At 37.2% G+C, this 72,089-nt stretch overlaps 1 protein-coding gene across 3 annotated transcripts; it reads right to left on the bottom strand.

The window, feature by feature from the left end:
- Positions 1-23,368: 23,368 nt before the first annotated feature.
- LOC129727835 (homeotic protein spalt-major) lies at positions 23,369-55,183 on the bottom strand. Of its 3 annotated transcripts, none has more exons than XM_055686047.1 (5): positions 54,294-55,183; positions 29,070-29,991; positions 26,784-28,996; positions 26,562-26,701; positions 23,369-25,219 (listed from the first exon to the last, which is right to left on the bottom strand). In XM_055686047.1, exons 1-5 carry the CDS (start codon positions 54,352-54,354, stop codon positions 24,767-24,769), a joined length of 3,789 nt encoding a protein of 1,262 aa, XP_055542022.1. In that variant the 5' UTR covers positions 54,355-55,183; the 3' UTR covers positions 23,369-24,766. The 3 variants fall into 3 exon arrangements, 2 of the variants coding, with proteins under 2 accessions (XP_055542022.1, XP_055542023.1); XR_008728593.1 differs by having other exon boundaries at positions 25,080-25,219; positions 26,562-26,720; XM_055686048.1 differs by lacking the exon at positions 26,562-26,701 and having other exon boundaries at positions 25,035-25,219.
- Between the last annotated feature and the right edge of the window lie 16,906 nt (positions 55,184-72,089).

Raw genomic sequence — 72,089 nt, 5'->3', positions numbered from 1 at the left:
GGCCATTTGATGATTTTCATTATTATTTACATTCTTATTGAGCATTTTTCACCTTGAATCCGGGTTCCAAGAAAACTTCAAAAATAAAATTCCTTGATTTTCGAGCTTTTATAAAATGGCATGTATTCAGGTACATGCTTTTCTTCAGTATACCAAGAGGATCCCAAATGATAAACGTTAATAAGGCGTAATTAAAAAGCCAAATTAATCCACCTAGCAGTGCACCCAGCCTTTCTCATTCAAAATTATTGTTTGTTTAAATAGGTTTACACGAACACTTCAATTTCAGAGAAAAAAAAACACAATGTACAGTCATCCCAGTATTATGGGCCAACCAGTATTATGGGTCAGTCTACACTTTGTATTGGTTTCTAACATATTTCAAAAACTTTTAATAGTCAAATTGAAGTTTAGTGAACGTGAACAACGTTCACCAGACTAAAATTTGACTATTACAAGTTATTGACATACGTTAGAAACCAATACAAAGTGTATTGGCCCATAACACCGGTTGACCCATAATAATACTGGGATGGCTGTATTTATCACTATAAATAACAAACTTTTGGTAGACAACACCTGGACTATACCGAACATTTGAAAAATAATATTCAAACACATATGATCACATGCAAATAACATGAAATAATTGTATTTCAAATATATAACGCGAATTTTTTTTTGATCGTGGAATAATCGAAACGTCACTGTACTCATATTGAGGTTGGACTTGATTGCTCAATAAAATTATAAGTAGATAGACTCAATAAAATAATATATAGACTTTCGATTCGATTATTTATGGCATGATTTTTTTTCTATTTCAAATATGACTTTCTTTTCATAACTTTTGAGCCACGTGTTCAATCATAATAATTCATCAGTTGACCCTTAACTAGCGCGCTCATCTGATATCAGTATTGTTCAAATCGGTTGTGTAGTTTCTGAGATAATGAAGTTTCGTGATTTTCACATTTTGATACATTACAGACGAAGTTACAGTCGGATTACAATAAAATTCAATAGCATGTTATTAGGCAACTAGACCTTTTATTTGACACAAATTTTGTGGAAATAGGTTCAGTCATCTTTGAGAAACGTAATATGTTTCTTTTCATAGCTTCACAGTTTTGAACATAACAGGCAAAGTAAAAAAACAAATCAATTTGCAAAAAAAAAAGACAATAGGATATTATGGGGCAACTAGACCTTCTATATGACACCGATTTTATGAAAATCGGTCCAGCCTCAGGTCTCTTAGAAACACGAGGGTAGCCGTTCATTTAAAATCAATTTCGTTCAAATCGGATCAGTAGTTTCTTAGATAATGAACTTTGGTGTTTTTACACATTTTGATAAATAGCATACAAACTAAAAATCCGATTACAACAATTAATTTTATAGGGTTTTATGGGGCAACTGTACCTTTCATTTGAGAATAATTTTATGAAAATCGGTTCAGCCATTTCTGAGAAAATCGAGTGAGATTGAAAAGTTGCACATACACACGCACACAAAAAAAAAACAAATTAATCCACCTAGCGGTGAGACCCAGCCTTTCTCATTCAAACTTATTATATGTTGAAATAGATTTACACGATTTAGGAGAAAAAATACTCCTTGAAAGTTTCTGCTGGTTCCAATTTTTCACTCCAGCAAAATCGAAGGTTGGGGATCTTATCCTTTTCACTGATGTTTACTTTTTTCACGCATACAAACGGTAGTGAAAAAAGGAGCAGCAAGCGAAAACTTGCATGCGTTTAAATTCTGTCAGTACACACACGTACACACCCACACACAAACATATACACCTATACATGCATACATGCAGAAAATGCTCGATTCGTCGAGCTGAGTCGAGTAGTAGCAACCTATGGGGCAACTAGATCTTTCATTTGACACTAATTTTGTGAAAATCGGTTCAGCCATCTCTGAGAAAAATGAGTGAGTTTAAACGGGGGCGGGACACGAGGCATATGGACATTAGGCATATGGATGTTAGGCATAGTATGCTAGGCATACAGACGCGAGGCATAATGGATGTGAGGCATAATGGATACGAGGCATACTGCCACAAGGCATAACGGACGCGAGGCCGAATGGACGCAAGGCCGAATGGACGCAAGGCCGAATGGACGCGAGCCCGAATACGATATTGCACGATCGCATGGGATCCAATTATCGTGACTATGTGTCCCAGATTTGCAACATCCATATCAAAATGTCCATTGAAAAATATACATCAGAATGTCTATTGAAAAATATGTTGCACGTTTGATGATTGACAAGAAGCGTCATCCAATCAATTGTATATTAAACTCAGGTATGTTTTTCTCTACGTATGTAGCTCAAGTGTAACTACATTCCTAAAGAGTTTAGGTTGGGCATAGTATTATTTTTTAAATCATGCGGCGAAGACGCATAATCGAGGGCAAGGAAAGGAGGCGGCACTAAGCCGCCGTGGTTTCCGCAGTCCGAGCCGGCCGCCGACCCGCCGTCGAAAGCGGCGGCCTCTAGCACACAAACGACTGATCTTCTGGTTTGCTAGGTCGACTCAAACAGAGTTTCTTTCCCTTAGTTAAGTTCGCTCGAACAGCGAGTCGGCCGAAGGCCGCGAGTGTATTGCTTTTCATATGTCACTCTGAAGCGAAATACATTTTATTAAAAGGGGCTGTGATGATGATGACGATAATACCGTATTCCGGCCCACTTCCCCTCGGCCTTGTGTCCATTCGGCCGCGCGTCCATTCGGCCTCGCGTTCATATGCCTCGTGTCCGTATTCCTGCCGTCCATTATGCATAGCGTACTATGCCTCGCGTCCGTATGCCTCGCGTCTGTATGCTTAACGGGGTGTCATCGTTTAAACAACCTCAGGATAACTTTTCTTTACATAACTTTTGAACCATATGTTCAATCATGACAAAATTTGAAAGTTAAGGGTTTTGAAGACAGCCCGATCATTTGAAACCAGTTTTATTGAAATCCGATTACAATTAAATTACAATTGAATTCAATAGCAACCTATGGCGCAACTAGACCTTTCATTTGCAATTAATTTTATGAAAATCGGTCCAGCCATCTCTGAGAAAAGTGAGTGAGAAAAAAAAGTTGCACATACACACACACACACATACATACATACAGAAAATGCTAAGTTCGTCGAAAGGGGTGGAGTGGTATATGACATTCGGCCATTGGGACCACTTTTATACCTTTGGTTTTTCCAGCGATTGCTATGCCTTTCTAGGAAAAAGGCAAAAATGTTGAAAATGCTCAGTTCGTCGAACCGAGTCGAGTGATATATGCTATTCGGCCCTTTGGAGCACTTTTATACTTTCGGTTTTGCCAATGATTGCTATACCTTTCTAGGAAAAAGGCAAAACAGTAGTCTAACTAAGTTAAAATTACATAGAGAACCTGTTTTGATATTTTTTTCACAGAAACAATCTTGTATTTCATATTTTGTTATTTTTTAAAAAGTAATTTGAAAAAAAAATCTGCACATAATCGATTCCCATGGCATTCTTAAATGCCTATCGCAAAATTCGAACGCCATATAAAATTCGAAAATACTATCTAGAAATAAATTATGAATAGAATTTAAGAATTTATAAACGAAAAAATTGTTGCCTTCCAGTTGGTTTCGAGTCCTGAAGTTGGTCCATCGAGCAAGTTATACCATACTGCATCAAATTTCGGACGCTTAAGCTATGATGTAACTCAACCCTATTTTTGTAGAACATTTCGACTTTTTAAAAATTGTTCACAGGTTGCCCAAAAGTGATTTATGAAAAAATTACTTTTTCGAGCTACAAAAAACACTTCCCCCGTTTATCAGACCAAGTATATACACGGAAAACAAAAAGTACCCATTTTCATGTCAATTTAACTCAACGGGTCGTTCCGTGCAGGAAGCCAATTTTAAGTAGTTGCAGATTAATTCAATAGAAGGTATATAGCATTAAGAGTAATGATACGTCAAAAATACCCAAAGTTCAGTTCAATCTTCTAAACTATGCTTTGGGTAGATTTCAGCTAATTTCATTCGATTGAATTAAAATTAGTTAAAAATCGGATAATTGAAAAATAATCTTTAAAATCTATCTCAAAACTTACTCAAGTACCTTCCAATTTGGAATAACTGGCTTCATTAATTTCCCTGTTAAGCGCCTCCGTTTCTAGCTCCATTCTTACAATGCAAAGTTAATCTTCTTTTTAATTGACGGTTAAACAAAAAACAAAAGCACAGAAGCCCGTTCGTCACTTAAAATCATCAACTTAAAACCAATATCAGAGAAATCTCTGCCACTTCCGCGAATTCAATTTCTTCACACGTGTTATGAATTTTTCAGCCAGTTTGATTTTTCATCCAATATTGGGTTCAAACTACTCAATGTTGAATTTTTGTCAAAACAACATCATTGAGTAAAAACATGTTTAAAATCAAATAGGTTGAAATGACTCAGCGTTCGCATTGCAAAACTACCCAATACGTGAGTTGTATAAGGTTTACATAATTTTAGGTAGTTTGTACCCTCCGGTTGGGTAGATTTTGTTTTCCGTGTACCAGTGAATCAGAGCCATGAGCTTTTGGCCCGTGAGAAACTACAATTATATAATAGCAACATTATGCGGCAGTAGTTATCTACACGAAATAAAATGCGGTGTACAAAACTTTGAAATAAACAAAAAGAAATGCATAATAACTTAGATAAATGCTTTCAAAGTGAAATCAGGAAGCATGAAATTAAATTTTCCAGCGTCTATTTTTCACGCCGCAAAGCAAACTTAAAGTTCTGTCCATCCATATCTCTCAGCGACACAGTAATTATAACTTTTGCTTACAGATAGAAACTGCGCACTATGCTGTGTGCATCAATGCAACTTACGAGTCTGGAAGGCCAAAATAGTACATTTTTCGAATTCTGGTTATTAATGTACCGTACCCTCGAAATCAACTTGTGTTTCTCCTTTTGAAATATAATCATAACATAATAATCATATACTCTTGATAAGCTGTCAAGTTAAGTCATAGAATACGATCTGTAATTATCTATTCGAGCAAAACTTGCAACCTTTTTGGGCACAAGTTCTTGGCAAAAAAACATCAGAAAAGACTGACTCGTAATACGTTGTCAGAGTGCATATGACGATTTCTGAGCTGGATGCATGCTAACGAACTGCATGCAAAACAGAAGAAAGCTAACGCTAAAGCGATGGTTGAACGAAATGTAGACTGTGTTCTTGATTATAATCATTATAAAATTGACTTGACGAAGGTTGCAGTGATATTTGTTCGAAATATCTCGGACAGGTTTAGTTCTTTAAATATTTAATTTATAGCATATTTATCTTGAAAGATGTTGTTGATTTGTTTCAAAAAGATTTCAATTGAGTTTTATGACATTAGGTGGCATATAATCTGATTTGTTATGGCAAAATAAAATGTAAGAATGGTAACCTTTAAATTTCCATGAACAATCGCCACGAAATTAATTTTCTTATAATAATAATTCTATTAAAAAGCGACAAATAGATTAAAGCTCAGTTTATTCATGCTGCTCAGCTATCAGCTTTGATGATAAACGATTTGAAATGATCCCGAAAAGTGTGCTTACACATAATTCTGTCTTATATTGAATTATATTGAAAGATAGATATCCCACTAGAATTACAACACGGGTAACAAAACAGTGGCACAAACTCCGTGTAATGTCTGGTTTTGTTGAAATATAGGTCCAGAGAAAAATTACTGGAACTAAAATTTAACATACAATATCATGTGCGATTTACAACTCATTTAAAAAAATATTTTCATTTCTACATATTTATTAGAGCTATTCTTACGCAAATCCATCACATCATCGCAAACTTGTTCACAACTAGGGATTTTATTCGGACATTTGTTTTAGTGACCAGCTTTTTAACCAAAACTGAGCAACTGACCGCCAAATATCGATAAAAGAAGAAATATATTGTTCCATTCTTTCCAGGGTTGGCGGGCCTGATATACTATCAATATTTTATTTATATTTTGATCATATTTCCGTATAGCTTGTTATGGCAACAATTTTGTTGGTTAACCGTTGCTTGCCCAGTTGACGTGGCGGCTTGCTGTTTGTATTCTTTTGGCTCTGTATTTACGCTTTTGCCTCCAGCAAAGGTGAGAAATTTGCCGGCTTCCTCTTCCATCGTTCGCCTTTTTGTGTTATGTTTCGAATGTTATGTGCAGGTTTTTGTTTTGGTTGAAATATATTTACACTGCATTTATAAATTTATAATTTAAAAAATTCTCAGGTGTTCGAAGAATTTTGAAAGCTGAACATATAAAGACTGAATATATGCGCAAATCTCACTTTGTCTTGGATGTGATTTTTTTTGCAATTTCAACCCTTTTATTTCATCGAACTGTGCGACTGGCCGCAGCCTTGAAGGGAAATACTTCACTCTATGGTGTTCCAGTTTGTGCCCGAGAACTGTCGACAGGCCCAGACAGACTGGCAGGCTGCTTATAGTCGGCTAGTGGTGTGATCGGCACCGAGCGCTCTTTGTTTGCGAAACAGATTTTGAAAGATGCCACTGCATGTCTGATTCGTTTCACAGATATTGATAATTCAATGAGCTTCTGTTTTCTTTGATCTGACGAGGAACCAATATTCTTTACTTTGCTTTTCTCAATTTAAAGATTGCTGAGTTACTTGCTGTATGCAATAATAATAATGCATCATTGTGGTAATCCTAGAACTTAGAGAGAATGTAATATTGTGTAGAATACAATAAAACGTTAAATGGTGCTCTAGAAAGAACAAATTAATTCATTTCATGTCTACTAAAAGAGGAAAGTTAATTCAAGCGGCTAGGGAAATACAAACAAACGATAGCTTTAAAAAATAATCCAAAAATTTACATAAATATAAAATAAAATAAAACACTCGCCCTATTTTACGAAATAAAAAACATCTCAATTTGATAAAAAATATAGCGCCAGAATAGCTACACACACAGCGAAGCATTGTGAACCTCGAAAAAGAAAATATTGCGGGCGGTTGGAATGGATTTCCACAACCTTACCCACACCAACCATCCTGAAAAAGGGAGGAGTATCGTGGAGGGGTGCTAGAAGGGAAACAAAAAACATTTATTCTTTTCCGTTGGTGAATCCGGAAAGCGCAGAAATAAAAATCCTATACCATTTCTTTCTCTGAGCAAATCCTAGCTCAGAATCCTTCAGCAGCAAGCACATTTGCCAGCCCAATAAGGACCAAAAGTAGCATCGCATAACTTTCCATGGTGTTGGGGTTATCTTGGTTTTATTTTATGAGATATTCTGGATGGGCGGGAATGGAACCTGAATACAAAAATGACTTCTTCCTTCGGTTCTTACAATTAGGTTATGTTTTCCATTTTTTCTATTGGACCAAAAACTTTTAGGAATCGGAACTATAACGAAAGACCTCAAGGTACCGCAAACAATACTGGCTTATTCTTATTATTCAACACTACTAATGGCTCAGTAGTGCTCTGCAACTTAGCTCCAACTTCATATTTCGTAATGCTTTCAAATGTCGATGTCACACGAGGATTAGAACGTCTTTACTGTTCCTGTATTCGACACAGGACAACGTACTAATTCCGAGGTAGAAATACTTCGCGGCGGACATTAAGATATGGTCATTCTTTTGTTGCAGTAACGGAGTTGACAAAGCCAACTCGTCTGCAATAAATAGTCCTTTTGAACCTATATAGCGTGTCCGGTGATCTAACTGGAGAAGACCAGTCGATGCCGATTGCTAAATAATTCTGAACGTTTATCAAAATCTTATAACTTTTATGAAAATCACCGAATTATTCAATGCATGTATACATAATTGTATGGCCAATTTGGCTTCTATATGAAATGATTGGAGTGACGAACATATAAACTGCAACGCTGCATTTTATATGTTAGAATGAATCGAGTACCCGCCTTGTAGCACAACTCACAGCTGGCTATCGCGTAGCGAGCAGGCAGTGAGTGCTGCTGAAATGTATAGGCAGAAGGCGTTCAGTTACAAACAGCTGTGCGTATAACAGAACTAACCTGCCTGGTTCAATGATTTGATTTGGAATTCTGTTTATGTTTAAATCTTACATTGTCGTACAAAAGAGTAGTATAAGACGAATCACTCCCTCGGAGAATCATTCCGATTTTCTATCGCATATTCCATGTGACAACAAATCGAAAGAGAAATACTTTTGCTAGATTTCGTTTAACAAGCCACAGCTGCTTATAGATCGTTCCGATAATTATAAATACACTTACGATCAACTGTCATTTCAAATAAATAATAATTAATGAAAACGTTTAAAAAGCAAAGCTTGACTTTTATTTTCATTTGACATAGACTTTCCAGACAACTATTGAGTATATCATTGCGTGGCAAGAGCTACGATCTTATTGATACTAACAGTCTCTCCCGTGCCGAGCTCCAAATATACGATGACTTGCTTGTTGGGCCGGCATCGTACCTCGAGACTAGCTAGGAGACAGCCACATTGAAAAGTAAAATTGTGTTTCTTTCGAATATCACATAACATACGGCCATCTTGAGTGTAGATAGTATGAGTATTGTTCAAGATATGATAGCGTTTATGAATGCTGTGTTTGCCTGCTGTGTTTGGAGACAGCCACATTGAAAAGTAAAATTGTGTTTCTTTCGAATATCACATAACATACGGCCATCTTGAGTGTAGATAGTATGAGTATTGTTCAAGATATGATAGCGTTTATGAATGCTGTGTTTGCTACCTTGCTACAATGGGCAACAGAGATTGTAAGAGTTAAGTAAAAGCTGTTTACATTTCAGTTGTTGAAACAAAACTCGTACGCAAGTTAACTCTTAAAGATCAACCATAGACTTCATCAATGGGTAAAAATAGATACAGATAAAAACCTGACTTCAGTTAGCTCATGTTCTAGATTTGTTGAATTAGAATGTTTTATTTTATTAATCTTATTTTCTCTTTTGTTCTTCAATGTTTTCATGGTTCATACAAACAAAGCTTTGACTTTCGATACAACTTAAGTACGTTATCTCCCCGTGGCAAGTTCACGTCAGTAGCTTCGGTCATACTAATCTACGATAACTTCTACAATTAATCCTTAAGAATGCCTTTTGCTTTTTTAAGTTTGCTGCAGCGATTGTCAATTTTGAATGCTGAAACTTTGTCATAGCAACCGTTAGTTGCATATCTACCTCCAGGCATGTCATTCTTCTCAATATGTGGAAAGAGCAGAGTTAATATTCATCTTCTTACCCAGCATGACCCATACTACTTTGTGCTATATTTCTTCCGATCTCAAAAATCACTCTAGTGAGAATACACAGAACCCGCGGGGGACACTGCTGAGATAAATTCGAAGAGCAAACATGCATGACTGGCAGCTGGATTTATTTTTTTTAGTTTCGAAATGCAAAGCAAAGAATGGTACTTTCCTTCCTAGATTTGTAGGGGTGGGCTCTACACATTTGTAGGGATGGTTGAGTTTGATGTTTTTCAAACCTGTACCCGACCCAAACCCGAATTAATTTACCGGTTGAAACCCGAACCCGAAACTTTTTTTTTTCGATCAAACCCGAACCCGACCCGAAATTGTCAAACCCGCACCCGAGATTTTTGCTGGGTTTATTTTTTTATTCATGTACATTTTGTTCGTTGGCCAGAAAAAATGATCTGTGCAAAATTTCAGCTCAATCGGTCTTGATTTATGTGTGCCTTAAAGCGCTTAAAGTTGTGATTGTGTTATCTCGAAAAAAATTTTGGACCGAAAATCGCGACTTGGCCGTTTTCTGAGCAACCGAAGGTTTAATATGGGATATTTTAAAACGCGCTTTTAAAATGACTCCCAGTTCGTTCCAAACCAGACGAAATTATTTTAATGTTCATTCGGTATCTCAAACTCAATTTTCATTGAGATGGTTCATTTATTTTTTATTAGGGTGGTTTCAAAATAATTTACATCGGGTTTGGAATGAGTTGTTAGAAGTTTAGAAGCCAGTTCTAAAATTAATTCTCCGGTTGCCCCGAAAACGGCCAAGTCCCAGAAGGCCGATTTTCGATCAAAAAGTTTTTTATTTTCGAGTTAACACCAGATCTCGCCGTTTTATGCATTTTTAAGACATTTGGCATCGAAAATAAATTCGATTTTCCCAATTTCCTGTACTCCCCCCTCGGAGCGCTTTGAGGCACCGCTGAACCATGTCCGATTGAGCTGAAATTTTGCACAGATAATTTTTTTGAACCAATAAACAAAATGTACATGGTCGGTTTTGGAAATTTGACATGACCCTTTTCGCTGCCACCTTAACACATATAAAAGCACTGCAGTGATCTCTGTTGTGTAGTTATTGAGCGTTGAGCGTATTTAAGAGACAGTTCACGAGAGGCGCAACCACTTTTCTGAGGGACGTTGTTGAGGTTAAGTGGGGTAAAATGGCCCTTAAAGATGATATGCCCAAAAACGTCTGAATTACAAAAAGTGCAATAACCCCTGCTAGACTTAATAAAACTTTCTAAAAATCTGTTGTATTATTCTACACTACGAGTACTTCAAAAGGTTGTGGCCGGCGCTGGTATTGCCTAACATAAAGATTAAGATCGCCAGTTTTTAAACATTGAGGATGAATGTTAGTCTCAAGCATCATCCATTGGTTCTCTGTGTAATTACAGCTGATCTGGCAAAAACGGAGTAGCAACCGCGGGCGGTCAATCATGCTCATGCTCATGCTCACTATCAGTACTTCAAAACTCATGTTCACAATATATGGCCAAGATATAACATGACGAAAAAAATGCATTTTTTTTTTTATAAATTGTCAATTTCCAGGGTCTTGCTACTCTCCTCATCATCGCTAGAAAAAAATATCTAAATATAGCGTTTTGTAGATCAACTATAGAACTTCAATTTCGTTATAAGCCAAACGGGGTAAAACGGCTCTAGAAGGTTTTTTTTTTCAAAAACCGTCGAAATCGCTAAATTTACAATATTTCCTGCTAGACAAAAGATATTTTGCTGAAAATTTGAATAATTATTTCACCTTACCAGAACTACCGTGGAATGGGGTGAAATTGATCATCTGAAAGTTCATGATAAAAAATACTAATCAAAAGATATTGCTCTCACAACACTAGGCAATGTTAACGTGTCCTTAAACGCAACTTTTGCATGATTAACATACCTGTCAAAGTTAACCCTTGCATGCTCGGTGCAATTTTTCATATTTTCGAAAAATTCTTTAAACTCAGTCAAAACTCAATCAAATTTGATCAAACAAGTTTCCAAATAACAAAAAAAGTATTGAATTTACTTAAACTAATCTTAGTTGAGGGTTAATTACATTAAATTTAGAGAAGTGAGTCAAGTTTGATAAAAGCTCAATAAAAGCTCATAACATTAAAGAAATACTGATGAAATCGCAGGAAACCACAGAGATTTTAATTTCAGAGCTAGTTTTCGAGCTTTTGCAACGAACCGAATTGAAATCAGTCTAACGACGATCACATAGGAGCAAATTTAGCAAAAAGCAGCATCAAAACAAACAAATTTTAATCTGAAATATCGTTATTTTCGTTTCCAAACTAGCTGTAAATGATATTTTTTAGTACAGAAATCATCATTTATCTTTAGCATATCGAAAAACCTAAATTAATCCACCTAGCGGTCAGACCCAGTCTTTCTCATTCAAACTTATTATTTGTCAAAATAAACTTACATGAACGCTTCATTCCAATAAACGTGTATTCACTTTTTGAGTTCTGAAATAATGATGTTGTAATAGAAGTAAAAGATATGAAATTTGACGTAATGTAAATGCTCAAGAAATAGCGAAATAAAAAAAATGGCTCTTAATTTCGAACAATTCAATCACGAGCGATACCGGGAACATTCAAATGGTACGATACCACATTTAAATTATATTGTGGCCACATATATTGATTGGAGCAGGTTTATAGTTTTGAATAGCCTGTGAATTTATTTTCTTTCCATAACTTTTAAACCACATATCAAATTGTTATGAAGTTTGTTATTTGTAAGTTTGAGAGATGACTCGTTCGTATGACACTAGTTATGTTCAAATAAGTCGTGTAATCTTTGAGATAATATAATTTCGATGTTTTATAAACAATTTAATACATAACGGTTGCTTAGTTCGATTATAATCAAATGAAATGGGAACGTATAGGGCAGCCAAACTTTGAAACCACGTGTTAAATCATAATTCATCAGTTAACCCTTAACTAGCCCGTTCATCTGATAATACTATTGATCAAATCGGTTGTGTACTTTCTGAGATAATGAAGATTCGTGATTTTCACATTTCGGTACATTACAGACGAAGTTACAGTTCGATTACAGTAAAATTCAATAGGGTGTTATGAGTCAGCTAGACCTTTCATTTGACACTGATTTCGTGAAAATCGGTTCTGCCATCTCTGAGAAAAGTGAGTGAGTTTAAGTAGTCTTCGGAATATGTTTCTTTTCAAAGCTGGATTTCACATTTTTAAACATAACAGGCAAAGTAATAGTCCGATTGAAAAACAAATCAATAGGATCTTATGGGGTAATTAGACCTTCCAAATGACACTGATTTTGTGGAAATCGGTTCAGCTATCTCTGAGAAACATGAGTGAGATTAAACACTCTCCAGAACACGTTTCTTTAAATAACTTCTGAACCACTCGATAAATCTTCATAAAACTCAAAAGTTAAGGGTTTTTTAAGTAGCTCGTTCATTTGAAACCAATTTTGTTAAAATCGGTTGAGTAGTTTCTGAGATAATGATGTTTCGTGATTTTCACATTTTTAAACATAACCTTTAAACCAAAAATCCAATTGCAATGAAATTCAATAGGGTCTTATGGGACAACTAGACCTCTCATTTCATTAATTCCATGAAGATCGGTCCAGCCATCTCTGAGAAAATCGAGTGAGATTGGGAGAGCGTTACATACACACACACACACATACACACACACACACACACACACACACACACACACACACACACACATACACACACATACATAAAATGCTCAGCTCGTCAAACTAAGTCGATTGATATACGCGATTCGACCCTTTTGAGCACTTTCATACCTTTGGTTTTTCCAGTGATTGCTATACCTTTCTAGGAGAAAGGCAAAAATGCACATTGCCAAAAGAATGTATGGATTTCAATCGAAAATACAGCAAAACTATTTGCTGAACAGAAAACAGTAAATGAATGTGTGCTGGAATCCAGTAAATGAATTGATATGTCGAAATATTTTACGTCAGTTGTCACCAATTCGCTGTCACCAATTCGCTGTGCAGCTGGTACGGGATCTTCGCCAAGCTCCTGATAGCGGATATGGGACCATAGCTAAGTCACTGTTGGGCTAGATGAACTTAAAAGTTGAAATGATAATCATACATCTCTCGTTCAACAGTAATTTGGCTACGATCCGATAGGCGGATGGAAGCTGGTGGCTGAGGGAAACATGGTTCCTTTGAAATAACTGGTTAACCAACAAATTGATTTATGCTTTGCTGAATGTACAGCAAATTGTCATAGCTGACAACCAGCAAGTTGTATCTTGTTTTACTGAACATGCAGCAAACGATCTGTCACTTTTATGCAATTGCGCATTACTGAATAATCAGCAAATTTCATTTTGCTGAACAGATTGCTGGAAACACAGCACACCAAAAATCAGCAAAATTTTGCTGGTTTCCAGCAATGAAATTTTGGTGTGTAGCTGGGCAAACGAAGGCTTAATATGGAGTATTTTAGAACGGGCTTTCAAAATGATTCACAACCCGTTCCAAACCAGATGTTAATTACTTTAATGCTTATTGGGTATCTCAAACTTGATTTGCATTCGGGTGGCTTATTTATTTTTTATTGGGGTGGTTCCTAACACAATTAGAATTAATTTGAAGTGGTTTAGTAGGAAAAATATAAATATTTATTAGTCTATTTGACATTTGACATGACCTGATGGACCAGCTAGTTTTCGTAGAGTGGTAGCTTCGTAGTAGCTAACCATGAAATTTTATGATATTTAAAGAAAAAGAGAATTCTAACGTCTTAAACCTCCGTTACACGCGCTGTTCTGTTCTGTACAAAACTGTTTGTAATTTCCCATTTAATGAATATTGCTAGTCGTGGCACGAGTAACGCAATGTTATTGACATAAATTTACTACTATGATTGCTTCTCCCTATTCAATAACAATGATTTTTATTTTAATTGTTTCTGAAACTACCCTTAAAAAATAAATGAACCACCCTAATGAAAATTAAGTTTGGGATACTAAATGAACATTAAAATAATTTACATCTGGTTTGAAACAAGTTGTGAGTCATTTTAGAAGCCAGTTCTAAAATATCCCATATTAAGCCTTCGAGTGCCAAGGAAACGGCTAAGTCCCAGAAGGTCGATTTTCTGTCAAATTTTTCTCAAGATAGCACCAGATCTCGACGTTTTATACATTTTTAAGAGCTTTGCGATCAAAAATTTGTTTTTCACAATTTCATATACTTCCCCTTGGTAGATTCTCGAGGGTCGGAAAATTACAATCTTGAGCGCCTTGAAGCACTCCTGAATCATGTCCAATCGAGCTGAAATTTGGCACAGATCATTCTTTTGGGCCAATAAACAAAATGTACATGGTCGGTTTTTGAAATTCGATGATGAATTTTTTTCATACTGTCATTGCCACCCTAATGCCCATGTTATAGGGTACCATAAAATAGGACCTAACGGGATCCCGGAAACATTTATTTCATCGTGCCGTAGCAAACAAACGTTAGGTAAAACAATAAGCTCCTATATATGACAATTTTTCAACATATGGTTTTATACCAAATCTATGATAAAATTATGTTCCTGTTGCTTATAGAGTTAGAAGGGAGTCGATATTTATCACAGAACGAACAGTAAACTAAATGGAAATCAATTTTTCGACCACTTTACCATCTGTACACTTTTCTTCCTACATAGTTTGAATCAAAGTTAATAACACATATATTCATCCACAAGACGAGTAGTTTTTATAAAAAAATCAGTAAAATATTTTGATAAGAGTATTTATTTCTTTTCTTTAAAACAACAAATCATGCAAAAATGGAATTATATTAAACAATAGCTGAGGAAAAAACACATCATAATGTATTTTTTTCCGCTCGCTATGCACAGTCTCCTTTTTATTAACCATGCAATGAATTTCATCAGTAAACTTCAACCAGCAATAAGTATTACGAACCATACAGAAAATTCAGGGTTGATGAAAAATTAGGAATAATGGGATGACGACACCCTTCCCCCAATTAGATTATTGATAATTCTCACTTGTTCAGACGGTAGGGATAGACCAAAAACTCCCTATTCTGTTACAATGCGCAGACACCCGTTCTGGAACAAGTGCGTAAAAAGTCTTACAAATGCCAGAGGAAGCATTAGAACGAGTGTTCAATTTCACAGTCAATAGAACTATTATGTGCTCAGGCCGTATTATACAGACGTGCAAAGGGATTAAAATAATCTCCCAAGTTATTAATGGAAAAATGTCATTTTTGCATATATTTGTATTCAGTCAGATTTTATCGCAGGAAACAAGCGGAAAAGCATATTTGAGCTATCCGATGAAATATTCAGAGTCATAAAAAGGGGTGTTATCATTTTCGTTATTCGGCAATTCAATCCGGATTTTCATTCTGTAAAAGCAAAGATTTTCGTAAAAGCCTTGACACGTTTCACTTTAATAAACTTCTGTTAACCGGAAGTATACAGTCAATTTAGGATCCAAGGGCTCACCACAACTTCCTACCCTCGTGCAAACTCCGTCACCCTGAGCGCTATCAAGCTTATCCAAACAAAATTATGAAATGCAAAATTACTAACGGTGCTGAGCCATGACCGACCATATCCTCGAGAAAGATTCCATTCGTTCGAAGTAATTTTCTTTCCTGACGATTTTTTCCGACCCCAGTTTTACAGCTTCTTAAATTCGTTTTCTTTCAAAGTATCCCCACATCAAACAAATTGGAGCTACTAGAAATGATTGAAACAAAGTACTGATGAAAAATGCCCTTGCTTCGTTTATCTCTGTTTGTGTATTAGGGGATATCTCAGGGTGGCTTCCTGCTGTTGGTAAGAGGGATTGACGAAAAACTTCTCCGCAAATGCTAATTTTGCATTAAAAGGACATTATTTATGGGATATCCTCTTCGTACAATGTTTCCACGGGGATGATAATGTTTAAGCAATATAAAGTCAATTGTAACATAGGTAATACAAGGAATTAAAATTTATACTACTGAACCGGAGACAGATTGCAGTGCACAACTTTCGGTTGAGTATTTTCCGAATGCAATCATGGTCTTCCTAAATAACCGCCTGTCAAAGTTACATATTATGGAAACAATAGTATAGCTGGCTTCAAGGTGTTGTCATCATAAAAACCTAAATTAATCTACCCAGCGGTCAGACCCAGCCTTTCTCATTCAAACTTATTATTTGTAAAAATAGATTTACATGAACGCTTAAATTCAATTAATGTAGTGCTTAAGAAAAAGCGAAATAAAAGAAATGACTCCTAATTTCGAACAATTTAATCCCGAGCGATACCGGGAACGTTCAAATAGTACGATACCACATTTATTTATGTTGAGGCCACATATATTGATCAGAGCAGGTATAGTATTAAATAGTCTTTGAATTTCTTTTCTTTCCATAACTTTCAAACCACATATTAAATTGTTATGAAGTTTGCTATTTGTATGTTTGAAAGATGACTCGTTCGTTTGACACTAGTTATGTTCAAATAAGTCGTGTAATGTTTAAGATAATAGACGTTGTTTTAAAAATTCAATACATAACGGTTGCTTAAGTACGATAATAATCAAATGAAATGGGAACGTTGAAACCAAGTGTCCAATTATAATTCACCAGTTAACGCTTAACTAGCCCGTTCATTTGTTTTGAATATTGTTAGAATCGGTTGTGTAGTTTCTGGGATAATGAATATGATTTTCACATTTCGATACATTACAGACAGAGTTACAACCCGATTACAATGAAGTTCAATAGATTGAATGAGGTAGCTAGACCTTTTATTTGACACTAATTTTGTGAAAACCGTCCAGCCTTCCCTGAGAAAAGTGAGTGAGTTTAAGTATTCTTCGGAATATGTTCCTTTTCAAAGCTAGATTTCACATTCACAAGTATTCTTCGGAATATGTTCCTTTTCAAAGCTAGATTTCACATTTTTAAACATAACAGGCAAAGTAAGCGTCCGATTGCAAAACAAATCAAAAGGGTTTTAAAAGGCAACTAGACCTTCCATTTGACACTAGTTTTATGAAAATCAGTTCAGCCATCTCTGAGAAACATGAGTGAGATTAAATAGTCTCCAGAACACGTTTCTTTCTATAACTTTTGAACCACATGTTCAATCTTTATAAAATTCAAAAGTTAAGGGTTTTTGAGGTAGCCCGCTCATTTAAAACCAATTTTGTGTAAATAAATTGCGTAATTTCTGAGATATTGATGTTTCGTGATTTTTACATTTTGATACATAACCTCTAAACTAAAAATCCGATTACAATGAAATTGACTAGGGTTTTATGGGGCAACAAGACCTTTCATTTGCAATTAATTTCATGAAAATTGGTCTAGCCATCTCTGAGAAAAGTGAGTGAGAATAAAAATCTGCACATACACACACACACACACACACATACACGCACACACACATACACGAAATGCTCAGCTCGTCAAGCTGAGTCGAGTGATATATGCCATTCGGCCCTTTGGAGCACTTTTATATCTTCGGTTTTGCAAGTGATTGCTATACCTTTCTAGGAGAAAGGCAAAAAACACTTTTCAAAACTTTTTCTATAGAGATGTCCAGTTGACTCCTAAAAATATATCAATACATGATATTTATAGGAAATTTTCCTGGGAAAAACTCTTCTGAAGACCGCAAGGCGCTACCTTGCTTGTGAAAAAAAATATTCACCCCAGACTGATTGAATATCTAACGAACGGCTCACCATTGAATTTTACTAGCAACACTGCTGCAGCATGCTGCTGTTGCAAATTCAACCATGTGATGAGAAATGATATCACTTAGATCTATCTTGGAGCAAAAATCACACTTTGAAAATTAATTCCACGCGAAACTATTTCTCATACTTAAGCAAGTTTGCAATAGCAGCATGCTGTAGCAGTGTTGCTGGAAAATTTCAATGGTGAGCCGTCCGTCAGACATTCAATTAGTTTGGGGTTAATAGCTGTTTCTACAAGCATCGTAGCGCCTTACGGTCTTCAGAAGAGTTTTTCCCAGGAAAATTTCCTACAAATATCATGTATTGATATTTTTTTCGAGCCAAATTGACATCTCTAGAGAATAAGTATTGAAAAATTGGATTTTCCTATATAAAATCGTATTGAAACTTTAAAAATCGGGCGCAAATCGGGCGTTTCACCGATCGATCTGAAAAGTTACACAGTTGTTATGGGACCCATAAGGAACACGATAAGTGCATGGGAGCTAACATTTATTTTTTGTCCCACCCTAATACACATACACATACACACACATACACACACATAACACATACACATACACACGAACTGAGTCCAGTGATATATGCCATTCAGCCCTTTGGGGCACTTTTATATCTTTATTTTATTATCAAGATTTTGCAAGTGATTGCTAGGAGAAAAACAAAAATAACATTACACGAACACAGAACAAAAACTAAATACACTTGTCTTAAACCGACTGTAAAATTCAAAATTTTTAGCAAAATCATATGCTATGGCTACGTGCAGAGCCTTTATCGATTGATTGTAATTTCAAGGAAATGAAAACTATGCTCTTTGTTGTTATTATGAAAATACCAAATTAACTGCATACGGTTTACTCTGCTATACGCTTAATCTTTGAGCAATGTATTAGGACTGGATTTTGGAAATTTTCCAAAACGATTTAACGGTATTTCCATTGGTTGGCTGTATAACTTATTTATGGGAAGGAAAACGTCAATCAAAATTTTCGCATTTTCTCTGTTCGAGGAGATGGCTCTCAAAAACGGATGTACTTTTTCTATTAAGACCAACGTTACCAGTATGCCAGATAAATCTGGATTTTGCCAGATTTCTGTTGGCGTGGCAGACAAACAGATGAACCTCAGAATCTGCTAGATATTTGAAAATGAGCCAGCTTTTTGCCAGATTTCATCCGCGTCGTCTCGCAAAGAGGGTAATTACTGCGAGTCGCGACATGGACCGTGACTGGCCTTTACCTACCTACACCAAGCAAAAGCAAAAAAAAGGTCATCACTTTCAATTCTGTCAGGAATTTTCTCCAAAAATGAGTGCCAGATTTTTTCCAGGATTTTTATTTTCGTTTTGCCAGATTCTATTTAAAACTTAGTGGCAACGCTGATTAACACCGAACTATATCTGGTTCATCAGTTTAAAAATTAATAAAATTGGAATCACTTCCTCCCTTTCCACACCTCAAACTCGAAAACCTCTGTACACACATTTGCATTGTAACCGGAGTGGAAGTTTTAAAATTACAGCCCCTCCCCGTCCTCTCGTTCAAGCTTATGAGTAAAGGCTGGATTACACTCTTTGACCAAGCGTTAAATATTTGTCACTATTTGACAGATAAAAATTTGGTCAAAGAAAATTGTTTGTCACTCTCCAATTTTAACATGTGGCAAACACGGGCAAACAACAATCATGATGTCAAATAAATTCAACCATTATGTCAAAAGGTCAAATATTTGACCATTGGTCGAAGAGTGTAATACAGGCTTTAGAGCTTGTAACCTTCCGGAAGAAAATACATACCTACCTAGATATGTTTTCTATGTTTCCATGTTGTGAGATGCAGAAATATTCCTAATTTACGCAAAAAATAGTATGTTGTTACCGAATGGATGGATTAGTAGCAACAGTTACATCCAAGGGTTTTTATACAGTTACATCTAAGTGTTTTTAAATATTTCAACAAATCTGTGCTGCATAGGTCCTTAAAGTAATTATTAGATTATTAAGAGTAATGGAGCAAAAATCGAACGACGTAGAAATAGGGCGCAGAAATAATGCTTATATCATTAAAAATGACCGTTTCTAGCCAGAATGACTTGAAAATACGCACAACTCTCATCGACCATTTTATATTGAATGCACACATATTCATGTTAGCAAACGGAGTATTTTCTACGGGTGAAAAAAAATTTAACTCAAGAGTAATTTTCTCACACAGCATATTTATTTAAGCATACCTATTGAAATTATAGAAAAATTGAATCTGAGATCCCACTCTGAAAGAAGTAGGTATTTTAAAAACAAAACAGTGATTTGAAAAAAAAAACTTCTGAACAAAGCGGTATCATTTACTTCGATAGTGATATTATATGATGTGCAGAGTTCAAAAAACACCTAAGCAAAATCGCAATAGATTAAATGCCTATGGTCGCAGTGATGAGTCCAAATAGAGTAAAATGTGCCTTCATTGTTATTCCTAAGACGGTACTATGCGCAAAGCGATTTCTGTTCATGACAAAGAAGAATAACTAAGGATGAAATATATTGAATTTTGTTCACTACTTGCCAGTGAGTGAAAATTTAAAAAAAATATTATTTTTAAATTACAAAATCAAAGAAAAATCATAGAGATTTAAGAAAAATACGTAGTGTCTACTGTAAGGTCGGTCATCAAATAGTATAAGAAGAAGCCAGTATTCTTACAAATTAAAACTCCCCATTTGTAGCACACCGCGGTCTCAATACTTCCCCCAAATTTGAACTTTTCTAAACTGTCACGTTGGATTGGCTCCGGGTCGATTGGCACCGATAGCGGGGTCCACCAGACTGTTAATATTGGGACTGTAGGGTGAATGTGCTCTCGAAAAGTGTTTATTTGCCATTCGCTAAACGTTACCGATAATGATGGGAGCTACGTGACAAGCGGATAGCAGCCTATAAAGTTTATAGTGGAAAACGCCAAACAAATCTAAATATATAGTAATGTAGCTCTGTCTGTCTGAGGATCCATATAGACCTGAAAACTACTGAACCGATCGGCGTAAAATTTTGTGTATAGGGGTTTTAAGGGGCCGAGAAAAGTGACTAAGATAGTTCGAGACCCCTCCCTATTCTGAAAGGGAGGGTCTCATACAAATGAAACACAAATTTCTGCAGAGCACGAGAACTTACTAAGTAAATTAAACCAGAGTCGAAAGTTTTCAGAGATAACAAATATGTCTATAATGGTTTGACACCCCTCTCTCTTGCGTAAGGGAAGGGTCCAATACAAATGAAACATATATTACTGCACATCTCGAGAACTAATCAAGTAACTGGAGCCAAATTTGACAAATAAATTTTCAAAGTGGTTCGACACCCCACCCCCTTCTGGTTTAGAGGGCTTTTATATCAATCAAACATAAATTTCTATAGTGTTCCATCCACCATAGAAATTTGTATTTGATTTGTATAAGACACAACATCCTCCTGGAGAACATGACTAAATAACACACAACACGGTTGTTTCCGGAACCAGAATGACGCTTAAAATCCAGAAATTGTCATTTTGAAATCCAAAATGGTGACCTCTGGTTTCCGAAAAATAGCGAAAAGTGACTAAATACCACCCAATATGAGTATTTTCGGAATCGTAATGATGCACTGAAGCCACAAATCAAACTCAGACACCATTCTGAATTGTAAGATGGCAACTTCCGGTTTCTGGAAAACAGCCAAAAATGGCAGATTTCCACTCAACATGAGTGTATCAGGAACCAGAATGATGCACAGAAGCTAAAAATCGACCATGGACACCATTTTGAATTCAAAGGTGGCGACTTCCGGTGTATAGAAAACAGTAGAAAATGATCAACTCCTACCATTCAATTTGAATATTTCCGGAACAAAAATGACGTGCAGAGGCCAGAAATTGATTACAAATGCCAATCCAAGATGACGACTTTGCTCTCTGGAAAACAGCCTAAAGTGACCAAATACCATCCAATATTAATATCTCAGGAACCAGAATGACGCACAGAAGCTAAAAATTGACCTGAGATATTTTTTTCTTTCTTTTCTAGTTATCTTCTATAATCTTCTTTTCCTTTTAGTTTCAGTTTTTCTTTCAGTAAAATCGTTCTTATTAGAAAAAAATGCATTCCTAACGAATTTCTCGATTTTCAATCAATTATTACCAAAGAAGGGGGAGGGGATATAAAAACGTGACGTAATTAAGGGGAAGGGGTCAAGGAAGTTGTGACAGCTTGTGACAAGGGGGAGGGGGGAGTTAATTTTTTCCAAATTTTGCGTGACATCATTAATGGATCGTCCCTAGGCTGACCAGATGTACCGTTTTGAACGGGACAGTACCGTTTTTTCGACTATTTTAGCCGTCCCGTCTTTTTGCCATTTTGTACCGTTTTCGGATACTCCTTGGAAAATTGTTAAATAAATTGTAATATTGAAATTTTTCTAAATGGAAAATAAGTTTCCAAGCAGCCAAGATTTTTTCAATATTACTGAGTACATTTTGTACAAGCACAGCACCACTGGAAAGGACATCCCCTATCGTGAACTGACTTAAAAGTCGCGATTGAAAGTTGATAATTGTTAGTCAAAATCTCGATCATCTATGGGACAAATTTCAGGGTATTAGTGCAAAAAATTACACTCTTCTACGCTAAATTTTATCAAACACTAAGAATTGTACAGGATCGAGTAGGTTTATCAAAGCAATGAATAATTGTTTGCATGCTTAGGCTAGGGTTTTTTTTTTTTAAATCAATCTTATCATGTGTCCCGTTTTATGAAACTATTTGTCCCGTTTTTATTCCGAGAAAATCTGGTCAGTCTATACTGTACCACCCAATATGGGTGTTTCCGGAATCAGATGCTCAGATATCAGAAAAACAGCCAAAAATGACCGAATGTTATTGAATATGGGTAATTCCAAAATCGAGATGATGTATTAGAAACCAAAAGGCGAGGATTTTGTCATTCTAATAACGTCAATCATTTAAAATGATTTGTCTTTTGATTTTGATAGTATCCAATATCCGATTCCTCGTGCATTTGCAGACAATAAACAAATCGAAAGGAATCAATCATTCCGGAATGTTTAAAATTAATCGAAACAAATGGGCGGGACGAAGTTTGCCCGGGTCAGCTAGTAACGTATAAATTCGCATAAAAATTATTCATATTCCTGTTCTCGCTTGAATCGTGCGTATAAAAATAAACATGAAAGAGTTGCAAATATTTCGGCATCGGCGTTGCTTCATATAAAACACATATGATATGATTTTTGCAATTGTATATTATTTTGTCATTCTGTCTTTGCTGCTATACACAATCTTTCTCCATAAAAACAGTATCATAAAATAGAATATAAATACCTAAAATGTAAAACCTAATAACATAAATTATCACAAAAAGTTTTTTTATTTAGAATTCATTTCTCTGGTATACATGTAAGGAAAACAGAATGGAAAACTAATAGATTAACTGTATAAATTAATAAGTAGATGAACATGAATGCGATACCAAAAACGCTGCTATCAGCCCCATGAAGCTATATACAAAGATCGATTTTTGTATGACTGCAGCTCCTTTAAAAATGACAATAAAACATGTTGTTATAACATGTGGGATTGATAAATATAAACTGGTAGAACTGGTTTTTGGAGTGTTTTCTTTTTTTATTTCGTTTTTATAAAGATCTCAAGTCAGACCGAATGTTTATTTCTTTCTCTGTTACCATTTATTTCCTACGGTATGTTACTTCATCTTCAAGAACTATACATTTACAAATATTTGTTCATTTTTTGTATAATTTACTTTAAATAATTATTTGATTTAGACTTTCATAAAGCATAATGTGTTGTTACGATATTATAGGTACATACATACAGTGACACACGCACATCCAGTACTTTTAAAAGAGCTTTAGAGCTCGTGTAATAGTTTTTTCATAATCTATACAAAACAATTTTCCTATTTTCTTTCGGCGTTAAAATAGGCAAATATTTTTCAAACAGAAGCTAACTTTTAGTCAATTTCTGCATATCGTTCTTCCACTGATTTGCTGTTATTTCGTACAATTACATTAAGATCTCAATTCAACGTTTATTATACAGTCTCAGTGTGTTTGGGATTGAATTCGTGTTACATCATTGGTTAAATAGCATCATGTCACAAAATACGTACTCTTCACTATCAGCGGATTTCGTAATTACTACACCGAATCATGCCACAGTTAAGGATTTTATCTTTCTTATGTTCTGTTTGTCGGCTATAGATATTCCAAATCTAACTTCCACGTCTTCTATATGCATTGTGTGCAGTGTTTATTCTACATTTTCCTGAATAGTCTTCGTCTCCACTTTCGTTTGTTATCTGAACAATTAATATAAAGGATTGATGATATGTTACATTTTATACAAAAATAGATGTTTCCTGTTTAAAAATACAAATTCGGTTTACTTCATCAATAAAACGAAGATAGGGATTGTATCTGAGATCGCGCATTTGATTAATAGTTTCTTCACTTGTACTGCAATGCACAAGCCACACTCTAACCTGAAAGAGCTTCGAATCTACCTCAACAGTGATTGGATGGTTTAATGATTTTTCAAATGAGTTACTTTGATTTGCAGGATCTATTAGCGTTATCAAAACGTTTGCTTCTGTAAGATTATCAACTCGCAGCAATGTTCTCCGGCATCTCTTTCAATGTTTGGCACCAATTTTTGATGTCCACATCTTTATTTATAAATTCTTGGTAATTATTATTGGAGGTATTTTCTGATCCATTGGAGTGCAGGCTGTTGGAGCCCTGTTCTTCAACAGAAATCTCCTTTTCCTGTTTCGTAGTAGCGGGTGAAGCGCTTTCACAACTCCCAGATTGAGAAAGTGCTCGTTTTCTCCTTCCAGAAGAATAATCGGTACCTACATCTATAGGCCCTGGTGAATAGGACTGCGAAAACCGACTGTTGGCCGCAATGGTTGATCCTTCACCCGTGGAATTACTACCACAATTATTAGAATCCTGTGGTGGTGTTTGTGTGCGTGACTCGTCTCCTGAATTGCCACCCGAACTGCCAAACATATCACGGATTTTGTGTGTGAGCATGTGCTGTTTCATATTTCCCTGTAAGAGAAAACATATAACATGAGTCAACAATGTACTGAAGAAACGTGAGATAAAATGGATTATTTGATGCGCATGAAAAAGCGGAGACCTAATTATGTAATAAAAGACATTTAAAATCATTTATAAATAGAACACTATAAACTCATCAGCAAAATCGCATAAAAATGCCAAACTGTGTTAGTGTGTGCATAGAAGTGAACGTTAGGGCTACGACTATGAAAATAGATTTGTATTTTAAATGTGCTGTTTTATCGATCGAATGTCAAATGATCAATCGCTGCTTAAGAAAAATCTGTTTTTATGTTCCATAGCTAGGCATAGCAGTTAGTAGGAATCATGGAAATATGCATATCACTACAGCACCCAAAAACTGTATATGTACTTTCGAGCTCAAACTACTATACTATAGGTTTAAACTAAAAAAAAAACAAACAAACAGCATGGAATACATAGTGACGAGAGGTGAAGAAAGTCGCACTTCACATCTAGGTAGAAAAAAAACTTGCTCTAATTTATTGCGCACGATTGTTAAAACGCATACGTTGAGCAGCGTTGAATTAATGAGGGGCCGGTAAGCTAGACAACATTTAAAGGAAAACGCTGCCAAGTTGAGAAAGCAATGGTAAAGCATAGTGCAAGCTGTAAGCGATAGATATCGATATCAAATTGGTGAGGGTAGATGCAGTTCTATTTTTAACAAATTACAGAAAATTTGGTATTGTACTCGTTTGGATGCATTCTGAGTTGTACTGTTTTTCTCGTTCGTTTTTATTTATATTTTTAATCCCTACTGAAGTCGCGTGAAACCTAATCTTTTTCAGCTTATTGAGATCATTGAATTGTTTATAAAATTCACGCCCAATAAAAAGCGTTATTGTTCAGTATTGCTAAACATCAATAATGTTACGCGTTTCAATTAAAGAAAACTTGTTTTGTGCCACAAATTTAATATATCCTGATTTTTGTTTATTTGAATCTATTTTTAGGAAGCAGATAGTAATAGAAAATTATGAATTTCTACTAACAGGCTAATGTAGTGGATATTGTTTACTTATATTATAGGTACTTTCAGATTCTACGAGCCATACAAAAAACACACTCAGTCAAAGACGTCTCTTTATTATTTTTTTACACCACGTAGGATTTGAAACAGAATAATAATCAATAAAAGAGTTTCGAACCGTTACCGGAACGAAAGGAAAAGATCGGTCTGATAAGAAATTTTGAATACAGAATGAATTTTAAATACAAATAAAAAACTGTACTGATGTTAAAAAGAAACGCAGACCAATAGACGTAGGGGACAAGGAAGGGTTTGTAATAGTCAATTTGATTTTACCTTCGTAGAGAATCCTCGATCGCAGATTGTGCATTTGAATGGGCGCTCCTTCGTATGGCTTCGATAATGAATTTCGAGCGCGGAATTACATGCGAAAGTTTTAAAGCAAATATTACAAGTTGTTGTATTTCCACGTACGCCTACAATTAATCAAATTTTCTGTAATAGAAATCTATTGTTCTGAAAAGATATGCAAAGTCTAGTCCTAGGGCTGTGACTTACCGAACAGTCCGAAGGGTGGCATGTTGGCACCTGGTGGTACTATTGGAACATTTCCTAAGAAAGGTGGTCGATTGATGAACGGTGGAAATTGCGGCATTCCAAGGAATGGAGGCCCGTATGGAAAAGCTGCCACAGCCGCAGCCGCTGCTGCTGCTCTTCCTGCAGCACCAGCTCCCAGTTGTTCTCCACCAGAACTAGGTGGCGTGGATAGAGGAGATCTTATTGATACCATAGATGAGACGGAACCAATTGGACTGGATGACCTTAGCCGTTTTGCTTCCGATGAATTAGGACTAGCTGATGCAGAGTCTCGTGAAAAATCGTCATTTGGCAACGATCGCACTGACAATCGCTGCAAATTCATTGCACGAAGATCTTCAACTTGATTTTCAATAGCAGGTGAAGTGAGACCGACTTTTACTTTCAGTTTCTCGTTAACTGGTACCTTGTGTAACTTTTCTTCGTGACCATCATGATCATTCTCTTCATCTGAGTGTTCCAGTCCACGTTTATTTTGATTGCTTGCAGAAAAGTCATTCAACCTTACTCCAAATGGGTTCAGTCTCATATCAGGACCCTCGAACTCTTTAATTTCTGCAGCTTTAATCTGATCCGGTGTCAAATCAGTCATCTCTCCTGTATGCAACCGAATATGTTGCTGAAGAACGAAGATATTAGAAAACTTCTGATGGCAAACGGGACATTGGTGAAGCGTTCGCATTGGTGGTTTAATCCTGTGAACACTCATGTGTGTTTTTAGATTACCTTTAGTGGTAAACGATCTACCACAAATTTTACATCGGAAAGGTCGTTCACCAGTATGAACTCGATAGTGCATCTGAAGAGCACTTCGGCAAGATAATACCTTTTTACACACTAAGCATTGGTTAGGTTCAGAAGTTTTACTATCTATATTGTCGACCAACTCTTGCAGTTTAGACGTTTCAGATGAAATTTCGATGTAGTTTTCCCATGAGCTATCATTACTATCTGGTCGAGGCAGATGCGCAGAATAAAAAGACGGATCCAATACAGTGTCTTGATAAAGAGACCCCGATGAAGAACTTGATGGAGGTGATACAGAGGGAACAGTTGCCAAGTTCTCAACTGAGTTATTTTTTAATTTTAAAGGAAAATCCTTCTCGCTAGTGCTAATATTGAGGTTAGCATTTTCTTCTTTATCTTGTTCTACATCTTCTTTCTCTACCTCTCTTTGAACAGTCTTGGATGATTTTTCTGAAAGATCTATTGACTCTTCCATTGGTTCTTGTTTTATTAGTGGTGTATCGTTTAATACAACTTCTGGCCTTATATCTGGCGATGACTCCCTCAGAGGCTCTGACTTTTTTACCTGAGAAAGATCTACAGGGTTTCGTGGCGGTTCGTTTAGAGAGTTGTTGAACATATCTAGCGGCGGACGAGGTAAATAAAAATCAGGAAAAAAAGCTCTATGTGGAAACCCTCGTGGTTCTAAGCTGGGAAATTGCGCTGCAGGTCCAGATTGTTGAATCGTGGATGGAGTAGGTTGGGATTGCTGTTGCTGCTGTTGCTGCTGCTGCTGCTGCTGTTGTTGCTCTTTCAATGCTTCTTGTGGAATCAATGGTGGAAAATACTTGTCCAAATGTTCCGGAACTGGATTTGGATTCATTGGTATGTGAGGATATTTGTCAGAATGCCGTTGGAAATGAACCTTGAGGTTTCCTTTTGTGGTGAAACGGCTTCCGCAAACATTGCACTTATACGGTCGTTCACCAGTATGGGATCGGATGTGAATTTGAAGCGACGAATCTGATCCAAATATTTTGCCACAATATCGACATCTATGTTTGAACAAAGCTGCATCGTTTCGGCCATTTGGTGAGGATTTATCGTTGGCGAATGCGAGTTCATCTAATAAATTATTTGATAAAATGCCCTGTGAAGCGGAGTTTAGCACTTCTTGGGCTTTTTTCTCTAGCATTGCAAGTGAATTTGGTTCACCCATTATTGAAGGTGCATGATCAGTTATGATATTAGCCGCTAAAGATGAGAAACACGAATCCTGATATGGTAATATTTCATCTTTTTCGGATATACTACTGCGCGTTGTAGTTGGAAGGGACGAGGTGGTAAGGCATGTACTAGCACTAGACGCTACCGTAGTTGTTGGTAGTATGCTTGGAGACTCTAAAGCAGGTCTCTTTTCGACGAATGATTCAGAAACCTTTGATTTCCTGATGTGGCAAATAGTAAAAAACAAACGAACTGTAAGTTTATCTCTAATAATTAGAATTGCTCAAATCTTACCTTAAATCTTCTTCAGGAACAGGATGAATAACGGAACGATTCTCTGTGCTAGCAGCGGCTGCAGCCGCCATAATATTCACCATTTGATAGCTCTTACTATAAGCATCTTCTATACCTTCCTCTTCAATTTCATCATCATCATCAGGCCGTTCCTGTTTCCGTAAATCTTGAGGCTCATTCTTTTTACTACGGTTGTTGTTATTGTTACTATTATTGCTAGTGTGATGAAATACAGAGGTGTTGCAAGAGTCATTGGATGGCTCATCCTTAGTCGTATGTTTTTTAACAAGCTGAGATTGGAGGTGCTGAATTAATTGAAACTGTAGAAATTGTTGCTGTTGAAGAGTGAACAGTGCCGATTGCAGTATTGCGAGATTTTTCACTACTGTGTCATTATCCATATTGTTAGCCAATGCGTTAGCGGTGAATTGAGCTATTGCATTCTGAAAAGCTTGTATCGACATTTGTCCTGGTGGTGGGAAGAATGCGGAGGGATTGAATTCATTCTGCGAACTAGAAGCAGGAGTAGGACTTTTTGCCGCAGCTGCTGCTGCCGCGGCTGTAGCGGCAGCAAGTGCTACAGCAGCCGCCGTGGATCCAGCCATATTTACCGCGGACTGATCTTCGGCCATTCTGTGAAGCCTGAAACTGTGGTCCTCAAAATCTACCTTTTTGTTGCCCGCGGTATCCTCGTGTCGGTAGGAGTCTTCATCAGCAGTTTCGTCGTCACTTAAATTATCCTCGTTATGCCCAGACTCGACAGGATCGTGTTGTTGATTACGTGCTGCAAGATGATGATCATTCAACTCTTCTCGTCTGCCGTTATCGTTCTCAGCAAACTCGTCCGACATTTTCGACACTAATTTTACAGACGGTTTAGTGATTATACAGTCAATATTAATACAATCATTTTCCGTCAAATCTATGAAGAAAAGGGAAAAATCATTTTTAGGTTTAATATAATCACATTTGGAAACTTTCAAATTCAAAATCTCGCTAGTCCACGGTTTTGATTATAGCCATAATATGTTTTTGATTTATACCAGAACATTCACATTAATAAAATTATCGTCCAGTTAAGGTTTAAAATTGGGCCAATGACTTTACTCAAATCCGAAGTGCAAAACCATACTACGAAATCATGAAAAAATAAAATTAAACCAAGGCTAATTTTTTTTCATTAGAATTTTTTTTGCAGTTGGTGGGAACGTTTGGCTCCGACTTCGCAGATAGTGTCGAAGCTCACGCGTAATTAGTCAATTCTTGAAATTGTCTTAGATTAATAATTTTCTAATTAGGAATTCAAAAAGTGCCGCATTCAAAAAAAATATCAAGATTCGGCAGTAAACTTGAAGTGTATACATAGAACACATGTTTAGTGCGAACCGCAAAAGGTCCTGTTAACTGCTGCTATTCGGACAAGGAGCATATGAGTCTTCGAGATAGCGGCACCGCTGCGCCTGCTCTCTCTACTATACCATCCAAGGCAATGTTGAAGAGCAAGTTCGAGAGCACGTTATCTTGCTTTATAGTCCAACGTCACGAACAGGTCTGATATTACACCCGCTATTATAACCCATAAGGGGCCAAACACATACCACGTGGACAGATTTCTAACAATTTTGACCTCCCCCTCCCCCTCCGTGGACAACTGCCCATATAAATTCTAAAAAAATTGTATGGACCGTGGACATTGGCCATTGACGTTAATATTCACTTTTGAAGTTGGTAGTAGAATTTAATGGAAATTATTCACTTTTTCGATATTTGATATCATTCTACTAATATGCTCAAAACGATATTTTCAAAATTCAGGTAACAGGTTATTAAGCTCTATTCAAGCTGAAATTCGCTAAATAATAGGTTAATAAACTGTAAATTAAACAGCAATTCTTCTGGGTTGGACGATAGGTGAGCATTTTGTTCGTTGTGAATCACCCTTCTACCTGAAAATATTATTTCGTTATTCTCTGCACGCACATTTCGTAAACATGGGATTCGTAGAATGTACAGCACTTTTGTTGATTGTATAGCAAGTTATCGAAAAGAATTGCAACATTACACATAATTTGTACAATTCACGAATGTACTTTCGTGCGAACGTGGATAACAACGGACAAAAATCGGAAACACGGGTATTTACTTGAACGAAATTTTTGTGTTATGTTATTTTTGATTTCGTATAATGTAAATGTAATTGCGTTAGCTTACTAATTTTTCGTAATTTTATATTATGCAGCGTTTGTTTGTACGATTGATTGCGTTCGATTTTAAAACCTTTCGTTACGTATACAAATAGAAATCTGTAACAATTTTGACAGTTCTGACGAAAGCACCTTCATTTTTATTATGCATTGGTTTCACTGCAGAAAATAACAAAAGGTTTTGTATGTAAAATAAACGTTTTCGTGGAATAAACTAAAATATATTCTCAGTGTAGAAAATCGTACCGGTTGGAAAATTTTTAAATTTTTTATAAATGGTAACTATTTTCTTAAATACTACAAGGTATACAGCCCTAGGGTTGTATGAGATGGTGACGTGGGACTAAACACTGTAATTAGGGGATTTTTTGTTACAAAATATACAGAGTCTGCAGACAGAATCAATGTGTTTATTTTCAGTCTCCCCTGGAAATCAATTTTTGGAATATATTCAACAACACTCGAAGAAATATCATTTATTTGCCTTTGCCTTTTAAACTTCTCTAAGGATGTATACTAGGGTTACAATCACTTATATGGGACGAAAGTGATCAGAAAATTAATAAAAAAAAACAATCCAAAGTATTCATCTGTACGATAAAAACGACCTGTGCAAAATTTCACTCAATCGGACTTCAAATGGGGTGGTGATTGAAGTCTGGCCTTTGGAAATTCCAAAAATTACCCAAGGATTTTACCAGATCTCGATGTTTCATGTATTATTAAGCCATCTGGCATTAAAAATCGAAACTCGTGAAAAGAATTTAGAAAAGTTCGGGTAGTACCATTTCATAAAACGTCTAGGGATGTATTCCATGAAATGTATGTAATAATCATATTGAATATTTATAATATACTAGTAAAAACATCATATCAAGAAGACTGGCATCTCTGGATCGATCCCATACAAATGATGAGTGTCAAATTAAACAGCGCACTCCATCTATTAAAAGTGGAAGCTTTTTATAAAATAGGCACATAAAATCCACCTGAAAAATCACGTAACCCGGACGAACACATACGATTCGCATAGATTCTCTAGGATTCCTTACATTGGATTCGTGAGCGTCCTTGAAAAGGATTCCTGAAAAAAGAATCCTCAGGAATGCCCTGTATATGGCTCAAGAATTCTTGAATAAAAATCCTGAGTGGGAATCCTTCGGATCGTGTTTGCGATTCCTTTCACGATTCCGTCACCGAGTTAAAGGTATCCTGAGGATTCTTACTCAGGATTCTCTGCGTGTTAGTAAGGGAAGTGACTGACCTTCAGAACATCTGCTATTTTACGTAACATTAGTAACTTTCACCTAAATTTCACGTACGATTCACGTAATTCGATTAAATCATAATGTAAATAGTTTAAGCGCGTTGGTATTTGTTTGTGTGTTTTGACTTTGTTAGTCTTAGTGCGGCTGTGGTGTGACGTTTCCGATAACAGAATTTACGTGAATTTCTAGTATGCAAAAAAAGTCAATATGGCGTACAAAAAACTCCTGAGCTGCTCCAGCTTATTCAATATTGGAAAATACGTAATGTAAGTAGCCAGAATAATATTTAGATTAACAAAAGAAACATAAATTTTTCGAATTTTCAGTTGGTGATTCTTTCCGGACGATTGGAATCGTCAACAGTCATTTTCAAGCGGAACACCTCCTGCGCCAGCTGCGAGTTAAAACTATGAACGGTTGTCATCGTTTCGGCCATTCCTGTTTTTCTCCTGTCGGAAATCTCGATTCTAAACAAGCAATTATTTTTTAATATTTAAAAATAAATTATATTTTTTATATGCGATGTGTATTCTATTTACTTGAAATTCACGCAGATTCCAGCTGAATAACACGTAAAAAGTACGTGAAAAACCACGTGGGGTTTATGCGTTCTGTTAATGGTTTCACCCAAATGTCACGTAAAAAGGTACGTGAAAATCAGGTTATAATTACCTGAACAACACGTAGATGATTGACACTGAATTTGACACTAGAACACTAACAAATGAAGGGCTACAAAAGTTACGTGAAAAGGAGGTGGATGAGAATCTGCCACTTTTCCCGATAAATTTTACGTGCATTTTTTCAGAGTGTGGTAATTACATCGCTACGAAAACGTTGTGTGCGTATGTGATGATCCTGCATGTCATTCGGATTGCATTTGCATCGCTAGCACTCACACTAGCATGCGTCAGTTCCACCTTCACTCAAAAGATTGTGCTGCTAATACTGTCGCTTGATTTCAGGCAGAGTTCCCAGTCTTCTTGATATGATGTTTTAAAAACTAGCTAATCTGGCAAACGTCGTACTGCCATAAATTATATTGGATGTAGATAATACGACTTAACAAAATCATTTAGTATCCCAAAAATGTATGCTCACATCTTCTTGGCCGTTTTCTGTACCCAAACTCACCTCGGAGTCGAAGTGTTCACGATACGAACAGCAGTTTTATTATTTGTTATTTGTTTGCAACAGTATAGCTTTCCAATATGGAAAACAACCAGAATATAATTCGTATTGCACGATGAGATCTCGTGTGAGGGCCATAGACAAAACAATTATTTAACATAAACATACTTAACCTAAGTACAGCTCTTCAGCCCTGAAACGGCTGAACGATAGTAATACAAGTTTATTCTTTTAAAACCACTAAAATTATAAAAAAACTCATGACTTAGAAAATCATCTTTTAATATTTGAATTGAAACGATTTATAGAAGATCATCAAAGAATATGTAATTCATCAAATGCACAGAGGTGTTCTTTGGTTGTATATTACCCCTGAAAAAATTTACTTCTGTCTTCAAATATCTTCTAACGATTGTTAAGAAGTATAATAACACAATCAATTTTTTTATCACAAAATCATCGTTCAAAAATCTTATTCAGTAACGAGACCTGATATTTTGGAGGCTATGATTTCAAAGGGCTTCTACTGATTATCCTAAAACTATTTGTTGTATTTTAGGAAAGATACTTTTGTGTGCCGTTTCAATATCCTACACCAGCGATTTTCAACCTGGGGTACCCAAATGCCTTCAGGGGTTACACGAAAAAAAGTCAGTGAGCACTTTTTAAAACAACGCCGCGTCATCTCTTATTGAAAAGGTTAATTGATTCAACTCACTGAAGTAAAAAAGGAATTAATATTGTTCTACGTTAAACTTACTGAATTCTATGTTTGAAACTGTTGATGATCATCAAAAAAAAAAATCATTCGTTAACTACAGTCGAATCCCTCTGAAACGACATTTTTTATAATGACAAATCTCGCTATAGCGACATTCTCAAAGGCCTCTCAGTTTTATACTCAAGTTCTTCGGTTTATTGTGACATTTCGCTATTACAACCTTCCTCTATAACGGCATACCAAAACTCATACTTGTCATTCTTAATTGCGACAATAGTACAGTAGAATCTCTCTATAACGACATTGCTAAATCCATAACGACATTCTTAACGGTACCTTCTGTTCTACATATACAAAAATTCTTCGTATTATTGCAACAGTTCGCAATAAGGACAGTCCTTTGCGATGTCGCTTTAAAGGTATTCGACTGTACGTCCTTATTATTGGATACGGAGACGGAAAGAATTTTAATCGAAGATACCGCACAAAGTACTCAATAATTAGTGAGACATATCAGTAGGTATAATTGTTTATTAAATTGGATGCAACCTGTTGTGAAAGAAAATTATGAATCTCGGTTGCTAAAATAACTTCCAGAGCCGTTGAGAGATGTTGACAACGAAGCCCTTGACATGCCTTCTTAAATATGTTAGATGTCTCGAATGGTGCAGGACCAGATAGGTTACCACCAGTATTTTTATGTCGAATTCGTTTTCGCAGTGTAGCTACACTTTTTCCGGACTACACTTTGCAGCTTGAAATAAAACATTTTCAGTGTAGTTGCATTGGTATGCGTTATAATAAGACAGCTGTCAATTTGTTTTGTTTTGGTCATTATCGCCATCGTCATTTTGTCTCGTTTCCATTTCATATGTCCATCTCGCAAATGTACTGAAAAAAAGTTTACCTGGCACGCTACCACGTGGAAAGAGAACCAAAACAATCCAGTTTTGACACATATGTGTGAATGTGTTGGTAACTTCCTACAGTTCGGGTGTAGTCCAGGACAGAAAAAGTGCAGTCAGAGACAGAAAAACTGTAGTCCGGAAAGTGAAATAAACCATTTACGGTGTCAAAAGTGCGAAAACGAAAACGACATTGGAAACAATTTTAACAGAACTAGCGCAACCTCTGCTGTGGTTATTCAACTTTACTCTAGAATACTGCACAATTTCGCTATTTTGAAAATACTGGTCGGACTCGATTATCCGAAGACTCGATTTTTTTTTCACTGCGGATTGTTTGTATAAATTTACCTTTAACGAACGTATAATAAGTATTTTCCTGTGACGTAACCAGAAATCATTTCTGTGGAAAAAGGGGGAAATTCTTAAGAAGCAAAAATAAAATAATTTCACACTGATTGGATTCACTTGGCTCGGACATATCCCAAACATGCTAGAAAGGACAGAAATAGTGCTGAAAGGGACAGTTAAAGTAAAATTTCAAGATAAGTATTAAAAACAAAATATAAAATAAAATATTCCGAATAATCGATTCTATTATTCCGGATAATCGAATCCCGGATAATCGAGTACCGGATGATCGAGTCTGCGGATAATCGAGTTCGACCTTTAGTTATTTTAGCCTTTCTCCTAGAAGGGTATAGCAATCACTTGCAAAACCGAAAGTATAAAAGTGCTCCAAAGGGCCGAATTGCATATATCACTCGACTCAGCTCGACGAGCTGAGCATTTTCTGTATGTGTGTGTGTATGTGTAGATTTTTATTCTCACTCACTTTTCTCAAAGATGGCTGGACCGATTTTCATGAAATTATTTGCAAATGAAAGGTCTTGTTGTCCCATAAGACCCTATTAAATTTTATTGTAATCGGATTTTTAGTTTAGAACTTATGTATCAAAATGTAAAAATCATGAATCATCATTATCTCAAAAACTACACAACCGATTTAAACAAAATTGATTTTAAATGAACAGGCTTTCTGAAATACCTGAAATACTTTTGAACTTTATGAATATTGAACATGTCGTACAAAAGTTATAAAAAGAAACATGTTCTGAAGACTGTTTAATCTCACTCATGTTTCTCAGAGATGGCTGTACCGATTTTCATAAAATCAGTGTCAAATGGAAGGTCTAGTTCCCTCATAAGACCCTATTGATTTGTTTTGCAATCGGACTATTACTTCGCCTGTTATGTTTAAAAATGTGAAATCCAGCTATGAAAAGGAACATATTCCGAAGACTACTTGGACTCACTCACTTTTCTCAGAGATGGCTGACCTGACAACAACAAAATCAGTGTCAATTGATAAGACTAGCTGACTCATAACACTCTATTGAATTTTACTGTAATCGAACTGTAACTTCGTCTGTAATTTACCGAAATGTGAAAATCATGAAACTTCATTATCTCAGAAACTACACAATCGATTTGAACAATATTACTATCAGATGAGCGGGCTAGTTAAAGGTTAACTGATGAATTATAATTGAACACATGGTTTCAAAGTTTGGCTACCCTATACGTTCCCATTTCATTTGAATATAATCGAGTTTAAGCAACCGTTATATATTAATTTGTTAAAAAAACAACGAAAGTTTATTATCTCAAAGATTACATGACTTATTTGAACATAACTGGTGTCGTACGAACGAGTCATCTCTCAAACTTACAAATAACAAACTTCATAACAGTTTGATATGTGGCTTAAAAGTTATGAAAAGAAAAGATATTTAAAGACTATTGAAAACTTTACCTGCTTTGATCGATATATGTGGCCTCAACATAATTTAAATGTGGTATCGTACTATTTCAACGTTCCAAATTCATTGATTCCTTGCGATGTGTTCAAAGTCTGCAAATGCACGACGAATCGGCCATAGGATATGATCAAAATCAAATAACAAATCGTTTGAAATGATTGGTTTTATCGAAATGACAACATCCTCGACTTTTGGCTTCTGTATATCTAAATACATTCATATTGGGTGGTGTTCGGTCATATTCAGCAGACTTTCTGGCATCAATCTGACACCGGAAATAGCCATAATGAGAAGTATTTAGTTATTTTGGTTGTTTTCCACAAAGTAAAAGTGGTCGTCTTTAAATTCAAAATGGTGTCCAGAGTCAATGTTTGGTTTCTATACATCATCTCGATGACGGAGATATCCATATTGAGTATTATTCGGTCATTTTCGACTGTTTCCTAAAAGTTGCCATTTAGCAATTCAAAATGGTGTCTGAGGTCAATTGTTAGCTAATTGCATCATTCTGGTTCCAGAGATACTCATATTGGATGGTATTTAGTTATTTTAGGCTGTTTTTCACAAACCGGAAGTCGCCATCTTGGGTTTCAAAGTGGCATTTATAATTTCTGGCCTCTGAGCGTCATTCTGGTTGTATGTTTTCAGAGGTAACAAATATGTCCATGATGGTTCGATGCCCCTCCCTCCTCTGGAAGCACATGTTCTTGGGAAACAGCCGAAAATGATCGAATAACACCCAATACCGGAAGTCACCACTTTAGAATTTAAAATGGTATCTGTGGTCGACTTTAGCTCCTGTGTATCATTCCGGATATGGTTATATTGGGTGGAAATCGGGCATTTTCGGCTGTTTTGCAGAAACCGGAAGTTGCCATCCTACAATCCAAAATGTTGCCTGAGTTCGATTATGGAACATATTTGTTACCTCTAAAAACATTCACCTGCTAAATTTGGTTCCATTTAGTTGGTTAGCTCTTGACATGTGCAGAAATTCTTGTTTCATTTGTATGGAACCCCTTCTTTCCAGAAAAAGGAGGGGCGTTCACCTATTATGGACATATTTGTTACCTCTTAAAACAGCCACATGCCAAATTCGGTTTAATTTGCTTGGTTTGTTCTTGAGTTGTGCAGAAATTTGTGTTTCATTTGTATGGGACCTCTACCTTCCAGAAGAGGGAGAGGTCTCAAAATATCATAGGAACCTTTATCGGCACCAAAAACCCTGACATACAAATTTTCATGTCGGTTGGTACGGTAGTTTTCGAGCCTATATGGATCAGACAGACAGAACGGACTGCATTTTTATATGTGGTCGGCGTGCGACCAGACCGAACCGCTTGGTGGCCATTTTTTTCAAAATTGAGTTTTTAACACCAGTGGATGTTAAATTTGATAATCTATCTTTCATGATAAACGAAATCATTTGAACAGTTTCTAATGGTATTACAACAAAATCTCTTTTCAGCAGTTTGCAGGAAACATACGGGGTAGTTAAACTTTGATCGCCGATTACTCGAAATAAAGTTTTTGGCGCTTGGTTCGGTCTGGTCGCACGCCGACCATGTATAGATTGCAACATCAAATTTTAGAACCTGAAGAGTGAATATACATTTAATCAAGTGAAGCGTTCATGTAAACCTATTTTTACAAATAAAAGTTTGAATGAGAAAGGCTGGGTCTGACCGCTAGGTGGATTAATTTAGGTTTTATCTCAATTTTCAAAAGCAGTAGAACATTAGATGTCAAATACTATCGTGGATTTGCTATAACATCGTGCATTTTTAAATTATTTTACCAAGCTAAAACTTTCCGATGAGATGGCAAGACTTGGATCGTCTCACCAATTCATCGGACCAGAACTCCTTCTGTGGTCTTTCCGCTTGTTCCCTTAGAATGGGACTGAAAGCATGGAAAACTCTGAAAGTGGAATCCAACTGGACAAACACTTCGCAGTCGAAGCGTTTCATCACACCGAACGTTTCTATGACTGTAGCATGTATACGGGATTAATAACAGGGCATTGTCCAAGCCGTTATCATTTGAAGGTTATGAAAAAACTTGCAGGTCGAGTATGTGGCATGGAAAAAGAAAACTCGGAACATCTATTATGCCGATGTCCGGTAATTTTTATCAAAAAAAGTTATTCGAGAGTGGGCTACTGGAACCCTCTGAAATCTAGAGAACAAATCCCAGTACGGTTGTGCGCTTCATACGGAGTGTAATACCGCACTGGACTAACGCTTTTGGTCAGGTTGTAACGACCACTTCCAATAGTGATACGTTATCCTGACTTAGCAAGATTAAAAAGGAGGAATATGTCACAAAAAATCAAAAAATTGGTCGCAGTGACGAAAATACCCAACACGAAAAATACTACAAGGTATACAGCCCTAGGGTTGTATGAAATGGTGACGTGGGACTAAACACTGTAATTAGGGGATTTTTTGTTACAAAATATACAGAGTCTGCAGACAGAATAAATGTGTTTATTTTCAGTCTCCCCTGGAAATCAATTTTTGGAATATATTCAACAACACTCGAAGAAATATCATTTATATTTGGCGATATTATGCCTTTAGTATTTTTTTTGTGCAAAAAAATATGTATTTAACAAGGCACAAGCATATCGTGCCTGTTGAAGAAGCACCAAGAATTTCTCATAATCCAATAATGCTTACGTTATCATAATGAATGGTTTTGTATTATTTAACTCTAACTAAATCAAATCTATAGTATGGATATTACTTTCAAAATAATATGGAAGCCCTTACAAAGGTTCATCAACTGGAAAACATAAGAAAATATTTTGAACAAAATTCCTAACAAGTTCCAGTAAAAAATCGTAGAAATCCACAATTACATTTTTATTTTTTGCTTGACAATTTTTTCATTTGCCTGCAACTACATTCGCTGTATTACGAAGACAGGAAATATACGTTTATTATGGTAAAGCTTAGAATAATAATATATCATCTAACAATTTTGAAATATAGAAAGAGATTCTGTACGAATCTTACTAAATAAACTAAAAAATCACAAGCATTCGCAGGTTCTTACTTTTCTATAAATGTATATATTTAGGAATTTACTCTTTCGATACTATCCGGTCACGATTATTTAGTGAATATCGAAGATAAAATAAAAAAATATCCGTTGCAAAAATTTACAATTCTTGTTGAGTAATTCATGGCAATCATATTTATGAAATAAACTTTCAATCACCATCAACAGCAGCATTGTAGTTTTTCCTCAATTGCATACGAATAGAAATGTACGAACAAAAGTGTACCACTGCAATACGAATAGTACTGCTGCAGTACGAATAGAAGAGTACCAATGCAATCATAGACGACGAGAGACCTGCGGTTTTATACTCCACTGGTACTGTTGCTTTTACTGGCATGTTTTCTTTCAAGACATCAGTTTTTATTAGGTTCTACAGTACCTAACACGCAGGTTTAGAGATTGTTCAAGGATGGGTATTGTTTCAAACTTTTAGGAAAACTTTTACCTTCGAGACATCATATTAGTCTAAGCTCATGGAAGCAAAAATAAATTGACCTATTGGGACGGGGAGACTCTGTCAATTTTTATTTCGAAATTGATACAGGGAATATCACAGGGAACGGATGGTGTCCATTCTCGTCGTCTGTGCTAGGAATGCTCGCATGTAATTGGTTCATTATTCGCGTAAATTTGTTATTGAAATTATTATCAATTTTACCGCTTAGCAATGAAATTAGAGTGATAATTAACACATTACAAAATTGTTATACATTTTATCTATCCAACAACATATTGGTTATTGTTATCCATCATGTGGTTATGCTGTTATTAGCGTTTGAAATCTGACGCAACATTTGCCCGTTTCATTTCCAATTTTACAGAATGCATCCCAGTATAGTAAACAAAGACGTGTCCCACGTCAAAAAAACATTAAAACTTTTCTAATTTCTTTTTTTTCTAAGAAATAGGAAATTGTTTTACGTCAGTATTCAGACACAAACTTTGTTTTTGCATGTTTTTACTTAGTCAATGACCACACAACTAGACTAGCATTAATTTGATTTTTTCGAACGAAGAAAAGTGTGAATGAGACATTGTTTTTTTATATTGTTGGCAATTGACAAAAATAGTAAGGAAATACGGTTTGTGCTTTGTGTTAAAAACGCGTAGCATCACATGATTGCCAAAACACGCATGACATCCATCGTTTCCGACCGTGTAACCAAATCCCTTTTACCTCTAGTAAAGCTGCATCAATGCATTGAGACTTGCATATAATGATAGGAGCTGGTATATGTTTTACCGCGGTTCGATAGTGTGCCCATACAAGAATGAAACTGGTTTTTTTTCCAGGTGATGACGTGAATAAATTAACAGCATCTCGGAGAGACTTTGGCAGGCACGTTGCCGACGTAAAGTTTAGATTCGACATGGCTGTTTTTGCATTGGCATGTGTTTGTGAACCTATAAGCCTAAATTAACTGAGGTTGAATAATATCGCATGCTGCAAAATACCTGGGTGCCTGTAAACAAAGATTTTAAAAGTGCGAGAAGATGAAAGCAAAGCGACGGAAGATGATACGGGCACTTCAGAACTGGCTGGCCGTACCGCGACGATGTGTTCTCTAAAGTTACCCAACAAACCTCACTGTCCGATGAGATTTCTGTAGAATCTTATGCGCGAACTGGTAATTGCAGCCAGTGATTCCGTTCAGGAAAGAAGCACAACTTGTTGAGCAAGAAAACGATAAGGAAAACGAAACCACAGTAAGAAAACTTCACTCAAATGGAATGTCGAACGGCGATCGATGGTGTTCCAGTAGTGGCGGCGGTACCAACCTCGAAATTGTGGTAGAATCAAAATGGTTTCCAATTTTTCGAGGCAGTCATATTTTTGTTCCGTGCCTCGCTGAATGTACATGTTAAAGAGAGTTGAATTTTGCAAGTTTTTTGTTATTTTTATATTGCAGACAGTTAACCTCATTAAAATTGGAAAAATTATGCATACTACTGTTGATTCCTGTTGACAATAACTGTCATTCACGGTACTGAAGAGTATTATGTTGTAATCACATTTGAATATATATATATATATATATATATATATATATATATATATATATATATATATATATATATATATATATATATATATATATATATATATATATATATATAATAAATTTACATAAATTTAAGATACTAATATTTAATTTTGATGTGTAACATGACATAGACGCTGCTAACTTTCGTGCGGTTGAGCTAGAGGAATTGTAACATTATCGTCTTGTGCACACAGGAATTGCTAAGCTCATAATGGTCAGTATTTATCAAGAATATAAAATATCACTGGTAAACTATCACAAACTTTCACAAACGTTGGCTCTTTTATCTACTTCAACAACTCTAATGTGCGAATTCTGGTTGAAAGAGACTATTAACTCATTAAGAACCAAGAGAATCAGGTCTCTCAAATATTTAATCGGTAATTTTCTTATCTTGCTTTGATGTTTTATGTAATCTCGAAAAAAGTACACGTTTTATTTTAATAAAAAGTCAAAATGAAACGTGCGCTGCACTTAATTACGCTATAGGGAGAAATAAAACAAAATATAACTGTTAAATGAATTGACGCGAAAAATGAAGTTGACGCGAGCTGCACTCAGTTAGTTGTACGGGTAATTATGTCGTGTATTCGTGTTCGTGTATTAATTCGTTTTTCCACGTGTCCTATGTTATTCGGTAAGTATGATTGCATTTGATAACAAAGCACACTTGATCAGATAATAATAAATACCAAATTGAAACCAAAACAATTTTGAGAACAGTACATAAAATGTTTGTTGACAGTAAGTTTCATGTTTCATAATCATTATGGTTACAGAAATGGTTTTAAAAGGTTCCAGTTATATGCATGTACAAGATGATGAGCCAGCATTTTGCTTACAAAATGTTATTTTTTACGTTTATTCGAACATGTAGATGCTGTTGCTAGTATAAAATTTTCTCAGCTCTCAAATAAATAAATTGCATTTTGAGTTAGAGCCACTTGAAGTTGAATAACTCTGGATATATTAACGTTAGGGAACATACTTGAATGACGTAGCATTTTTTTCATGATTTTTAAGCCCCCCCTCCCCCCTCGTAGCATTTGGTCGCAAAACCTAAACCCCCGCTGAAAAAAACGTAGCATTCAAATAACCCCCCCCCCCTTTCCGCTTCTGAAAAAATGGACAGAAATACGTGCAGTCAGGTTTTTTACGCGGTTTTTTACGCGGATTTTTTACTTAACGCGGTTTTTTACGCGGATTTTTTACTAACGCGGTTTTTTCTACGCGATACCACGCTAATTCAGAAACTTTTTCGAATTAACGTGGGGTTGGAACCAGAAACGTTTTGGTGTTTATCTAGTAGAAGACTTGGTCCAAAAAATACCCACCGCCCTCCGAAAGATCCGGCATGACCGTTGAAGAGGACAATTTTAAATACTGGTTCTAGAGCGTCTCGGGTTTTTTCTAAGCCCTTCTTGCTAGTTCACTTTACGCGGATTTTTGAATAACACGGTTTTTAACGTGGATTTTTGAATTAGCGCGTTTTTCACGTGGATTTTCGAATTAACGCGGTTTTTTTACGAGGTACGTAATAAAAACCTGACTGTAGTAACATACATACAAAAAATACTTGAAAAAAAAAACCGTGTCTAATTCAATTTATTCACAACTTATAGATTCGTGACTGCATCTTCTGCTTCGAAGGGCTTGTGTTTTGGTACAAGGAGTAAAGATGTTTAAACAACTTAGTATGATCCATGTCTGCAGAAAACACAGAAACTATTCCGAAAATGAAATGAGTATCGTGTAATTTTCACTATCAAAAACCACCAAAAAGCAACGATTTTTGTATTCAAAACAGATTGTGTGTTTGGAAATCCAAGTGATTGTTTATGTAGCAGAGCTTTTAGAAGATTTCAGAATGCCACAGATAAAAACATTTCGACAGATCTCGTTGCAATACTTTGTGCAATGTTTTAGTGCATTTCTAGAATACATTTTTCCTGCGAAATAATCAATCTTTAAAAAAAATGCTGCGTTGATTTTACTACAACCCCCCCTTCCCCCTTGTCGCAGCTTGTCACAAAATGATGATATACCCCCCCCTCCCCCCATAAATGCTACGCCATTTAAGTATGGTCCCTTAGAGCAAATGTGTAAAAGTTTTTTTTTTTCAATCATTGTGGTCATCTATCAGTCTTTAAAATATTCCCAATAAGGATCCTGACCCTGTATGTGAAATTATGTAAAGCTCGAGTGTCGTCAAAACATAGCTCTTAGCCTTAGAAACAACTACAGGTATTCCTCGTTACAACGTAACTTTTATTCTTTAATTCGTATCTTTACATTGAGTTTACGTTATATGGCATCATTTCTATTTTATTTTGAATCTACCAGAAAAGTGATGATTTGAATATGACTCGTAATTTTAGTAACCCTTCTTTTATCATTTAGTTTTATGGTGAGGATTAACGATTATGTTATAACGAGACATTTCCTCATAGACGTTTTAAGGGGTTATATACATATGCGCTCGATATAACATTTAGTTTTTTTTATAATATTTTTCCGTGTGTTCATTCGATCAACTAAATTGCACAGAAAAGTACATGTTTTCATGTGCTTAAAACATAACAGTTTAAGGCATCATATGAAACAACAAAACTGTAGCTTTTACACAAAACATCTTTTCATTTATATCGTTTGCGGTGTACATGACAACTTGCGAACCATATCATCTGATCAATACTTTGATCATAAAGAATTGCTATAAATGTATATGTAAATAGTTAATGATTGTAAAATTGTAAATTTGTAAATAGTGTGCATGATAAATTGTTAAAACTTAGATTATTCTTACGAGCTAGTATTAGATCTAAATTTAGGCTAAACATACTTAACTTATAACGTAACGCAAGACTACTAAACGCACTCTGTAGAGTTTATTCTCTGATAAGAGAGATGTAGCGAGAGGAGAATGTGATAGTCAGATACCGATACCAATTGATCCTAGCTCTGTACAAACCGTCCAGTAGAAATTAAATCCCCAATCGAACCACACAGCGTAATTGTTTAACTCGATCAAGAGTCCGAAGTCCAATTTGATAGCCTTTTGTTCTGGTGTGCTATCCGACTTCGAAGTGAAGTTTAACTCCGCTATTCTCGTGCGCCAAGTAACCCGTTGCCATCAGCGTGACCGGCACGGTGAATTTTGTTACAGTTAAAGTGGTGACCAGCGATTAATTCACGCCATAAGGTGAAGCGGTAGATCGTCGATATTTTCTCTCCAGTGAATTTTGGTACCGTTCTGGGTGAACGGGAAGCAACACCTCCAAAGTCCGGCATTACAGCATCCACGGCTCGATCATTGGTCCTTCGAACCGGATTTGGAGGACAAATCCAAGCCAAAATCTCGACGCACGAGGTAGTAACCCGCCATTGCGGTAAGTGGTCAATAGAATTCGACCACACAAAGGTAGGCCATACAATTGCTCTCTTAGAAACATATGGTGTGCCGTTTTTTGATTTCGGCCATTGCCATAATTCGTTGCCAGTACTCTTATGGAACGAATGGCGGTTTAACACGATATTGCATGGAAAAATTGCATGTTTGGCATAAAAAGGCGAAAGTGTGACATCAGGTTGATAAAACTGATCACATCTGAAATTTGTTAGCTGCTGCATCACAAGTAAATGAGCATTGCACACCGTACGCATGAATAGTGGTGCGCATTGATGCTAGCACACTTTGCAACCATAATTATTAGGCTTAACGATTTGTGGTGGCGTTATTTAGCGGATCGAATTTACGTGTCTTTTTTCGATCGATTGCGTTCGCGTAGAAACATCACGACGCGACGGGAAGGATATATTTCGAACGATTATTCGTGGTGTTTCCGTCATTCCGGTTCGCGTAGGAGCAGCATAGCGCGTCGGGAAGGATTATAATCGATCGGATTCTGTGTTGCTCTCGTAACCGTTACACAAAAGGCGTCACGTGTCGCGGCGGGAAGGATAAAGCGTATCGAATTAAACGTGACGCTTCGGTCAAACTGTGAGTTGAGTGGTGAGTGATGACTAGCAAGGCGGATAAAAAGTTGATCGAGAACATGTTGGTTCGAAAGCGAGTGTGCGTAGTTCGAGACGTGATAGAGAAGTTTAAAGAGGGATACAATGCAGATAGGGATGCAAATCAAATTCAGGTGAGGCTAGATACTCTTGAAAGATGCAACAGAGAATTTCTTGAGGCACAAGCGGAAATCGAAATGCTTGACAAAGCCGATGCGTTTGAACAACATCTCCAAATACGGGCTGATTTCGAAAATCGTTTTTGTGCGCTGAAAGGGTTTCTGATGTCCAAACTGGAGGTCCCGCAGCAGATCCTAAATTCAACAATGGCGAACTTTAGCCACCAGCCAACATCCGTTAGCTTTCATCATCGTCTGCCGAAAATTGATCTGCCGAAGTTTAATGGGGATGAGTCGCGTTGGATTTCTTTTCGAGACAATTTTCTATCCATGATCCATTTCAACGATGATATCCCATTGGTGAATAAATTGCAATATTTGATTCAAGCTTTAGAAGGGGATGCCAAGAAACCATTCGAAACCGTTGACATTCAAGCGGATAATTATGCGTCGACTTGGGACGCTCTGTTGAAGCGATTTGATAACAAACGGTTCTTGAAAAAGGAATTATTCAGAGGTTTATACGAGTTGCCATCGATAAGGCGCGAATCTGCTCAGGATTTAAACACGCTTGTTGACGATTACCAACGCCACGTGAAAGCTTTGGGAAAGCTAGGAGAACCTGTTGCGTCGTGGAATACACCGTTAGTTTACATTCTTACGAGTAAACTTGATCCCGCCACTGTTCGCGCTTGGGAGCAGGAAACCCGCCAGAAGGATGATGTCACTTACGAAGAACTTGTTGACTTTCTCGTGCAGCATGTACGAATGCTTAAATCTGTGTCGAGTGATTTGCAGCACCGTTCACAACCAGCTACTGTCAAGGTGGCCGGATTTGTTCCGAAGAAACCCTATCATGGTAAATTCGTAGCCAACGTTGCTACATCCGACACCAAAGTTAACAACCCTCAATGCCCGGCTTGCCCCGAAAGACATCTTCTGTATCAATGCCCAAGGTTCACCAAGCTCTCTGTTTCTGAACGTCGAGAATTAGTTAGTCAGCGAAGCCTGTGTTGGAATTGCTTTCGTACGAACCATCAAGCGCGAGCTTGTAAATCCAAGTTTTCATGCAGAACCTGCCATGCAAAACATCACTCGCTGTTGCACGACCAAGTTGCACCCTCTAAAATATCGACGACACCTGCTGTTACAACCGAACACAATGCAAAGCAACCTACCGCGACCACGTCAGCGAACGTAAGAAGTTCTGAATCTGCAAATCCACCCGAAATTAGTCTCTCCATCCAATCAAACCACAGCACGGTGTTACTAGAGACGGTTGCTATTCACGTAGTTGATAAATATGGAAAGTTAACACCAGTCAGAGCTCTCCTCGATTCCGGATCGATGTCTAATTTTATCACCAAGAAGTTAGCCAACGCCCTCGCCATCCGCCCCCGCACAGTAGACGTCGCTGTAGCCGGAATAGGTGATTCGGTTAAGCAAATAAAACGCCAAATATCAGCTACAATCAAATCAAGAACGAACAAATTTTCCACTACCCTCGAGTTCCTCGTAATGAAGAAACCTACTGCCAATTTGCCAACGATACCACTTAGCACAACCTCATGGAAAATTCCGAAGATCCAACTCGCGGATCCATATTTTAACGAACCGGGACTAATCGACATCATCATCGGTGGTGAATGCTATCACGAAATTCACACTGGGAAGCGCATACCAATCGGCAGTGGTCTGCCGCTGCTTATTGAAACAGTCTTTGGGTGGACAGTTTCTGGAAAGGTACCCATCAAATCAACCTATGCTCCACCCACCTGCTACATTTCGAATGTCGATAGATCGTTGGATACCGCTCTCCAACGATTCTGGGAGCTAGAATCGGTACATCAAGGTCCGTTATATTCCGCTGAAGAAAGAAGATGTGAAGAAATTTATGCTAGCACCACCACTCGAACTCAATCCGGGAGGTTCGTCGTTCGCCTTCCTCGGTCTGAAGATCCGCAAGTCACCCTCGGCGATTCGCGCGCGATTGCCATTCGCCGATTTTATAGCCTCGAAAGACGCCTCGAAAGAGATGCCACTGTCAGAACCGCCTACCTCAAGTTTATGGAGGAATATGCCAGCCTCCACCATATGCGAAAAATCGATCCAGTACCCGACAATAAGCCTCACTGTTATTTGCCACATCATCCAGTGTTCAAAGAGTCGAGCACTACCACAAAGGTACGCGTGGTGTTCGACGCCTCCTGCAAGACAAGTTCTGGATTTTCGCTGAATAATACACTACTAGTTGGACCAGTAGTTCAACAAGACCTACTCTCGATTGTGATACGATTCCGTTTCCACGCTGTAGCCCTTGTCGCTGACATCGAAAAGATGTATCGACAAATTGAAGTACACCCAGACGATCAACCACTACAGCGTATTCTCTGGCGTGCCAGCCCATCCGATCCACTCGATACCTATGAACTTTGCACAGTTACGTACGGAACTGCGTCCGCTCCGTTCCTAGCAACTCGCACCCTTCAATATTTAGCACAAGTAGAGGGGCACGCCTACCCAGCGGCAGCTGATGCCGTTAATAACGATTTTTACGTTGACGATCTGTTGACCGGTGCTGATGATCCACAAGCTGCTATAGCTATCCGTCAGCAAGTAGCAGCAATGCTTAAGACTGCAGGGTTTGTGATTAAGAAGTGGGCATCAAACGTTCCGGAAGTATTAACTGATGTACCTGTGACAGATTTAGCCATTCAACCCCTACACGATTTGCAAAATGACCAATCTATTTCAACACTAGGTTTGGTTTGGGATATAAAATGTGATATGTTTCGCTTCAACGTCCAGTTACCTCTCCCAGCTGCCGTTCTCACGAAGAGGAAGGTAATATCGTATATAGCCAAAATATTTGACCCATTAGGCCTTGTGGGTCCCATCATAGCTGCCGCCAAGATGTTCATGCAGCGGTTGTGGAGATTGAAAACAGAAGATAAAAAACCATACGATTGGGACAGACCACTCCCACCAAGGTCACAGGATACTTGGAGGCAATTTCATGCAACGCTTCACGTTCTGGATCAATTGAGGATTCCCCGCTTTGTTGCTGTGCCAATGGCATCGAATATTGAACTTCACATTTTCTGCGACGCGTCAGAGTCCGCTTATGGAGCATGTTGTTTTGTGCGTTCAGAGAACTCCGAAGGTGTTAACGTACAGCTGCTAACCTCAAAGTCTAAAGTGGCGCCCATCTCTACTAAACACACTATAGCGAGACTTGAATTGTGTGCTGCAGAACTTGCAGCGAAGGTATACCAGAAGGTTACGCAAGCCATAAAGATTTCTACTAACACCACGTTCTGGTCAGATTCAACCACAGTGCTTCAGTGGTTGAGATCGCCACCAAACCGATGGAGAACCTTTGTGGCGAATCGTGTATCATTCATCCAAACGTCTACTGAGGGCACCAATTGGAGACATGTGCCAGGTGTAGAAAATCCTGCCGATGAACTCTCACGTGGTTTGCAACCCACAGAAATACTAACACAAACCAGATGGTGGAATGGTCCAGCCTGGTTAGCTCTCCCGCCAAGCAGTTGGCCGCATTCAGTGGTCCCAAATCAAGAAACTATTTATGTCGAAGAAGAAACCCGTACGGTAGCACTGATATCAACCACCCTGGTTGAATCACAATTTGCTGATCACCTGTTTGCCAGATATTCGTCCTATACAAAACTTCGACACGTCATGGGCTACTGTCTCAAGTTTATTCGTCTAGCTCAAAAGAAAACTCCAAAGGTATCCCCCAATGCATCTCGGATGCTATCCACAATAGATCTTAAAGCAGCAGATCACGCGCTTGCACGTTTAGCTCAAGCCCAGCTCTACCCAGATGAGCTTGCTCTGTTGAACTGTTCAACGAGATGTGAGAAAGACCTCAAGTCATCGCCACTCAAATGGTTAAAACCGTTCATGTGTGAAAACGGTCTGATTCGAGTTGGAGGTCGCCTGTCTAACTCTGATCTTCCCGAAGGCACGAAGCATCCAATTGTCGTCTCCGCAAATCATCCGTTGGCAGAAATAATCGTAACTTACTACCATAAATTGCTCTTGCATGCTGGTCCCCAGCTAATGCTCTCAACTATTCGTCAAAAATACTGGATAATTGGAGCACGAAACCTAGTCCGCCGTGTTTATCATCGATGTATCAAATGTTTTAGGCAAAAACCAATTTTGATCCAGCAAGCCACAGCAGACTTGCCGAAATCCCGAGTGTCACCATCCCGACCGTTCTCAGTTAGTGGCGTCGATTATTGCGGTCCCGTATATTTGAAATCCGCAGTCCGTAGACACGGACCAGTCAAGGCATACATTGCTATCTTTGTCTGCTTCGCAACGAAGGCCGTTCATATTGAACTGGTCTCTGACCTGTCAACACCAGCTTTCCTATCAGCCCTCCGGCGGTTCATAGCCCGTCGTGGTCGTATCCGTGAACTACATTCCGACAATGGAACCGCATTTAAAGGGGCAGCCAACCACCTACGTCACGTTTTTGATATGCTAAAATCGAATGGAACCGAACGAGATCGAATTGTCGCCTGGTGTGTCGACAACGAGATTGAGTGGAAATTCTCGCCACCTCGAGCCCCCCATTTCGGAGGGTTGTGGGAGGCCGCAGTAAAATCTGCCAAGTACCACCTTCTGCGAGAAATAGGCCACACAAGTATCAGCCAGGAGGACATGATTACTCTGCTAGCACAGATTGAAATGTGCTTAAACTCGAGACCTTTAACACCGATTCCTGGTGAACCCACTGACCTCGAAGTGTTAACACCAGGCCATTTCCTGGTCGGATCAAACATGCAAGCAGTTCCCGAGCCAAGTCTCATTCACACTTCGGAGTCCCATTTAAATCATTGGCAACGAACGCAGAAAATCTTCCAGCGCATTTGGGCACGCTGGTATCCGGAATACCTAGCCCAACTACAATCCCGTGCGACAAAAGGTTGCAAGCGTCCTGTTCCAATTGAAAGGGGACGCATAGTCGTTATCAAAGATGATAATTTACCACCTGCAACATGGCCCTTAGGCAAAATCGTCAAACTCCACCCAGGGAAAGACGGCGTGACTCGCGTCGTTACCATCAAGACAGCGGTAGCAGAAAATGTCGTTAGACCGATAGCGAGAATCGCTATACTGCCATTACCAACAGATGCTGAAGCCATCGATGAATGCTGAAACTACAAAGATCGGTAGAGTAGTCCGAAACTATCTCAATGCGTATCTGGAAAGCAATCAGGTGATTAGCGTTCCATTTAATTAAAAAAACCCGTTCGTTCTACCGGGTCTTTTGTTGTTTACAGATGAAAACGAAGTGAAGAAGGCTACCCAACCGAAGATCAACCCTTTCCTGAATGGAGGCAAACAAACGATGTTCCAAGGAGGCGAATGAACATGCTACCATCGTCGAGTTTCATTCACTGGAGCTGTCATCGTGAAACCTTAATGAATGATGAAAGAAATCTGAAGGTTGAAATTACATTTCAAGGTGGCCGGAATGATCAATACTTTGATCATAAAGAATTGCTATAAATGTATATGTAAATAGTTAATGATTGTAAAATTGTAAATTTGTAAATAGTGTGCATGATAAATTGTTAAAACTTAGATTATTCTTACGAGCTAGTATTAGATCTAAATTTAGGCTAAACATACTTAACTTATAACGTAACGCAAGACTACTAAACGCACTCTGTAGAGTTTATTCTCTGATAAGAGAGATGTAGCGAGAGGAGAATGTGATAGTCAGATACCGATACCAATTGATCCTAGCTCTGTACAAACCGTCCAGTAGAAATTAAATCCCCAATCGAACCACACAGCGTAATTGTTTAACTCGATCAAGAGTCCGAAGTCCAATTTGATAGCCTTTTGTTCTGGTGTGCTATCCGACTTCGAAGTGAAGTTTAACTCCGCTATTCTCGTGCGCCAAGTAACCCGTTGCCATCAGCGTGACCGGCACGGTGAATTTTGTTACAGTTAAAGTGGTGACCAGCGATTAATTCACGCCATAAGGTGAAGCGGTAGATCGTCGATATTTTCTCTCCAGTGAATTTTGGTACCGTTCTGGGTGAACGGGAAGCAACACCTCCAAAGTCCGGCATTACAGCATCCACGGCTCGATCATCATCGATTCATCTGAGATGTTGCGGTGATGTTTATTACTACCATAACCGTTCATAGCGAGTTACGGGACAATGATGTAATGGCAATGATCTTTTCTAAAATATAACTTTTGAATTTAAAAAAAATAGATCTTTTGATGAAATGGGACAGCACAAAGCCGAGAAATAAATTTGCAAGATGATCGTTTAGAGTTTCACCGCCCATGTAATTTTTCAAATCTACTTCCTCACTGTTAGTCATCATAATTTTTGTTCTAGTCTGAACTTACGGTTGAGATTTTTCGGAACCACTTTAACACCGTGTTTGAAAACAAGATTAGTACAGGTCAGACTCGATTATCCGGAGTTTTGAAAAATATTTCACTCCGGATAATCGAGCTGAATTTTTATTTGAATTTTTTTCTATCTTTACTCATCGAGAATAGTCAGTTTGTTGACCAGAAGAATATTGTAGTCGGTAAATATGCAAACATAAAATATGCAAATTATCTAACGTATGTATGTCGATGTTTGTCAAAGGTAGCAAATTCAATCATAAAGAGATGAATCAATCGTGTCACCTCGCTTTATGCATTGAATTAACTATGCAGTATATAGCGCAGAATACTGCATTAAATTTGCATTTCTAGATAGAATTGACAAAAACATAGGCGTCATTAATGAAAATAAAATACGAAATTTAAGAAAATAAGGCGACTCCGGTTTATAAAGCCATGTCTCCGCATAATCGAGCCCCCGAATGGTCGTGCCTCCGAATAATCGAGTCCGACCTGTATGATGCATATTATTAAATTGATAAAAAACACAATAGTCAAATAAACTTATTTTGAACTTAAAATGTTTATTTTGATTCTGAAGACTCGATTGTTTCGAAACGTTTACACTATGTATACATTGAATATTACTTCTGAAGTCAAATTGGTTGAAATTATTGCAATGATATATTTATGCCGTCACTTTCAAGCTACTTTTGAAATATATCACAGGGAAAATAAAGTTTTTCGTGTATTTAACAAGCATGACCTGAACATCAGAAACGGATCACCGGTGGTTGGTTACCGGACCAGAATAACTTCCGAGTTCCAAAGGATGCAGATGTGGATTTGGATGGAAACTTTTTTGACAAAAAAGTTGAGAAAGTAAAGTAGTGTGACAATTATGCGGTCATTTACGCTATGTGACAAAACAACTTGGTATTTTTTACGACTTTTTTCAAACAAACTTAATCATATTTTTCCAGATGTAAAAAGAACATACAATGTCGAATGTTACAATTATGCGATTACAGGCAGTTCAAGAGTAGCCATTAAAATCGAGGTTGTGGGAATCAAACCTCACTTTTTTTAATGGCTATTCTTGAAAAACATGCCAAAATGGACCCATTTTCGCAAAAGCGGCAGTAAAATACAGTTCTACATTTTATAATACACAGTTGTGCAAAAAGATTCAAAAGCAAGTTAAAGGCACAAGTTGTAAAACACCAGTCTAAATTTAGTAGAAGCAGTTAAAAATATTGATTCAACAAATACTACACTTTTATTAATTATTTTGGTTAAAACATTGATTTTTGCCATTTAATAGGTATCGTTGTTATCAATATATCAACAGCTCTCAAAAAATGAATCGATTCGTAATGATGACATAACTGGGAAAGGCATCATTTATATATCATTTTCCAAATGGTATATGTAATCATCATAACAAAACTTAACATCATGTATCGACAACCCGAATTTATCTCCGACGGCATGTTGGATTAGGTATTGAAATATATATATTCACCTTCTTCAGCACCCGAATCATTTTTCACTTTAGGATATCCAACAGAATCGATCTGGATCATTGCTCAACAGTGTCCGTTTGAAGCTTGGAACGTTTGCTTCATGAATTGGTGATTTCTTTGGTCATAGATTGAAACTGAAGAATATTATCCTCACTTGCGTCAATGCATCGGAACGAAAATTTATTGCACTATTTTCTGTTGTTTATTATGTATCACTTTTTGCATTGCGACGAAAAAAAATTCTTTTCTTTGCACACAAACAAAAAATCTACGCCGTACAATTTTCCTAATTTATCTGCGAATACTTGTTAATTCACTTCCGACGATTGATAGATTGACGATCCGTCTCATAACCGCCGCAGCAAATGTGAACGCACTGACAATGATTGTTTCGCTTGTTGTTCAAAAGAGTATCACTTGGCTGCATTTGTGGTTTTCGACCACATCATTCAACAATCATCGCGCAACTGCTGATTAAAACTTTATGTTAAGCGAATCGCTCGGTCGATAAGTCAAAATCAATCGAGTCCGAGACAAACAGACACACACAGATAGATATAGGTAGAGGAAGAGAGAGACAGCACTAACGTACACCCGGGTATGTATGATGGACGAGCCGATAAAAACATAAATAATGTTACACTTCACTCTGATGCAGCGTTCGAAGTTCGAATCTCGGTCGAAATTCTCTTTATTTTTTATGTTCGAGGTATGATTTTTTCTGAGTGACACAAAGAAGAATGAAAAATATCTCGTGTGTCAAAAATCTGCTCTCTCGCTACCAACCACGTTGATTTCACACTTAACAGCGATCGCGTTTCCGTAAACTACAAAACATTACTAAACAAACTTCCACATAGTAGCGACAAAGGAACCGATTACTCGTACGACGACAGCGCTGAGACTAGTTTGATCGCTGAACCAACACCAGTTAATACCCAACGCAATTTTCACATCGGAATATGGTTCATCCCCTCCACAAACGATGCTCATCCCCACCATTCAGACACACAGTGCACAGGGAACGATTTTATGCTCAATGAATGATACACATGCTCACAAACCCTCATCGAATCTCACTAACTCATACGTACTCTGTTTGCCGGTGGGCTCTATGCTGGGCATACCAAAGAGAGTAGAAAATATATCTCGCGAATTGAACAACAGCAAATAGCAACAACCTTCGCGTTTTCCACAGCATACAGTCAGAATTCGGAAAACTCTCGAGCAATCTGTCAGTTCTTGCATTTGTCTGTCTGTCTGTATAGTCGTCGGTGAGGCGATGTGTACAGTAAAGCAACATACACGAATCATAAAATTTATTGAATACCCTTAGTTCTTATTTTGCTCGCCTATCTTTCATAAAGCATAAACATAAATATAATCAACAACTTGGATGTGTACTGAAAAGGCTAGATGTGCAAGGCCTCGTGACAGAAAGGGATCACTCGCGATGGATAGTAAGAAAGATCCAAAGACGGAGAAGGTGCACCAATACATCCTTTGAAATCGCATTTCATATACTGCTTGTTGCAATGTATGCGGTGGTACAGAACAATGTAAAAGGAAATAGGAAGAAAAATATCATAAACAATTTATTATTATGACAGAAAGGTGGAGTCATTTTGATAATTTTGCTATATTATTAATAAACGGTTGAAAAAAGGTGGACCTTCGATGCAAGCTTGTGTGAGTGAAACCTCAAAGGTGTGTATATGTATTCTGGGTTTAGTAGGTTACTTCGATTGAAAAAAACGAATACATTTTCTCGAGGAGTGGCAATAGAATTTTGACGTGCTTACAATAGTACAACTCTTACGTCTCTTTATTGAGCTCAGATTTTTTTCAAAAGAGACACTTCTGTGATGTTTTTAAGTGATTTATTACATGCCAATGCGCAAATATAGTCAGTAGTGTATGTAGGTATAATGAGAAACGGTTGGAATCAGTAGTACCGTGTAATCTGTCGATAAAGAAGAGTCTAGCCTCTGGAAGATTTTTCTAATCATCCATATGTATCGTGCCGTGGCAATATAATTCGAATAAACCTCTGAGAGATATGTAAACCAGGATTTGTATTTTAACTAAATAGATTTTGGATCAATGACACCTATAAAATCATAGATAAAATACAGTCATCTATTTATCAAATTTAAAAAATCCATAAAAAATAGATAAATTTTTAAGCGAAAAAGAGCCAAAATTTTATTTCTAATCCATTAACAGGAACATTGCACGTGTTTTGACGTGGGACTAAGTCTTTGTTTTCAACACTGAGGTACATTCTTTAAAACGATACGATAATAATAGCATAATTACATGATGAAAAACAATGACCAATATGTAGTTGAATAGATAAAATATTGGACAATTTAGTAACACCTACGGTAGCAGGTATTACTAAATTGAAATAATAATGGTAACATCATTATTTCACTACTCAGCGGTAAAAATTGATAAAAAGTTTCAAGTACAAATTTACGCGCCCAATAAATCAATCAAATGCGAGCGACATCCATAGACACTCTACCATTGCAGCGGTACACGATTTCTATTCGTGTGCCATTAAAGCAAAACTGCAATACTGCTGCTGATGGTGATAATTAATTCGATCGCAGTGAGCGTTGCGACCTGGAATCGAAAACACTTATTTAGCAATTTTCAAAAATTCTGCTCATTACTACACAACAAAATTAAATATCTTAAGAAAATCAGGACAAATGCTAATAATCAAAAAATAAAACAGGACGGCCAAATAGAACTTTAAAAGCAGGACATGTCCTGCTAAATCAGGACGGATGGTATCACTAGTGATAAACAGTTTATCTCATAAATATGGTTACCAAAACCATAAATTATTCAACAAGAATTTAACATTTTGACAACGGTTATTGCACGTTGTTATGCACGGTTGTTTTTTTCATTGCATTTTATCTTCGATGTTCACTTAATAATCGAACAGCATAATACTGAGCGAGTAAATTGCTAGAAATGCAATTTTATAGATAAAAAAGAGCATGCGAATGCTTGTGATTTTTTTGTCTATTTACTAATATTCATTCAGAATCTTTTTACATTTCAACATTGTAAGTTTTTTTTTCAAATTTTTAACTTACAACAGGCAAAAAAAACAAAAATGAATCTTTTTAAACATCAACACCGTTGTAATTATTGATTGCTGCGATTTTTTGCTGAAACTTGCTGACAATTTACATATTTGCTCATGCTTCCCTAATGGTAAGCTTATATAACGGCTTCAAATTATTTTCAGAGTATGATTTATATAAAATTTATACATATTTTACATAAGATTTATGTATTTATTATGATAAATGTACGCATATTACGTGTAGTCCGACATAATTAAAATAACTTCATTTAGCTCAAAGTTCGACTAACCAATGTTTATTTCTACTCAAATAAACAATCAATGGTTTGTTTATTAAAATTATTATTGATCCAAAATCAATGATTAGAACAAAAAAAGATGGTGGCTGTGTCAGCTTTTTTCATAAAAAGAAAAAGTTTGTAACCCGTTAGAAGGAACTAGCGTATGATTTCCCCTTTTCCGAAATGCAAACAGAAATGACGTAGCCGGCACTCTTGTTTTTCTATCAGTAAATTTTACACGGCCCAATAGTTTTGTATTTCATAGAGCCAATAAGCACCTGCAGCATTGCAAGTGTTTTACGAGAGGTAATTCAGGTATGCATAACATAATCAAGGTACAAACATATTCTTGTTGTTATTTCGGAGGTCAGCAAAACTAGGTTTGTATATCGACGCATTTCAGGAAAACGTATATACATTAGAGTGTGGCGTCGTTATGTGAAAAAATGAAACTTGATAGCAAAAAAACCAGAACCAAAATTTGGTGTACCAAATAATCCTAAATTTATCGGTGTACCAAATAATCCTTAATTTATCGGAAGACGATTCGTTTTGTCTCTGCCTGGCGCATTGAATTTCAAATTTGTATGAAGATTTGTATGTGAAAACCAATTTCCCATTTCAGAGACCTCAGAATGACTTGGATTATAGACTTAAATTATAAGATTGCAAAAGGTAGGTTTTACGATGCTGAACAACTTTACCAAAGACTTTAAAGAGCTAGGATTTCCCTAAAAAAATGATATAGCTATTGAAAGTTGAGTATTCAGAATTAAATGCTGAAAATCACTTTTTCTGCCAACACTATCAGTCTATCTGTGTCAGTCAGATCTCCATCAGAAGTCATCAGAAATGCAAAAAAGTAGGTTTTCCCATACAAATCTTCATACAAAATTTGAAATGCAATGCGCCAAACGGAGACAAAACAATCGACCAATCGACTTCCGGTAAGTTAAGGATTTTGTGGATCAAATTGAACTAAAAAACTTGGTTCTGGAAAATCGATCACTTTGCCCTAATATACATGTGGACATATAGGACGGTAGATCAATGCTCGCCAAGACGTCAAATAGCTGGGTTCCTACCGTCGACCGGAAAGGAATTAATTCATTAAGAGCTAGTATCACAACTCGCACAATACACCCTACAGTATGCTATATGCGGTAGTAACTCTTTTTTTATACATAACGTTTATTTGACACGACACAATACATAAAATGTATGAATGACCAGATAAATCGTGGTAACTCTTATCACTGCTCCCATTAAATTTATTTGTAATAGAAGTGATGAAATTTAATAAAATATAGTCTGTTAAAAGGCGTTTCACTTAAAATAGAAAAAAGGCGTTTCACTTAAAATAGAATCAACGGATTTGAATGATTCTTTTTGTGTTTGTTTTGTCTTGATCTTCGACGAGTTAATACGCCATAAAAATAATAATAATCAACTGATCAAGTTGGGAAAAAATTGAAATATATTTGCGCCTTTTCCCGCCTTTTACTACATGAACAATGTCATTAGATTACTATGATTGCAGGCTATGAGCGGTAGACAAGCTGTTGTAGCGTCGTTATCGAGGCGTCGTTGTTCAGTAAACAAGAACCTGTTAATGATTCACATATAAAATGTTCGTTTTCACTGCCTATTACACATTCTACAGTGGTAGAAAAGGTGTAGTTTTGGTGTAGCTCGAAAGCCAATAATGAATAAATTTAGTGCAAAAGAGCTGGTGGCTACAAACTCGACATGCACGTGAATACTCAAAACGTGACTTCGATTTTATTTAAGGGCATATGCTTGATAATGTAAATCAAACTCCTGGCTTATTTGAGCAAAGTTGCAAATAATCGTTTTATGCATCAGTTTAACGTGAAGATAGAACAAGAATAAAACTACATATGCGATGATTTAATTTTTTTATTGCTTAGATCTAATCAATTTGTACAATTTTCTCTAAAATGCACACTTCCTTAGATCATATTTGCTCATACTGCAATGATTCTGTTAGCCGGTAAAATGAACGTGTAGTTTTTGCTCCTCAAAAAACATTGATTTCTGTTCATGTTTCGGTAAATAGACACTATTGCATTCTTACAAATCTCTGGATTTAAAATTAGTTTTTGAATGTTGAATTGAAAGCTATAATGTTGCGGAGTTTCAATTGCACTGTGCTGAAGCAGTTTTTTTTTTTGTAAGATTTGGACCACTGCGACCATTGTTTTGATCTTTTGTTGTATACCTCTTCTTTAGTCTAGGTACTCGTGGCAGACATATCACTATTGATGGAAGTGATCGTCGTTGTCATATCGCACCCTTTCTCCCAATTAGGCACTGAATTTCGTATGAAATGTATTACCTCATTAGGATTCGCAGACCAGACCTCAAAAAACTCCAAAGTTCCTTTTCCAAAGGCTCTTATTCTGCGCTGTATTAGTGCACTGGCAGTGGCAGAGCAAATGTTCTGCAGTTTCACATTCGAACCCGCAGAGACGACAAATTTCGTCATCTGACTGACCAATTTGTTTCAGGTGGTGCTTACTTGGACAGTGTCCTGTAAACAGTCCGGTAATTGTTCTTAGTCCCTTTTTATATAAACTAAACAATTGCTGGCTATTCTTGACGCTTGGTTTTATAAAGCGTTTAGACTGGCGTAGCCCTACTGAGCATATCCAGTTCTCTTGTATAGTCCTATGTTCCCAGGTTTTCAATTCTGCTTTCAAGGCGCTTGAACACCCCACCCCACAGAACGGTTCTGGGCCAATGGAATCGGTATATGACCCCTGTCTAGCTAACGTATCGGCTTTTTCATTGCCTTCCACTCCGCAGTGACCAGAAAACCAGTATAACCATACTTGGTTCCTTTCTGCCACTTGTTTCAATGTAAGGATGCACTCCCATACTAGCTTAGAGGTACATGTGAAGGCTTTTAGTGCGTAAAGTGCTGCTTGGCTATCAGAAAAAATGCATATGTTAGCATGCCTGTATTTCCAGGCCAAACAGACTTGTGCACATTCATAAATTGCAAATATTTCGGCCTGGAACACTGTAGGCCAACGGCACATTGGTATCGAGATACTTACCCCAGGACCATTTATACCTGCTCCGGTTGAATCATTCATTTTTGAGCTATCTGTGTAATAGACGACAGAGCCTTGTCGGATATTCGGGCCACTTTGTTCCTAAACTCCCCGTTCGGTCTCTGTGATTTTGAAAGGTATTTCGAAGTTTGCTTCTGTATTCATTCAGTCTTCGATACCTGGTATATGTTTGTTCAGCTGGAAATATTTGAGGATTGCCAGCTGGCCTGTCTGATCTCCATCAGGTACTTTTTTAAGGCGTGTTAGTCTCAATGCACTTTTCTCCGCCTCTAGTTGTACTACCTGGTGGAGTCGTAATAGATTCAGAATTGCATCTAAGGCTTTTAACGGCGCACTTTTCATTACTCCTGTAATTGCATTACAAATTAGCCTTTGCAACTTGCCAAGCTTGTTCTGCGTTGACCTTTTTTTTTGTTCTAGGCCACCACACTAGCGAGGCATACGTTATTCTTGGTCTTATTATTGCCTGGTACAACCAATAAATCATACTTGGCCTTAGACCCCATGTTCTGCCAATAGCTTTGCTACATGCCCAGAGGGCACTCGTAGCTTTACCGATGACATATTCAATATGTGCATTCCAGCTGAGTTTCTAATCCAAAACCACTCCAAGGTGTTTGGTCTCAATGGAAAGCATAAGTGTGGTTTCACCCAATTTCAGGCTATCTATGTTATACCTTCTCTTCCGAGTGAAGGGAATAATGGTTGTTTTTTAAGGGGTTAATGGTCAGCCCCTCTCGTTTACACCATTCTAAAGTGCAGTTCATAGCTAACTGCATTCTTTCCGATACTATACTGTCAAATTTTCCCCTCACAAGAATAACTACATCGTCGGCGAAGCCGACTACTTCGAAATCTTGTTCAGTCAGGTTTCTAAGCAGCTGGTCTACAACCAGTGACCACAGCAAAGGCGATAAAACTCCACCTTGCGGGCATCCTTTTGTTGTTTTTCTTGTGAGGGTGGTATTTCCCAATACTGCAGTTATTTCACGACTGTTCAGCTGTAGCGCTAGAGCTCTACCAGGACCTGTGATCACTTAGAAATGAAACACACGAAGTCCTGTACGCGAACATTCGATTCGCGGAATCACCTCTTTTGGATGATAGATAAAGATGATTAATTTTATTGAGTTACATTTTTTTCTTAAATACGACCCTGTGTAACCCAGAGCGGAGAGACTCTTCTCCTCCAACCTGAGTTATCGCCTATCTAGCGGTTCTATTCTAACCTATAGTATTTATTACTCTATTTAGTTTTTCGAGTTGAATTTTAGTACATATTATTATACCGCGGACGTTAAAGAGCGCGGGCATCGGAGCATGTGCGAGAGCGTACGGTTTTTTGGTTCGCACCAATTGTGAGTATCCGAGAGCGCGCAAGCTCTCGGTACCGTGAGCGCGTAAGGGTAACGCCTAAGGGTAAGGGAGTGACGCTGTGCCTCCGGCTTCTGTTTTGCTTATAGTTAAATTGAAAAGGTATACATGGTCGTTAGGATATTTACATAACTAGGAACTTGGTTACTGTTCTGAAGGTATCATAATAAGGATGTTTTGTTCTGTTCGGTTGAGTTTATAATACAAAAATGCCTTGATGTCGTTCTGTTAAGCCAACAATTCATAATAAGGATGCTCTAGAATGCTATGTTATTGTAACTGGGGTTTTTGCGAGTTACGTAAACTCCTCTGCAAGCTAATGCTCTAGTTTATGTTGAAATTGTTTTGATTCTCTACAGTATTGAATAAGTTCGGCAGCAAACTATGGTTTTTAGCCTGAATTCTGATGCATCGTGACGGAACATTGGGTAATCTTCGCGGGGTGTGACGTCACATCTCCCCACTCCCCCGAGGTGGTTGTTATCGCGATGAGATAACGGCCTAATGCCTAGTTATGTTGGCTTTGTTTTTGGTGCGTCTTATTCACATAATATTTCTTCTTTTTTTTTCCTTACTGTTCTATACAACATATTACATACACTTATTCGGGCCCCTACATCTCATATCGGCTGCGTGCTGGTGCTCGCTGCTTTGTTGCCGTATTTGGACCTGGGGGGGAGTGTCCGGCGGTGGAGGTATTCGTCGCCTGGTGATGTCGTCATCATTTTGTCATTTTGTTTATACCGTCATACTTACGTTCTACTTACACTTCTCCGAGAATGCAGTTGCCTGCATCTACCCACCGCTGTCACCACCGTGTAGCGCTAGACCGCTGTCACCACCGTGTAGCGCTAGAGCTCTACCAGGACCTGTGATCACTTAGAAATGAAACACACGAAGTCCTACACGCGAACATTCGATTCGCGGAATTACCTCTTTTGGATGATAGATAAAGATGATTAATTTTATTAAGTTACATTTTTTTTCTTAAATACGACCCTGTGTAACCCAGAGCGGAGGGACTCTTCTACTCCAACCTGAGTTATCGCCTATCTAGCGGTTCTATTCTAACCTATAGTATTTATTATTCTATTTCGTTTTTCGAGTTGAATTTTAGTACATATTATTATACCGCGGACGTTAAAGAGCGCGGGCATCGGAGCATGTGCGAGAGCGTACGGTTTTTTGGTTCGCGCGCTAATTGTAAGTATCCGAGAGCGCGCAAGCTCTCGGTACCGTGCGCAACCGTGAGCGTCAAGGGTAACCGTGAGTGACGCTGTGCCTCCGGCTTCTGTTTTGTATCTTATATGAAAAAATCACAGGAGGGTTGTGTTCAAAGCCACGACCGCAAGGATGAAGAAGAATACTTTTACAAGAAAACCCGGCTGCTTGCGTGTCAGTCATTTTTTAATTTGTTGTTTAATTCAATATCGGATAAGATACCGATCACATCTTGACGTTATCACTGACAGTGCGAATAAAGTATTCCTTGTGATAAAATAAATAGTGAAAATCTGATTTAACACTCTAAAATAGACGGCTCATGTGTTGTCAAAATGAGTCAACTTCTCATTGAATAAATGCATTCCCGCTACCGCACAGAGACTGCATTTCACTAAAGTGCCTCACTGCATCAGCTGCTATCGATGCTAAACCCGCTGCAACTGCTACGCTATTCGTAGCCATGCTAATGTTTTGGCCGCTATACGCTGCTATTGGTATCCGCTGTCCCTGCATCAGCTGGCCCAGCTGCTAGATGCTGAGATCCGCTGCAACTAGTGCACTATCCATTGCCAAGCCACAGCTGTGGCCAGCGTTGCCAGGTATCCAGATTTAGCTGGATTATCCAGATTTTTGAACATGTATCCAGGTAAACAGCTTTGATGTCCAATTATCCAGATTTTTCATGGATGATCCAGATTTTATCTAGATTTTATTTTCTCTGTTCCGCAAAAAGGTCATCACTTAAATTTTGGCGCGAAATTTTGCAATTTTGTCACCTCAAATTTTGCGTACCCCAAGACTTTTATCCGAAAAATTAACCTTTCACCCCACGAAGTGACTGCCAGATTTTTTCCAGATTTTTATTTTGCCTTTTCCAGATTTTTAAAAAAATGACCTGGCAACGCTGGCTGTGGCCGTTATCCGCGGCCTGCTGCTGCTAAGGGAAGACTGCTGTTGTTGCTGTCTAGAACTATTATGAGCGGCTTCGACTGAAACAGGCTCTTATATAGGGATGAAAAACCTATCGATAGTAGTAGGAAATCATCGATAACTATCGATAGCCATTTCAGTCAATAATTCCCATCCTTACTTCTATACAGACAAATAGCAAATTTGAAATGGCAAGGTTTATGATTCTGTCGACCGTGCTTGGGAAGCAATCATATTAACGACTAATCAGATCAATCGAATCGCTTCAACAAGGATTGACCATTCTCAATAATATAGTTGCTTGTCATGATTTGGACTTGATAATTTTTGAATTTTAATTATGCGAAAAATTATTTTCTATGCTGATAATGAAAGTTTTTCGGATGTTGTGCTCATGACTGAAGGAAAAGATAACGGAGATGAAACCAAATATGAATCTGTTCCAAATTTCTTGAAGGTGTAAGTTGATTTAAGAGAAAATATTAACTCTTCAATTAGGTTTTTATTTCATCCTGAAAAGGACAATTTATTATTAAATTCAATGTCTGATAAGATGCCGATCACATCTTTCGTTATCACTGGCAGTGTGAATACAGTATTCCTTGGGGGAAATAAACACTGAAAAGCTTTCCAGAACGTTTTTTTCGTTGGATGCATTTGCTAGTGTGCCTGCTATCGCTCAGAGACAGCATTTCACTTAAATGCCACACTGCATCATCTGGCCCTGCTTATATAGTAGCTGAGACCAACGTCAACCGCTGCGCTATCCCCATTGCCACAGTAGTGGAGGCTTCCGTTGCCATTGGTATCCGCTGCCCTGCATCACCTGGTCCTGCTATCGATGCTGAGAGGCGCTCCGCTATCCGTTGCCATACCACAGCTGTGGCCGTTGTCCGCTGCACTGCTACTGCTGCTGTATCCACTGCTACTGCTAAGGGAGGACTGCTGTTGTTGCAGTCTAGCATTATAATGAGCGGCTTCGGGTAAAACAGGCTCTTCTATAGGCCAAATAGCACATTTCAAATGGCAAGGTCTATGATTCTGTCGACCGTGCTTGGGAAACAATCATATAACGACCAATCAGAAACCGAAGTTTTCGTTTTGACAAGGCTTGACTATTTTCAATAGTACAAGAGTTTGAAAAATAAAATTACAATTATCTGCATTTGGGAAGAATCTTAGAAGATCTTCCAATCTATTGCTACAAGAACGAAGGAAATCCATCGGATACTAACCCATTTATTAGCATTTGAAATTGGACATATTTTTCACTTTTTTCGGTTTTAGATTTTCATTTCACATCCCTATGTAGCCGAACTTCCAGAGAGAAGTATTCTACTTCAAAAGACAATTTCCACGTGTTGTAACGTGCTGGAGCACGAAGTCTATGTCTGTGATAGGGAACCTTCACGTTCACGAGGCATGACTGGAGAAACGCGTCTGATAATGCGGTAAAATTTTTAATGTCTTTTTGTGCAAATTATTGTACTCAGACAAAAACCTGTTTTGAATTGGATGAATTTTTAGTGAATAAACGTTAACCGTTTGTTATTCAAAGGTGGTCATGCTGATCGCAGCCTTTGCGCTGCCCCTACAGTGGGGGGTTTACTTAATAATGTAAAAGTGAAAATTAGACAACTACAACAGAATTTGATTGCATCCCGCACAGAATGTCTGCTTGTGTTGATGCCAGAAAATTATTAACCTTCAATTATTTGTTTATTTGCCTTGAAAAAAGCATTTTCGGTTCAAAATCGGTTGCTGATTACAACTTTTGAGCTGCCATAACATTAGGGGAATTAAGATACACGGACAACATGCACTGTGGAAGCTATTTCACATTCAGTAAATTCGACGGGTGCGACAGATTTAAATTGCTAGGATGCAACACAGAATGCTTGCTTGCGTTGACAAAAATTATTACCTTCAATTACTTGTTTATTTGCCTTGAAAAAAGCATTTTGATGTTCAAAATTGGATTTCCTGATGGCAATCTTCATGCTGCCCCAACACGGGGGGAATAATGGCTGTCTGGCGACACACGCTGAGAAAAACCGCGCTGCTCCTGAGACGTGGTGACCAACCACAGGGCTAGTGCTGCTGCTAAGGAAGGACGACTGCTGTTGTCGCTGTCTAGAACTATTATGAGAGGCTCCGGCTGAAACAGGCTCTTACATAGGCCAAATAGCATGTTTTCAATTGCAAGGTATATGATCCTGTCGACCGTGCTTGGGAAGCAAGCATATATAAGCAAGCATATATAAGCAAGCATATATAAGCAGCGACCAATCAGAGGTTGAATTTTTCGTTTTGACAAGGCTTGACTATTTTCAATAGTACAATACTGCCGTGAGATGACAAAGTGACGTAAGAGCCATTTTTCCAAATATGGGTTTTTCATGCCAATTTGTTCATTATTCGAAGACCTAGCTTTTGGTATCTTCCTTTATTTTGTTACTCATTCGTACGTTGCATAAAATCAAAAAAAAAACAAAGTGACGTAGGCACCCATTTCAATGCAAAAGTTACCAGAGATTCATTCGTTTTTGGGCCGTACTGAAAAACTGATCACTTGGATCTACGTCACATTGTCATCTCACGGCAGAATAGTGTGTATAATAAAATTACAATTATCTTATTTTGGGAAGAATCTTAGAAGATTTTCCAATCTATTGCTGCAAGAACGAAGGAAATCCATCGAATACCAACCGATTTATTAGCATTTGAAATTGGACATATTTTTCACTTTTTTCGGTTTTAGATTTTCATTTCACATCCCTATGTAGCCGAACTTCCTGAGAGAAGTATTCTACTTCAAAAAAACCCGAAAAATGCTTGGCCATAAGGTATTGCGAGAATTTTTGTTCAGGGCAAAACGATATTGTCACTATGCCATGACAATAACGAAAATAAACTGGAAAAGTTAAAAAACGTTAGAAACCGACTCTTGATATTTCCCGCCCTTCTTTGCAAGAATTGCACGATTGCTGTGAAACTGGGTTACGCAAGGTAGTCAACAAATTAAAGCGTCGTTGTCTAGATAACATACTCATATGAAAAGATGTTAAAGGTGTTTTTCAAAGCCAAACTGATTTTATGTTGCTCCTTATTGCTTTCATTCCATATCAAAACAATAGGTAGGTATAGTTACGATAGTCAAAAGTTATTGTTTTTGAGATTCTGAGAGGTTTTCTGAGAGTTTCAGTGAGTTACGAATATTTGTTGCCTTTGATCGGAGAAGTTTAAAACAAGGTTTCATCACCGGTACGTACTAAAATAAAAGCCTTCATTTTTTGATATTTTATGGAATAATTCTAAGCGATTTTTGTATTGGTTTTAGTTGATTCCACTTAAATACTACGTCGGTTTCTGTGAATTTATGCTGTGACTGTTTTTTTAAGAAAGAAGAGGACATTGTCGGTACATAATAAAAATAATAGATTAAAAATAAAAATCTGTTTTTGCAAGAATTCCAAGAAGTATTCTTTTGGTTTCAGTCGTTCCAATTAATTTTCTTCCGCCTATGGTGGGAGTGCTTCCTAACGAAGGTGCCGCTAAGGGTATGTTACAAAAGAAATGTTTCCTGATCTACATGATCAAACTGATTCTTGCATATCTCCCTGTTGACTTCGACAAATTTCTGCTGTGATCGAAGTGATTTTTCTTTAGATAGAGTTGTTGCAAGAGGTGTGTTCAAATACTTAACATGCCGTTGAATTAGAAGGGAAGTTGATCGTTTGAGAACAAGATGAGCTCGAAATGCGACGACGTTCGACACCCCATATATTTCAGAATACAATAAATGTATTGTCAGTTACACACTTAATATCCATAGTCTTTAATCGAGTCTTGGACAAAAAAAGTAAAGTATAGTAACTTAAACACTCAATTGAGAGAAAAATGCGAATCGAATATTTTCAAATACTACTACTTAATAGGTTCAAGGTCGAATATACTACCGAGCTGCATTGCTGCCACTACCCGATGGCAAATGTCCATTGAAGCGACAATTCTGACAAAAAAGTACAGAGGAGAAGTCGTATTAATCCCGCATATTCCGATTACTCCTACCGACTTGGCGTTCAATTTTAAACGTCTACAATTTTCTGTGCGTCTCGCACTCGCGATGACTATTGATAAAGCCCAAGGACAGTCACTGAAATTTTGTGGCATAAACCTTGAGTATTCATGCTTCTCACATGGACAGCTCTATGTCGCATGTTCACGTAACCCTGACCCCGACACTGTGGAATATATAGAACTTAGTGGCTAGAACCGCCTTGGCCACTTTCACATGTTTTGAATGTCCCGAATTTTAAGCTTAAATTATTCAGAATTTTAAAGCTTTTTATAAATCCTGGTCCAGTGAGAATGGCCAGGCAGAAGGGTATTACTATATTTGCATTAAACCAAGCTTTTGAATATTTGAATAGATAACGTGATAATTTCCTTAAGAATATTTAAAAAAAAATGACTGTTTGTTTTCAGAAATATATTGAAATTATTTGATTATGATTGAAAGGTGCTTTATAATGTTCAATGAAATAAAAACTAAGAATTTTACAAGCGCTGGATAGAAAAAAAAAAACTAAAAACAAATCGGAGCTAAAACATATTTTGAGTATGTTTTTTTTATTTATTTATTTCGTCAAGCAAATGTAGACTACAGTTATAATAATACAATGTTTTCTTATATTCTATACATTATTTCCAGTAGTTAGTCGATTTTCGATTTGATTTCTGCCCATAGTGATGTCGATATTTCCGCAGTGCTGATTATAGTGACGCATCATGCGATTTATTGGGCCATTTTTTGAGTAGTTAGTTCTGTGAGAGTTTTCCGAAAATATTTTACGATTTCTTAATTGACGACTGGGTGCATAAAAATTAAGTTGCGATAATAATTTAGAAGATTGCACGCGTTGAGAAATAATGTCATTGATAAAGTAAAGCATTGAAAGTTCGCGGCGTTCTTCAAGTGCTTGTATGTCTATAGGCATGCAGCATGCTTCATATGATGGTAAGGGAAATGCTGTCCAATTTAGCTTACGAAGCGCGTACAAAAGGAATTGTTTTTGGACAGATTCAATGCGTTCTTCATGTGTTACAATATAGGGATTCCATACAATGCTACAGTAGCATACAGCTGCAGTTAGATATTTCAGTTTTTTCAATATAACAGTCAATAAACTCATGGCGGCGGTACGAAGTTTGCCGGGTCAGCTAGTTTAAAATAAACTCAATCAAATCTGATATCATATAGGATTTAGCTCCAGCCACATCGAAGGTACCTAATTCCACTATGAAACTGGACAAATGCGAGAAATAAGATGAATATAGGTGCACCAAGTTGTTGATCCGCGTAAAAGAAAACCACGTTTTTTAAAAAATCGGCGTAAAGTAGTCCAGCAAGAAGGGCTTTAGAAAAAAACCCGAGACACTCTAGAACTAGTATTTAATACAGTATTGAATTGTCCTCTTTGACGGTCATTCCGGATCTTTCAGTGGGCGGAGAGTATTTTTGGACTATGTCTTTTACTAGATAAACACTTAAACGTTTCTGGTTCCAAACCCACGTTAATTCGGAAATTCGTGTAATTTTTTTTTGAATTAGCGCGGTTACCGCGTTAATCAAAAAATCCGCGTAAAAAAAAACCGCGTTAATTCGGAAATCCGCGTAAAAAAAAACTCGTAAAAAACCGCGTATAAAAAAACCGCGTAAAAAAAACTGACTGTATTATTTTATTTGTAAAGCTAAAAATGAAAAAATATCTAACAATATTGAAATGTAAAAAAAGATTCTGAATAGATTCTAGTAAATAAACAAAAAATTCACGAGCACTCACCGGCTCTTACTCTTCTATAAATTAGTATTTTTAGGAATTTAAAAAGAGCAAGCAAAGCCTTGGTGCTACATTCCGATTCGGAACTTGACCTTCTGTTTTTTTTTTTTTTCATTATACACAGACTTCGCAGTCGACTGTTTAGTGTACAGGACAATTGCGGGGCCGGAGTGCTACGATCCTACTGACACTAACAGTCTCTCCCGAACCGAGACTCGAACCTACGACAACTGGCTTGTACCTCGAGACCATCTGGGATTTTTAGGAATTTACTCGTTCGATATTATGTCGGTCACGGTTATTTAGTGAATATCGAAGATAAAAATAAATAAAAATAACTTATAACTGTTGCAAAAATGTTCAATTTTTATTAAGTAATTGTATGGTTTTTGTATGGTAATCATATTCATGGGATGATGGTGATTGAGATAAACTTTCAATCACCATCAGTAGCAGCATTGCGCGCGAATAGAAGTCGTGCCCGCTGCAATGACAGACGACGAGAAACTAGCGGCGCTCTGCTCCACATTAGAGATGGTAGGGTACGGGTATTTTTACCCGATACCCGTTCCCGACCCGTACCCGACGGGTTCAGGTCGGGTTTCGGGTAACGCCAAAAAATATTTTTCGGGTTTGGGTTGGGTAATTTAAAAACCAAGGCTTCGGGTTCAGGTCGGGTACGAGTTCGAAAAATTTTCAACTGGTCGGGTACGGGAAATTCGATTTTCGTTCATTATGAGAATATAATTATTAACTTTTCAAGCCTAGGTGTTTTAGCATAGTCTGGGAGGTAGAAACGGATACAAAGCTATGGGAGTGTCGAATGAACCAGAATAAGCTGTCAATTTGAACCAGGAGAAAAAAAAACATTTTTTAGTAGTAGGTATTGTAATAACTTGAATGTATCGCATTACTTGAAAAAATATTCAACGCAAGCATTTTTTGTATTTAGTGTGGTTACACAAAATATTTTGGTTTATTTTTTCATTAAATAATAAATTTCATAAGCTTTCAGTAACAATCCCGCCAGTGTATTTCGATTATTAAACTTGCCTTTTCTGGATTTACGGTCCAAGCCGGTTTTCTTTTAAAATTCGAGGAATTGCTTAACCAACTTCTGTTTTATGTAGCGACAATTTTGTAATTGCACCGGTAACGTCATCAGTGATTTCTGTAGAAGAATGATTGCATTTTTCTTGGAAATACTTATTATGATAACATTCATACACGCAATGAAATTAACAATATTTTCTGAAACATAATGATTATGTCCTTTGGTAAACTTCGAGTTTTGAAAGTTTGCCGATTTTTTTAAAAGCATTTTTTTTTGTTTAAACGTGTAAGCAATATTTGTAAATAAACTCTTTTCGAAATACCTCCTACACACTTAAAACTGGATCTTGAGCTTGGCAAAAAAACATCCGAGTTCACTCGGCAACTATGGATTCAACCGATATTTCAGCAAAAAAAAAATGCTGGTTGCCGAAAGTCATCAGATCATTTTGCCGAGACTTCGTCCAAAAAACTAAGCTTGACGAATCTCGTCTCTATTTTTTGCCGAATTGATCGTTAAACACTGTGTATCTCGGCATAAATTTTACTTGTTGCCGTGTTTCGGCAATACAGCTGTCATTCTCATGAACGAGTTGCCGCTATTTTTCTTAGTACAAATTTATGCCTGTTACGTGTTAGCAAACAGGAAGCAGATACAAGTTTGACTGAAATTTGTGCAAATTACAAGTGTTTACAATCCGGTAGCCGAAATAAATGTAGTTCGTTTGGTAACAATTTCGAAATATATACTTCATCACGATTGAATGTTGATTTTTATTCTACAAAATAGTGAGATATAAAATTGTAAAATTATTGCAACTCTGCGCAAGTCCGCGTAAATATATATAAACTTAAAAATCTGAAGAAACGTACTCGAAAA

This window comes from Wyeomyia smithii, chromosome 3 (genome assembly GCF_029784165.1).
Source record: "Wyeomyia smithii strain HCP4-BCI-WySm-NY-G18 chromosome 3, ASM2978416v1, whole genome shotgun sequence".
Classification (NCBI taxonomy): domain Eukaryota; kingdom Metazoa; phylum Arthropoda; class Insecta; order Diptera; family Culicidae; genus Wyeomyia; species Wyeomyia smithii.
This window is presented reverse-complemented; position numbering and strand designations above follow the sequence as displayed.

Bases quoted from the DNA above. Each gene is read 5' to 3' on its own strand.
- LOC129727835 (XM_055686047.1), bottom strand. From the start codon at position 54,354: ATGATCCAGATCGATTCTGTTGGATATCCTAAAGTGAAAAATGATTCG. The intron at 28,997-29,069 runs GTAAGATTTGAG...TTGCCACATCAG, and splicing joins GTTCCTGAAGAAGATTTAAG to GAAATCAAAGGTTTCTGAAT. The intron at 26,702-26,783 runs GTAAGTCACAGC...GATTAATTGTAG, and splicing joins GCCACCCTTCGGACTGTTCG to GCGTACGTGGAAATACAACA.